The sequence below is a fragment of the Lissotriton vulgaris genome, unplaced genomic scaffold (genome assembly GCF_964263255.1).
Source record: "Lissotriton vulgaris unplaced genomic scaffold, aLisVul1.2 SCAFFOLD_4697, whole genome shotgun sequence".
Taxonomy (NCBI): Eukaryota; Metazoa; Chordata; class Amphibia; order Caudata; family Salamandridae; genus Lissotriton; species Lissotriton vulgaris.
Window position 1 is genome coordinate 79,151 of NW_028241075.1, and position 72,089 is coordinate 151,239.

Here is a 72,089-nt window from a genome sequence, read left to right on the forward strand (position 1 = left end):
GCATGGTTTGCGGTTGCCAAGGCTTGTTGGGTCCAATCCGGATACCAACACTGCAGTCATCTAGATCCGTTATGGGACAGCTCAAATCCAGTGCCTGGTCATCATTGATGCCTCCTGGACCTCGTGGCTGAAGAGACAAACGCACCTTCTTCACCTTCAAAGCACCCGACATCGCCTGGTTCCTTCCTGGTACCTTCCTGGTCACTGGCTAGTGACCCAGACTATGTCCCCTCTTCTTTCAGGTTCTTCACATCTCCGATCCACCCTTGGATCCACCCGGACACTTTTCCTCTGGTCGCCTGCAGCACTTCTTTGCAGCTCTCCATAGAAAACGACGACGAAACCCAACACGAAAAGACACCTATGCACCCAGCTTCCCTGGGTGAGGTAACACGAGTACTCTGGTGCTCCCGTGGGTCTTGACTCTCGAAGTGTCCTAGTTTAAAAGGGTTCCATCCTAGTCCATCCGGAAGTGTCCTTAAATTGTCTATTTGTAACGTCTTTGTTTCCCGTAGAAAGTCAATGGTAACCCGCGTCTGTGTTTAGACACTGCACGCGTCTCCAGTGGGCCTCCTACCTCCTAACCTTTGGTTGTTTAGTGTAGCCCCAGAGACTCCACAGGCCCCAGGCCTGCTTTCTAACTCTGACGTGGTACTTATACCACTTTCTTAGTATATGGTTTGTGAGGCCCCTAGGGCATAACGTATACTGTGCAACTTATCGTAAATTAACTGTGTAACTTGTATTGTATTTTGACCTCTGACCTCATAAAGAGGGCAGAGGAGTTGTGTTTAGATTAAATACATATATATTTGATATATACCTTTTGTGGTGTCCTTTCATTTGGTATTCAAGGGATTATATATGGTAAAACAACTTGCTTAACTTGCCTTCTGAAGTCTTAACCTGAAGACTGCTGGTTCATGCTACCACTAGGATAGCTCTCTATAAGGTTGACTTTACAACCACCATCAATAAGGGTCGATTAGACTGGTGTAAGGTGCCTAGTAGAACTAATGGAAATCATATGCCAGGCTAACTTCTCACACCATCTGTCCACTAGCTCGTGGGAGTGGGCCAGGATAAGATGTCGTCAAGTGAAATCCCTGGCTGCCCCAGAATGAGTTTTGGAAGACTGGATGATTGGAACGCTGAATAAACTAGGCCCTGATTTTATCCAGTTTGTCAATGCCCGTACATGTACTAACCAGTTTACCCAGTTGGGCAAAAAATGTGTCCACCGACTCCACATTAATCTGCCGTAACTTAAATCTTTCATAATATGTGATTTAATTGTGGGTCAAAATGTCTATGAGTGCTGCTACGGCTGAATCTAAATTGTGGTCCACCCCCATATTAGGTAAGTTCTTGAATAAGTTCTACAATTCATCTCCACCTATTTGTAGCATCATTGATCTCTTTACAGTGCCATCCGTCTCCCTCAGGGTGTGAAAGTAATGCTGCAGATGTCCTATCCATTGGCGCCATCTTGGCATAGCCATATACTCCAGCTGGCTAAATGGCGGCAACCTGAGAACAACTAGGGTTGGCTCATAGTCAGTATGGCTGAGCCAGAATCAAAGATAAACAAGAACAAGTGCCAATACTGAACGTATCTTTTTAGAGGGTATTCAAACACCAGAACAAAGACAATTTGTCAAAGCTGGGATAGACTAGTTAATAGCTTTTTATTATTCAGAACTGGATTTCCCAGAAAGTATATTTGTTTAAGTCATATACTGTTAGACATTTTTTGAAACCACAATAACAATTTTAAACAGAAAAACAGTGAAGCATTAAAATCAAAACAAGCATTGCATACTCAATCATATCTCATTCATACCTTCCATTCATACACAAAATACATACAAGTGCATACAATTACTGTACCCTTTTGAATACGAATAAACAAGAGGGTAGAGTAATAGGTCTGCTACAAATATATACAATTATATACATGCAATTTATACAGTGAATTCATATATATAAGTTTGAATCAGTACAATTTATCAGAGTCAGATGACACGATCAAACAATATATATATCAAGCAATCATGAACCAATAGTGTGACCATGTCGTCACACTAAGGAAAGAACAAGGAGCAGACACAAGACATGAAGGGGCCTACGCGTTTCGAATCCCTAAAGGTTGAGGGGGATTCTCATCAGGGCCAGGTAGCTCACTATGGAGAGTATCCAGAGAATAGATCACCTGTGTCAACTTTCAGAAAAAAGGACCCGTAATTGTCAGGCTTCAATGGAAAAGTGCTGGATGGCCGGAAGATCAAACGATGGTCGCGTCCAAGCACAAGGATCGGGGGGCATTTGGTTACAACGAAATAAATTATGGCCTCGGTCATGAGGCGGAGTTTGATCGAAAAAAAGTCACCGGCGTCTTCGGAGGCACTGTTCTCTTGCGCTCCATAGTGAGCTACCTGGCCCTGATGAGAATCCCCCTCAACCTTTAGGGATTCGAAACGCGTAGGCCCCTTCATGTCTTGTGTCTGCTCCTTGTTCTTTCCTTAGTGTGACGACATGGTCACACTATTGGTTCATGATTGCTTGATATATATATTGTTTGATCGTGTCATCTGACTCTGATAAATTGTACTGATTCAAACTTATATATATGAATTCACTGTATAAATTGCATGTATATAATTGTATATATTTGTAGCAGACCTATTACTCTACCCTCTTGTTTATTCGTATTCAAAAGGGTACAGTAATTGTATGCACTTGTATGTATTTTGTGTATGAATGGAAGGTATGAATGAGATATGATTGAGTATGCAATGCTTGTTTTGATTTTAATGCTTCACTGTTTTTCTGTTTAAAATTGTTATTGTGGTTTCAAAAAATGTCTAACAGTATATGACTTAAACAAATATACTTTCTGGAAAATCCAGTTCTGAATATTAAAAAGCTATTAACTAGTCTATCACAGCTTTGACAAATTGTCTTTGTTCTGGTGTTTGAATACCCTCTAAAAAGATACGTTCAGTATTGGCACTTGTTCTTGTTTATCTTTAAATGGCGGCAAGGCATTGACGAGGGTGGGAGCACTCCGGCTGTTCCACAGAGGCTGCTGCTGGGGCCGCTTGTGACATGTTCCTGATGGCCTTAGCGCGGTTGAATTATGAGGCGCTGGGTCCTTCCACCTTGGTTCTTCGCCTTCAGTATGTTTGCTCCCCTCATACTGTCTTTCACACTGCCTAATATTTATTTTCAATGTATTTCATTTTTGTTAAGTCCTTCCTTTGTTTCAGTTCTGGCAGATTCTTTTTATCTGTATTTTGTTTTTCCAATGCCCCTCGCCTTCCTGGACTCTTTACCCCTCCTTCTCTCATATTACAGTTTCACTGGGGGGGGGGGGGTATAGCCTTCTCTTGGCAGGTGTGTGTTGAGGCCTCTCTGCTGTGTGTAGGCCTGCAGATGCCTTGTGCCGGTGGGTGAGGGGGTTTATGTTAGAAATACAAATCTCCAGAGACCAAGATAGATGAAAGCAGGTCTGTTTATTAACCATCCACTCTCCTCACTGGAGAGTGTCTCAACATTCCATGGCAAGCTTCAGGGTGGGGCATACCGTCAGGGTCATAATGGAAGGGGTGGATGGGACATACCATTTGGGAGATTAATTACAACACATCTCCTTTCCATAGGGTGACACAGAGCAAGGAACAGGATTCCCCCAAGGGGATAGGGCTGTACCATAGCACCATAAAAGGAGAAGAATAGAACACAGAACAGTACTCATGTGCATTTACGATCTTGTCAAAGCTCCACCATTGGCCATTCTCAAGTTGGACCACATTCTTAAGCACTTTAACAATTTTACAAGGCATGTAATATTTACTTTGGGTAGCTCCCACTTTGGTGTTCTTTCTGACTTGTATCCTATCACCTACCTCCCACTTAGAATCCTTCACCCCGTGCTTAGTGTCATACCACTGTTTGTACCTATCTTGGTGGAGTTGGACTTTCTCTGCTCTTGCCTCCTGGTCCGCTACCCTGGGCTCACCCCCACTCAGCGAACTAGGATTCAACTTGGCGCAGGGTTCACGCCCACGCAGTGCTACAAAGGGTGAGATGCCTGTGAACTTATTTGGGGAGGTGTGATACGCCCACAGGCACCTTCTAAGGGACACCTCTATATCATGCCCGTTGGTTGCTGCCAATTGGATATGTTCCTTTATGATTCTGTTTGCTCGTTCAACTAAACCATTGGTTTTAGGGCAATATAGGGCAGTGGTCTCATGTTTGATGTCCAAACCCTGGAGAAATACACGCATCTCTTCCGAGCAAAATTGCACTCCGTTATCTGTCACCAAAGTCACTGGAATGCCCTCTTCAACAAACACTCCGTTCAAAAACTCAATCACAGTCCTTGTGGTGACGGAGTGGACAAACTTCTGTTTGATCCAATGGGTTGTGTAATCGATTAACACCAGCATGAATTTTCTCTTCTCTCCCAGTTCTTGCATAGGCCCGATAATGTCCATGGCCAGCTTGCTCCATAGTTTGGTTGGCACTTCCACTGGAGATAATGGTGCTTTCTGTACTGCTTTTGACTTGTCGCTTTTAGCGCACGCCCCACAATCCTTAACGGCTTGTTCGGCCATGGCATCCATCCTGGGAAACCAGAAACTGGATCGGACTCTGGCTTTAGTAAGGCTGCGCCCTAGGTGACCTTCATGTGCCAAGTCGATAACCTTCTTCCTGAGGCCTTTGGGAGGAATCACTCTGTGATTACAATAGATTCTGCCTTTTATGAAACTTAGCTCATTTCTCACTTCCCAAAACTCTTCAACGCTAGCTTCGAGTTCACTCTTTTTGCTTGGCCATCCATTTTCCAAGTACTCCTTCAGCACATTTATTTCTTTGTCATCTTTTGTCTCTTTTTCTCATTCCTTTTCCGTGATAGTAGGTGTATCTGTCATTAGGATAGGACTGTCGAGGGCTTCTCCTTTTTCTTCCATCTCCGTTAATGGTGACCTTGACAGGAAATCCGCGATCTTATTTTCCTTTCCTGGCACATACTCCACTTTGAAATTATAGTGTTCCAGCCCTAGGATCCACCTGCTGATGGGAGGTGTACAATTCCCTAATCCCTTCACGGAAAAGATGAAGGTGAGGGGTTTATGATCGGTTCGGATGGAGAACCTTAAACCCCACAAGAGAAACTTGAAATGTCTGACAGCCCAGAAACAGGCCAGGGCCTCCCTTTCAATGACGGAGTAGTTCCGTTCTGGGTTTGTGAGACTCCGGGATGCAAACGCAATGATCTTCTCCTCTTTACCGTCTTTTTGTATGAGTGTTGCACCCAAGCCCTTGTTAGAAGCATCTGTGGCTAGGATGGTTTTCTTTGATGCATCAAATGTTCCTAATGCTGGGGAGGTTACCAATTCCTCTTTAAGTGATTTAACCACAGCATCATGTTCTTTGTTCCATTGGAAATCCTTGTTTTTCTTCATTAATTCCCTCATGGGCCCACACTTGGCCGCAAAATTGTCCACGTATTTTGACATATACTCTAAAAGTCCTAAGAAGGACCTTAGTTCTTCTTTGTTCTTGGGACTAGGTGCTTCCATCACAGCTTGAATTAAACTGCCCTTCAGCCTGAAACCATCTTCTGTGATCTTGTGGCCTAAGTACTCTACTTCCTTCACTTTTATTTTACATTTCTCCTTCTTCACAGTTAGGCCGGCCTCCATAAGTCTGCTGAACACCTGTCTCGCGACCCCATCACGTTCTTCCTCGGTTTGCCCATAAACGAGGATGTTGTCCTGGAAACACATGGTGTTCTTTACTCCTTCCAGTATTTTCTGCATCGCTTTCTGGAAAATGGCTGCTGCAGACGCTAGGCCAAACGGCATCCGTTTGAACATGAAAGCTCCTAATGGGGTGATGAACGCCGTGAGGGGCCTTGATTCTGGATGGAGTTCAATTTGGTGATATGCCATGGACAGATCTATCACACTAAATTATTTAGCTGGACCCATGGTGCTCAGCATCTCGTTAATTATAGGCAAGGGATGTCTCTCAACCCATATATTGTCGTTGAGGCTGCGCAAGTCCACACAAAGACGAATGCCTTCCCCACTAGCCTTGGCTGCGATGACAATCGGAGCCAACCACTCAGTGCAGGTTACAGGTTGAATTATATCCAACTCGCAAAGTTTGCGCAACTCCTCTTCTAGTGGTACCTTAAACTTGAGGGGTACGGGGCGTAGTCTATGTACAACTGGTCTTGCGTTATGTTTCAACTTGATTCTGTGTTGGAACATGTGTAGGCAACCAAGCTCGTCCCTGAATAGTTTCCCAAATTCATCACAAATGTTTTCACTCCCCTGGAACCTGTCAGTGAGTAAAACCTGCTATGCACTATTGGGATCTAGGATGATACCCAGCTCGTTTTGGTGAACCCATTTCAGTAAGTTGGATCCTGATTCGACTACATACACTGGACCAAAAGTCTCCCTGTCTTTAAAGCATAGATGAACATTTTTCATGCCCACTAACGCTATTTTACCCTTGTTATACCCTGTGGGAGAAATGTCAGGCATTTTTAACTGTTTTACATTACAATTTCTCATGGACACAAAATCACCATGGTTAAGTAAGGTGTAAGGCGAGCATGAATCTGCATACATTTCTACACATTGGCCACCGAGGAAGACATCACATTTAGGGTAAATTGAATTTACAGTACCATCAATGTCTTTTACCTGCAAAATTATTTTCTTGCTTCTAGGTTCTATGCACTTTACTTCCCTGGCTGCATTTTTTTCCGTACTCCTACCATCAATTCTTGTGTGTTGTTCACCATCTCTACATACTCTCGTGAAATGCCCTCTCCTATTACATTTTTTACACGTAACAAACCTGGCAGGGCACTGGTAAAAGGTCGCAAAATGGTTATTGCTGCCACACCTGTAGCACTTAGGACCCTTCTCCTTTTAATCTCCTCTCACTCCGTAATTATCTTTTGACCTGACCTTACATACTTCATTACAATCCTCTTCATCTTTTACAGAAGCTACTTCCTCTCCATTGGTCTTCATCTCCTTGATACATCTAGCTGTGTGTTCTACAGATTTAGCTATTTCAATGGCTTCTCTTAACCCTGGGTTTTTTGCTAGTAACTTTTCTTGAATGCGTGGGTTATTGGTACACCTTACAAGTTGATCCCTTATAAGGGTATCAGTTAAGTTACCAAACTCGCATAGCTGTGTTAAACCCCACAATGCAGCAATGAAATTTTGCACGGATTCTTGCTTACCCTGACATCTTTTGAAAAACTTATGGCGCTCCAACACTGCATTTATCTTGTCTCCAAAATGTTTTTCTAATTTCTCTATAGTTTGCTCATATACATCTACACCTGTTTCATCCTCACCCTCCTGTTCTAACATTGGAAGAGATTTGTATACTTTTCGCCCTTGCCTACCTAAGTTATGTAATAGAATGTGTTTTTTCCTTTCTGGCTTGTACTTTTCACCACCCACAGCTATCAAATATGATTCAAATAGTTTCACCCACTCCTTCCAGCTGATTTCTGGTTCCCCTATCTCATTCAAAAAGGGTGGGGGTTGGCTCATACTAGCTGCTGCCATGGTTGACTTTTCACAAAGGAAAAAAACAATAATATCCTAGGTGACACTCCAGCAGAAGACAATAGAATAAACAAGAAGACACTTATAGGTTTTCACATTAGCAAACAGAATAACTATAGGGACAAAATCTATCAATAGGTAGAATTCCTTGCCAAATGTGTTAATCCCGAAAGTTTTACTGGCTTCCCCCTCCCTGTTCGATGATAACCATTCCGAATGTGGCTTGGGACAGAGTCAGTACATTGCTTAAGTAGCTTAGGATGTGCCCGCAAAGCAACAGTACCAGGCAGGAGGCAGCGTTCCTTGTTCATAAAGAGTTAATGATTTCACACAACCACCGGCCCTCAGCTGTTGGTGCGCCGGGGAACGTCTCAGATATCCGGCAGGAGAAAGCTCAGTGACGCTGACAGGAATCTTCGTGTGCCGGCCCCCGGCTCTCCACAATGCGGCGCAGAGACGACAGGCTGGCCAGATCCACACAGCAGCGGGACACCTCGAATCGTGTCAGCCTTCACTCAATCCATCGACGATACGGCTAGCCCAAAGTTCATAAAGATGCCAGCAACCACAGGCACTCAGAGACAGCAGGACCCAGTACGGAGTCACACTGGTACAGATACAGGCTCCGATGTACCCGCAGGCGTCAACCACTATGCCGGACAGACAAAAGGCACAAAAGCACAGGTAGGCTCTAGTTTTATTCTTTCTTCACCAAGGGAACGAGTAACAGAGCACTCGGTCAGCCCTTCACGCGCCAACCTGACAGGCAGTCAAAATTGTAATTGCGATCTGTAAGTCCAGGCAGTCACAATTGCGCCTCAACGAACAGGAGGACTTCTTGAACAGTCTTATCCTTCACAAGATAACCACGGAAACGAACCTTTTTGCAGCTAGTACACAGGCCCAGCCCGATTAGTAGTCACAGGGCTAACCGCGTCAGTTCCTCACTTCACTCATCCACAGCATACAAAGGTTCGCACTGGGACGGATGACAGCTGGAAATTATCGTACCACAGAGCCTAGCACCACGCCACAGAAGTAGGTTAACTTTCACCTCCCGTACACGTACTTCCCTGTCACTTTTTCCGACCGCTTCCTCCTTGTCTTCCGAGTTCTTATTCATCCAGCGAAGTTCCCTGGATTACTGACACTTCCAAAGAGTCCTTTTTTTTGGATAGTTTCTTCCCGCACAAGGCTTCCTGTACTTTCTTGTGAGTGTGTGTGGAGAGAGTACTCAAAGGGGAGATGGTTAACTTCTGCCCCCTGCGCAGTCCGTTCCCAGTGTTAGAAATACAAATCTCCAGAGACCAAGATAGATGAAAGCAGCTCTGTTTATTAACCATCCACTCTCCTCACTGTAGAGTGTCTCAACATTCCATGGCAAGCTTCAGGGTGGGGCATACCAACAGGGTCATAAGGGAAGGGGTGGATGGGACATACCATTTGGGAGATTAATTACAACAGTTTACTTATCAATCAACTTCATTAGTTGTTGATTTACATGTTTTTTTGAGACTTTAGCAAATAATTACTCACCCCCCTAGTTGCAAAATGTATGCTGCTTTTGCCTTACTATGTCCTTGCTGTCCAGGGAAGTGCCTTCGCTGGGCAGGCGCGTGTTGACGCCTCCCTGCTGTGTGCAGGCCTGCCGATCTTCTGTGCCGGTGTGAGAAGGGCCATCACACCCGGCCCCCACACAGATTGCTCGCTGACAGAACCTCTGGATCGGGCCCACACAGCACACCAATTCACACACCCCTCAGGTGGAGGGGTGCACACTCAGCTATGCCCTCAGCTCTGCGTCAGCCAGAGCCTTATAGAAGTGGGGCCTGCCCCACTGCCGCATGCCTCATGGGTTGTGCATACCCAGACACTCTTCACTTCCACGTCACTGCCTACCGACTCATAGGCAGGCATCGGCAGCCACCACACACTTCGCCGCATGGCACACTCTTTGCCACTGTGGTAGCCCAGATGTCAGGGCGCCTCGGTCTCCCTCAGGCCAATAAGGTACAGGCTACAAATGCACAACACTCATTTTTAGTTAGTTACAGGCTTTGACCACGAGTGGTACGTGCCCCCTTTATTTAGGCCCTCAAGCCACGTCCGGCCCTCAGGATGCCAGTGTGCTGCAATGTAGTGTAGGGGCCAGGTGACTCACTACAATGGGGAAGACCATGCAAAAAACAGCCTCACCTGCATCAGTTCCCTCTAGTGTCTTACTGCGGTTGCCCTCCCACCCACTGCTATATCCTTCTAAATTAAAAATATATATATACCTAGCATTCTACCACCCGCCTCTTGCTATTCCAAATATAAAATGAGCACCTAGAGTTCTGCCACCAGTTCCACATCACACTCTTTAGAAGATACCTCTTTCAATACTCACCCACATGTAAAAAAAAAAGATGGCTCAGCCTCCTGGATCTATCTCCTCCACCATGTGTCTCTTTCTACCCTCCAGATCCCTACCCATGTAGAAGCTATGCTCTCAGTTTTCCATGAAGAAGGCAGCTCAAACTGTGCTGGCAGGCTTTTGGAGAGTAGTGTTAGCGCAGCTTTCAACTGCCTGCTGGTCATCAGAGGTATGCGCGTAATGGAGACTGTGGCAATTCGAGGAGAAAAGAGGGCTGTCCACTTTCTCCTACCTCCCTCTGGTCTGTGGAAACCCAAGACAGGCTGAAGTCTGGGCAACAGTCAAGCTGCTCTTCTGCAGCTTCGCTCAGGTCTCTGAGCATGTGGGGGAAGACAGGGGAAGGTAGAACCTCCCCTTATGATGTAGCAACATCGATAAATTACTCTTATTGCACTGCTGCTCTGCCCCAGCAATGAGTAACCAGATTCAGAATCTGGTATTCACGCTAATTACTCTTCATAAGAGCATGTATAGTAAAGAGTTTTAAACATTATTCTAGTTACCAGCAAGGAGTATTAATTGGGGTGACTATAGCATACATTTCGGGTCTGAGTCATGTACATAAGGCTGATATACTGCCAGACAAGGACCATTATGACCATCTCCTGAAAACAATGCGTGGCAAAATCAGTAGGTCTTGTATATTTTTTAATTGGAAATATTTACTTTATTATGGTGTTTAGTTGTTGATATATGGTTAAGTGGGTGAGTGTATGGATGGTGAGTTTAGGTTTATATTTCAGATGAATAGTGTTGGAAAGTGCAATCCGGATAAATCCACAAATGTATGAAGCACAGGAAATGGTAAGATGAGTTTTCTTAATCCCATCCTCGTCGGCAGTGTTGGAAAGTGCAATCCGGATAAATCTACAAAAGTATGAAGCACAGGAAATGGTAAGATGAGTTTTCTTCTTATTTTATTGGAGCTTCATATACACGGACCGCTCAGGATCTACGCCAGCAGTTGAATGCCGGAACAGCACAACCGCCTTCCATATATACAAGTCATGCATTTTTAAAACACAACAAACACGAGCCAACAACAGCTTGTGCCTTCAAAAGACAACAGAGATGTGCGCCCTCGCATGTCTCTATTTCTACTTTAAATGTAAAGAGGACTACAATATTTCTCACACGCAACCGCACGAGGATAACAAGTTCCTCTTGCGCTTATGAGTATGTAACAAATAGCTTGTAAGACAGCCATGGTGTTCATAGTTTAGGACTTTCTCCACCAGATTCCGATTTCTAATCCAGGCCAATATATAAAGTGTTTGAATAATACAAATGACAAAGTATCTACTTGAGGGGGGACCTATATTTTTCACACCGCTGCCTGAAGAAGGACCTTTATATTCACCGTAGGTTTGTCACACCTTTGAAATGCAAAGTAAGTCCTGGCATTTTCATATTCTTTGTCCATTGCCAATCCCTTCCCTTTTAACTTCCCAAATACTAAGATTCAACAGTGCAGTGCATAAGGGCCTGCAACTGCTGTGTCAGAAACAGATTCTAATCCTTTCTCATTCTCCTGCAGGCTATGACAGGCATACATTTTCCACCGTTTTATGGGTATGTAGTTGCAGGGAAACCCTTCACCAATAACAATTAAAGCCCCTGAGCTTAAATGATTAAAATAAAATTTAATTCCGATATGTTAATTGAAATGTATCAACTTTGGTCCATTTTGAAAGACTATGCTTTTCAAAATACCAGAGTTCCCAGATACTGTTGCAGGCCAAACTATATCTAAGAAAGGATTCACATTGTTGGAAAATGTAAATAAGCGCTAACAGGTATGGATAGAGCACAAACGTGAGAAGCAGAAGTGCCAACATACTGCTGGCCAGATGGCCTTCAAAGAACAACTGTTAGCTTGAAAGAAAGATGGAAAGAAGACACTACTGGCAAAAGTAAATAGAGCCTTTTTTATTATTAAAGGAGACGCCCAACTTCATCAGGATTTTGCAACACAACAAAATGAAATTGTAATCTTTAAGATGGAGGAAATAAAATGTTTGACCTTTAACAGCCAATCTCATTTGTCAACAAAATTCAAATGTGATTGACCGAAATCGAGATTTTAGAAATCACCACCTTAAATGGACACAATATACAAAAGCTGTAACTCTGGCACCTGTTTCAAACACTAACATTTTGAAACCTACCGAATGGAGTTGCAATAAACCACGAAAAGCAACGTTCCTGTGTAAAGTTTTACTTACAGGACAAGTTTGGTTTAAATCTGTTATTCGGTTTTTGCTCTACCCGACAACGAAATGTCCCATGGGGGATAACATTGGTGCTATGATCCTCACTTAAGCTCTTCTCAACACCATTCCTACAGATCACGTCTGTCAAGATACAAGAGCTAAAGGAAACAGTATTGATGGTTTCTTTGGAGATGGCTATGGTAGAGAGGATTGAGATGCAATGGAGGGCATTTGCTGGCTATCAATTGATGGCTTAGCCAGAGTGGCTCCATTTGATGCAGTCATATCAGTTTGTAGTTCGAACCTAGCAGAAACTCTCTTGACTTTAACATCATGTGAAAGGTTCAACAGTCTATTTGGTGGGACTTTGAGGTCCAAAGCCTCAGCTTTAATGAGGCTTTGAACAGGTCCCGATAGTTACACACCCCCACGGATGTGACACCAGGAAACTGGTGTAGCTGGATGCAAGAAATCAAAAACATGTTTTTGTGCAGTTTCCCATTATAGCTTGAAATCTAGCAATGGTTGTGTGCCTACTTCGTCTTGTAAAAAGAAATACTCTAGAATATTGAGCACTATCATGCAGTTACACATGGAAGAGTTTGAGAACAATGTGGATAAGCAGCGTGGATGGCTGATTGACATTCACAGCCCTATCAAGATAGATCCATCCACCTATAGATACATCTATCCATCCATAGATAGATCATTCCACGGATCCATCCATACATAGATCCATCCATCCATCCATCTCTAAACACTTCAGGTGGCCAACATAACACAAGAAGCTAAGAAGTAGCTAGGAGTAGCTGGCACAAAGTGCCGAAGTGATGGCATTAAGAAACACGGTCTTCAGAGTTAAGAGTCTCAGAGTCGTCATTCAAAGCAAATGGAGGTCCCACTGTGGCATAATGAATGGAGATAGAGGAAACATATGTCCTTTTAAATAATGCATCTTAATGGATGATTTAAACAAAGGGCCAATAAGTAACCCTTAAGACAGCACAAACCAAAGTATCAGACAAGCTAGGCTGTAGACAGTCAATCTCATCACATCAGGCAACAAACGTGGATCAGCGGCCCTAATAAACGGATTTAGTGGTAGTGGGGCAAGCAACCAAAATCACATCGGGAATCTCAGATGGTAGATCAGAGTCACACTGGTGCTGCTGAATCTCCACACACGAAGGTGCATATTGTGGATCTTATGCAGCTCCCTGTCTTGCTGAAGAGGATCTTTCGTAAACAACTAAGGAGTGAGCCAGTGAAAAATAATAAGGTAACAAAAACAACCTTAATTTGTTTGGTTAATAATAACCCCCATCAACAAGTTAATTACACATTTTTAGTTTGAACACTGTTGCACTCAACACTACCCTGCTCCGCTGTAATTCAGGCGTTGTAGCACGCTGGGGAGGCATTCCGCCACCCCAGAGGGGACCCAATGATGAAGCATGTCACCAACTAGTGGTGAGTGAGGGTCCTTTTATAAGGAAAGAGTTCTTTCTCTTTTCTTCATAGGCACAACTGGGCATAGGCTGCCTTCAGTAGCCGGTGTTTCCTTATTGGTTTCACTTTTTGGTTGATGGGGGTTATTATTAACCAAACAAATTAAGGTTGTTTTTGTTACCTTATTATTTTTCACTGAGTCACTCCTTAGTTGTTTACAAAATATTGCTTGGGGTACAGGAGTGTTGACTCTAGCCCTCTCTCTCTTGTTGATTCTCGGCTTGCTGAAGAGGATAGGCAGATGGACAGGGACAGCAGCTCGGACTAACACATCCTTCTGCCCCAATCTGGAGCCTACTGAACCAGCTGTGCTTCTTCACAAGCCTTGGGGTCATTGGCTGAGGCAATAATACATATAGGAGGCTGGAGTCCCAGCGAAGGTAGAACAGATCTTTAGAGACCCCTGAGGAGGAAACTCCAGCGTGCAAAAGGTTGGATTATATTATGCTCAGAGGTAGAGAACAGATTCACAGAGGGCATTGCCTACTGGGCTAGATATGCTTTACCACCACTGGGTGCAGATGCCACTTGTGATCAGCTAGCTCATAACTTGTTCTGCCCTGATGCTGAGGGATCCTGCTAGATGACTGATCATCAGGGAAACCCTCTGCAGTGCAGGCCTTCGCTAAAGCCTCAGAGCCTCCAGAAAGAGGCCACAAGCCTTCACTCCACTACAGTTGTTGCACTAGCATATAGCTGTTGTATTGTCTCTCAGTACTTTTGTTTACCTGTCCCATATAGGAGGCAGTACTGTTTGGGCATTAGTTGAACCTCAATAGTACCAGTTCAACACCCAAATATATAAATAAGCAACAAAAAGGTGACCTGCCAACCTTTACAATTGCCTTCCACTGTGAGCAAAACGAGTTTCTGCATTTTTAGTAACTTTTTAACTGTTTGAGCTTGAAAATTTGTTGTTGTTGTTGAAATCTGCAGTTTATGATGGATTATGTGGCAAATTAGTTAAATCTACAATTATTCAAATAATTTCAATGGCCCTGCCTATGTCCCATAATGCTTGGGAACATATACCAAGCAAACATCTAGTGTTGACTAACTGAATGGCTAGGCTGACAAGGGGGAAGGGGGAGTGTAGGAAATGAGTTGGGATTAATTCAGCTGGTAGGGGCCTGACCAACCAGGCTCTTAAGCATAGGGTGCTGTGTTAAAAAAGCAGGATCACCCGGAACAAGCCTGTGGCATAGGGCTACCTGCCTATTCAAAAGCCAGCGGGAGCCAGGCTTAGCTCCTGTACTAAGCATGGGCGGAAAATCCGTTTCGCTCGCGGATTTTGCGGATTTTCGGGAAATTCGCAATCCGCGAGATTCGCGAATCTCCCGCAAAATCCGCAAATCCGCGAGCAGCGGATTTTGCTCGCACTGCTCGCACTGTTCGCGTGAGTTCGCGTGAGTTCGCGCCCCGCGAATAAGTGCAAAATTGCAGAAATACGATTTTAGCAAACTGAAAGTAACTACTTACCAGGTTCAAAAGTTCAGGCTCATCATTAGTAGCCATTTCCTGTAGTGCTTGCTGAGGGGCCCCTCCAGAGTTCAGTTGCCAGTTGCAACTATTATGTGACCCTGCTCTGAACCTCAGAATAGTTACACATATGCCACAAAGGTCCTGAATTACTGCTAAGGGAGACAAGCAGGAGCCAGGCTGGCAGTTCAAATCCATTAATCAGCCCCTAATTCATTATTGTCAGTTGGGGCAGGGCAGGTGTTGTAACTAATTTTGCAACAATGAAAGCACTTAGCAAGTGCAAAAGTTCACTAATCAGGAAGCACTAAGGAAGCAGGTGCCAGCTAAAAAAATATTCTGTGACACATTAATCAGCCCCAAATTAATTCAGGTCACTTGAGGCAGGGAAGGTGTGCTTGCGTTGCCACAATAATGTACACTGACTGGACAACCAGAGGGTGCTGTGATGAAACAGAGGGTGGCATGGGTGGGCCAGAGGGTGGCATGAGTAGTCAGAGAGTGGCAGTGGTGACAGAGAGTGGCAGTGATGAAGAAGAGTGTCCCAAACAGGCTGGACACGTAGAAACAACAAGTTCGCGAAACTTGCGACCCGACAGGTAAGTTCGCAATTTGCGACATTGTACAAAACCCTCGCGAACTGGCAGAAACCCGCGCAAACACACAAAAAAAAAAATCCGCAAATTCGCGAGAATTCGCGGATTTTGCGGATTGCGAGTTCGCAAATCCGCAAAATTCGCGAACGCGAGATTCGCAAAATTCGCCCATGCTTATCCTGTACCCATTAGAGTGGCAGTCAGGGCTTTGTTGAAAAGTAACAAAGGCTCAAATTAAGTCTGCCCAGGACGCAAAACATCTGTGAGGACATTGGTCTTTACTTCAACAGTAGGTAAGTGTAAAACCAGAAATTCCGCCATGTGCCTGATGACAATGGCAAATGAGACTGTCTCTTCGCAGTCAGTAAATCAGAAATCTTTATTCGGCTATATTCCAAGTCATAAAAGAATACATCATAAAAAGCATTTCTGATTAAAACACAATGAAGTTAATAAAATATCAAATATCAGATAAAATGCCCTAGATAAAAAGTATATTTTGCAACTGTCCAAATCTCATCTCTTTTCAGATAATTATCACGAGGGCATATAGGCCCAACAGGGTTTGAACTAGAGATGGTAAGAGAGCAAAAAAGGCCAACTACGTGCATAGTACTTATTGGCAACACTTTCAACATTTCATCATTAGTCACAATGGGAAACTATCCCACACTGTACAAAAGTTATAGTAAAATCATGGGAATCATTTTCCAACAATATTCCGTAACCGAACTGCGGAGATGTATTTATAAAGCATTAAGCAGATAAATTCATCTTTTAAAAGCTGAAGGTAGTGCAAAGCAGCCTGACATTTTCCTATATTTAGGAAATGTAAGAATGCTGCTAAAAAAGCACGACTTGGGTTTGTATAAAGTTGACAAAAAAACAAAATGCAACATTCTCTGTGCTGATTTTGAGTCACATGGGCATACAATCAATTTGGCATCAGAATATACGTTACGCAGGTATGAAACCAACAGATGGGAGGTTCCAAACCTGAACCTTATAAGGTAGAACAATTGTACGTGACTAAAGTAAAAAGAAAGCTAAGGCTCAGTACTTTAAGAACAAACTAGAAGTGAGTGAACAATAACCATTTTTTCCCATCTGCCGAGTATCTCTTTTTAAATAGGAGTGTGCCAAAAATTCTTTCTTCATGTTGGCCCTTGATACTTTACTTGAGATCAAAAACAATTTAGGATCATGAAAATTATCTTAGCGGACCTGAAGAGCATACACAAATTAACATACATGTACCATTTATTGCAAAAATATATATTTTTTATTTATGTTATTTTTTAAACTGATCATATTTAGAACAAAAGGCAAGAAATACATTCAGAATAATGATAGCCTCTGTGTCAGATAATACAGAATTATTTGCAACATAATTATTTGCATGAGTGATTGCTTCAATTGTTTTGTTACATAGGGTACAATGATTTGTTTTCTTTTCTAAAGTTCATTAAACATTTGCTAAATTATGTACAAAGTGAAAATTGCTACTAAAATGAGAACAAAATGATTTCAAGCATGGCTTTTCTATACAATAATTCCTATGTGCGTTTCGCCTGGAGCCTCCATCAGAATGCCATGTACATTTATGATTTGAAACCTAAAAAAAGGTGCATGCAGACAAGAACATATGTCAGTGTTGCAGTTTGGTCCTATTTACAAAGTTTCTTTTATTATTGTATTTGTTCTAAAAATATAACAATATCATTATTAAAAAGGGAAAAAAGGGGGAAGCACTAGTCACTTAAAAGAGATTCCAAGTAAAGGAATAAAAAGGGGGGGGGGTTGTGATTCTGTGTAGACTAACATTACATTTCTGTGACAAAAACCTCTTAACCATCACCAATGTGAAATGTCACTCTAAAGTATGTCAGAAAAAGGGGAGGGGGAAGGGGGATCAAGTCTTACATTTATGTGTGTTCTAGTTATCCTCAAGACTTGTTAACACCGAAAAGTACCTTAATATCTCATGATAGGTATTTTAACTTCTTGAATATTTCTACTGGAAAAAGTTGCATCAGTCCTATGGGAAATTCTGTGGATTGTTAAAAAAACATGGAATGATAATATATCTGTCCTGATCAATGTAACAGAAATTTTAAGTATATGGGGTTGCCCTTCATATTTTAGCAATATTTCCTGGGTTGTCGAAATAATCCAACAAGCTTAAATTGTTCAGCTGGGCTTTAACATAAGGAATTTTGTGCACCCACTCTAATTTTAGGCAGTCTGTAATGCCGGCGCGGTTCAAAGCGGTTTCTTCCTTTACCCAGCTGTTATACCACAATTATAGAGGCGCTAGTTGTATGCGGGAGGCCAGCGGGATCGCGCCAAGCTCGCTGTGACAAATAGTGGCGGCAGTGCTTGTTGGTACAGTCAGCAAGCGTTTCAAAAACATGTTTTCAGCTCTCTGTAGGCCAAAGGTGTTGCAAAAGCCCCAGACTCCAGCTCCATATAGAGTAGCCGCACACGTACGTGTCCTATAGATTTCTATTATTGCTCTTATTGGGTGGGAACCTAGTTTTTTTAGCAAATATAAAAATACCCTCCAAATTTTGGTTGAAGTCCCTAGCTCTTCCCTCTATTAGATGAAACCAAGTGCTTTTTGAATCAAAAAGAATTCCTAAATAAGGAAAGGTAGGTACATAAATCAATTTCTCGCTACCTATAAAACAAGTCTTTACAATTATTGGTGATTTGCCCACCACCATGATATGAGATTTGGCTACATTGGTCTTCAGGTCATGGTCAGTCATAAAATTATTAAAACTAGTTAAAAGCCTTTGCAACCCCACCCCGGTTCCGAACATTAAAACACAATCGTCTGCGTATAATAATGCCAGTAACAACCTTCGGCCTATCTGGGGAGCATCCACATTCCAGTTTATAATATAGCTTTCTAAATCATTTATATACAGACAGAATAAAAAGGGTGCAAGTACCCTACCCTGGCGGACCCCGAGGCTCATTTTAATTGGGGCAGTATGTTCAGCACCTGCTCCATAGCGAACTCTCCCTGTGACATCCTGATGCATGTCTGCTATGAAGTGCACAATAGCTGGTTCTATGCCCATTTCCAGCATCTTCTCCCAAAGCATCCCTCTCTGCACCCAGTCAAAGGCAGACGTCCGGTCCATAAACCCTAAATAAAGGAACCCCAGGCTTGGCTAAGGTGTATTTGCCTATGACCAGATTCAGGTTGAGGCACTGTTCTACCGTGCCCAGGCCTCTCCTGAAGCCATATTGGATATCAGTAAACTTACCATTTTCTGTTACCCAGACCTTCAGCCTTTCTAAAATTACTCTGCCCATGATCTTGCAGGTGCAGTGAATTAGAGATATTGTCTGGTAGCATTTAGGATCTGCCCTATCACCTTTTTTAAAGATGGGAACTATTGTCACTGATCTCCATGATTCGGGCGGTCCCTGAGCCACATAGCAGTTTAAATTGTTAGCATTTGGAGCCACAGGGGTATGTTAGCTAATAACAAATCTGCGGGAATACCGTCAGGGCCAGAGGCCTTATTCTTCACAGTCTGGGTTAAGGCCCTATCCACCTCATCTAATGTTGGGGGTGCCATAATTATTGACCCATATTTAATATTAGTATTAAAAGCGGGATCACTACCAATTTTATAGAGTCCCGAAAAATGTTCAACCCAAGTCTTAGGCATAATTGCCACATCAATTCTACAGGAAACACCCATTACAACAATGGTGTTTTCACACGCTGTCATCGCAACACGACTTTCACATTGCAGGAGGCTTTACATTGCATGCTTTTGGAACGCATGCTACTGATGTGCATTGACAATAACATTGCTTTGACAGTGACAACGCATGGCTCATGCTTTTGGGAATAAAAGCGGAAAAGCACCACCTTTGGAAATAAAATCGGAAATAAAACATGCACTTGCTCACAATAAATAAATGATGGCACCATGGGGCAGATGACGGATGACCACCCCCTTTTGTACCGCATTATGACAGCACACATATTATGACAGCACGCATTCGCTTTGACAATAAGCAATAGTGACAATAACGGAAATAAAGCGCCACAGCATCTTTTGGAAATAAAAGCAGAAATTAAACATGCACTTGCTCACAATAAATAAATGATGACAGCACGGGTCAGATGACAGGTGACACCACACATTCGCTTTGACAATAAGCACACATTCGCTTTGACAATAAGCAATAATGATGACAGCACGGGACAGATGACAGAACACATTTGCTTTGACAATAAGCAATGACAATAAGCAATGTCAATAACGACTATGAAGAAATTGTTAACTAAAGATAACATGCAGGTGAATTATCGAGGCTGACGAGATGACATGGTGCATATGGCACAAACACGGCAGATTACATAATTAGCACTTGCTCAAAATAAAAAAATATTTTATTATTGAGGCTGACGTGATGACATGAAGCATATGCCACAAACACGGAAGATGACAGAACTGGTGACGGATTATGACATGATGCCACCTTTTGGAAATAAAAGCGTAAATAAAACATGCACTTGCTCACAATAAATAAATGATGACTCTACTGGACAGATGACAGCATGCATTATGACAGCACGCATATTATGACAGCACGAGGCAGATGACAGATGACAGCACGCATTTGCTTTGACAATAAGCAATAATGGTGATAGCACGGGGCTGATGACAGATGACAGCACGCATTCGCATTGACAATAAGCAATAACGACAATAACGGCTATGAAGAAATTGTTAACTACAGATCACAAGCAGGTGAATTATCGAGGCTGACGTGATGCCATGATGCATATGGAAAAAACCACAGTTGATGGACAGAATGCAGAACAATGTCATTCATTCACCCCAGTACAGAGATCTGGGCCTAAATCCACGTTTTTTTGCACTCCACACCACCCCAGTTCAGACATGGCCATATGCAAATCAGCCTTGACTCTGTGCCTCATGGGAACAGTCCATCCCGAACTGCCAAGCTGATGATGATGATGCATATGGTACAAACACGGAAGATGACATAATTAGCACTTGCTCAAAATAAAACAATATTTAGTATTGAGGCTGACGTGATGACATGAAGCATATGCCACAAACACGGAAGATAACAGCACTGGTGACGGATTATGACATGATGCATATGCAATAAAAAAAGCACACACACACACTAGTGACGGATTATGATGACGGATTATGACATGATGCATATGATATGCAGCACGTGATGAATACAAACGAAAATATACCGAAAAAAAAAGCGCCACAGCAAGATATTGTTAACTACAGATGACATGCACTTGCTCATAATAAAAACGTTTTTTGTATCGAGGGTGAAAGATGACAGCACGGGCTGAAAGATGACAGCACGGGGCACGTGACGGATTATGACATGATGACGTCATACCATAGCCACGGGCCAGACATCATAACGGGCCAGACAAGACATCATATGCATTATGGTTACATTAGGAAAAATTATTATTAACTACAGATGACATTCACTTGCTCAAAATTATAACGCACAAACACGGAAGATAATATCGAGGTGGTTACATTATCACAATACATTTCAGACAAGACATCATATGCATTATGGTTCCATTAGGACATTTTTATTTTACTGTACATGACATGCACTTCCTCAAAATAATAACGCACAAACACGGAAGATGATATCGAGGTGGTTACATCATGTCAAAACATTTGAAACTATTGACAGATGACAGCACACATTCGCTTTGACAATAAGCAATAATGACAATAACGGAAATAAAAGCACCACGGCTATGAAGAAATTGTTAACTAAAGATAGCATGCAGGTGAATTATCGAGGCTGACGTGATGACATGATGCATATGGCACAAACACAGAAGATGACTTAATTAGCGCTTGCCCAAAATAAAAAAAATATTTATTATCGAGGCTGATGTGATGACATGATGCATATGCCACAAACACGGAAGATGACATTACTGGTGCCACGGCTATGAAGAAATTGTTAACTACAGATAACATGCAACATGCCCCAGATACTTAATAAATACATTGGGAAAACGATTTAATAGGATGTGATTTTGTGAACTGCGTTGTATTTGCAGAAAGCAGCAGAGACACTACAATAGTGGGGGGAACAGCATGCGCAGTGAATGCGTGCGATGTTATGCCTTTCACGATGTAAAAACTGCGTGGTCATTGCTGCCGTTGTGGCGGTTAGCGATGTATCATCATACATCCCAATTTTACCACTATTAGTACCATTAAAGTACTCCTAATTAACAGCCTGCCCAAAAAGTTTGGAGTTCCTGCTCTGGCAGGCTACATACAGTTGTTCAACAAGAAATATGTATGGGTCCCTTTTCCTTGTTTGAACAAACGAGGTCAAGTTATGACTGACAGTCTACTCGTTCTGCTTTTTTTTATTCTAGTAGCCAGTGTAATCAGATTTGGAGTCCAAAGCAAAGTAACACATTTACAAATCATGTATACTAAATATCTTAAAACTCTAGTTTTTTCTTTAGGGCGAACAGAGCAAAGTTACCAAAGGAATAATTTGTTATATTCAATTTATTGTTTTACAAGATCTGATCTTTTCATTATTGTTACATTAAAATTTTATACAATTTATTAGAATTTACAAAGAAAAAAACTAGAGTTTTAAGATATTTAGTATACATGATTTATAAAATTGATTATCAACCCATTCCCTTTTTCTATATAAAGGGTGTCTCCCAATATATTTTTATATACAGTTGTTCCCAAGCTCTATGTTTAATTTCTAGCTTGCGTTTCTCTAACGCCTGCTTATATTCAAGGCGTGACTGTTTTACTTCAGATAAAATTCGGGGTTTTGCTTTCACCATTAAACCACCTTTTATCACTCAGTGGCCCAGACCTGTTTTTCTTAATTAATGCAGCGTTTATAGTCTCTATTATTGTCTCGAAAGATGTTACCATGAGTGTGGGATTTATATGGTACTCCAGACAGTCTAGAACTTGGGTCAAATTCGCTGTTATTATTTGACGTAAAATCCGGTCAAGATTTATAGTAGACCACTTCCGCATTAACCCCTTGTTCTTATCATATACTAATGGGCCTGATCTGGTGGATGCAGTTTGATCATTGAGTTGGGTCACCAGCTCTAAAGATAAGGGGTAATGATCACTACATACATTATTGATGTATACCGAACCTACCTCATACCTTTGTGAAACGTTTACTATATAGTTTTATACCTAACCTACCTCATACCATTGAATTGTCATGCCATATAAAATGTATATCGAACCTACCTCATGTAAATGTGAAGCGCTCTGATACCCAAGGGTCACGTTAGCGCTATATAAAACTCTCTAAATAAAAATAAAATAACAGATTTTATGAATGATAAAAACCAAGTTGTGGGGTTTAAAATACCCAGAGAGAGTAATAAAATCAATTAGAGCGCCTTGTCCTCTTCCAATGTATCTTACTAAGTCATTGCCTGCCAAATTAATGAGATCCACAGTGAAAAAAATAAAAACATTTCGACAATATTGTATTGAAAATATTCCCACAGGGGTTATGATTAAAATGACAACTGCCCTCGATGACCCCGGCTACTAATTGGCCTCCCCAAAGCACTATAAAATCAGTACTTAACTCCTCTTTGTGGGTTGACAAAGCGTATTCCAGCTCTTGGGCAACACTGTGTTTGTAACATTGAAGTTATTATGATAAAAATTTACAAGTGTCAAGTTTTGCCTGAGGGAAATATTAATAGTCTGGAAATGCGATGAGTCAATCTTAATCTTTCCTATTCTGCCATTCATTGTCGTTGAAACAAGTGTCAATAATCCTCCTTTTGCATGGCCGCCCGAGAAACTTTGGCTGGAGTGGGGATAGAAAAAAATCAGTTTATATGTACAATATCTCGCGACCATGTTTCCTGAAGGCATACTATGCTGTGATTTTTGATAATTGCAAAAAACACCGTTGATGGACAGAATGTAGAACAATGTCATACATTCACCCCAGTACAAGGATCTGGGCCTAAATCCATCGTTTTTTTGCACTCCACACCACCCTGGGTTAGACACTGGCTATATGCAAATCAGCTCTGCCCCTGTGCCTCATGGGAACAGTCCAGTCCGAACTACCAAGCCATGTCTTTCCCAGACCGGAATCAAGCATCCAAGGACCAGTTTCTGGCTATCAGCCTTCATCAGCCTGGATGGCTTGACTCCAGTGGTGTGGAGAGCCTGGGACTCACGTCTGAGTATACCCAGCACACTCGGGGTGAAAATTGCAAAAAACACAGTTGATGGACAGAATGTAGACCAATGTCATACATTCACCCCAGTACAAGGATCTGGGCCTAAATCCATCGTTTTTTGCACTCCACACCACCCTGGGTTAGACACTGGCTATATGCAAATCAGCTCTGACCCTGTGCCTCATGGGAACAGTCCAGTCCGAACTACCAAGCCATGTCTTTCCCAGACCGGAATCAAGCATCCAAGGACCGGTTTCTGGATATCAGCCTTCATCAGCCTGGATAGCTTGACTCCAGTGGTGTGGAGAGCCTGGGACTCACGTCTGAGTATACCCAGCACACTCGGGGTGAAAATTGCACACGGTCAGAGCTGATTTGCATGTAGCCAGTGTCTAACCCAGGGTGGTGTGGAGTGCAAAAAAACAATGGATTTAGGCCCAGATCCTTGTACTGGGGTGAATGTATGACATTGTTCTACATTCTGTCCATCAACTGTGTTTTTTGCAATTTTCACCCCGAGTGTGCTGGGTATACTCAGACGTGAGTCCCAGGCTCTCCACACCACTGGAATCAAGCTATCCAGGCTGATGAAGGCTGATAGCCAGAAACCGGTCTTTGGATGCTTGATTCCGGTCTGGGAAAGACATGGCTTGGTAGTTCGGACTGGACTGTTCCCATGAGGCACAGGGTCAGAGCTGATTTGCATATAGCCAGTGTCTAACCCAGGGTGGTGTGGAGTGCAAAAAAACGATGGATTTAGGCCCAGATCCTTGTACTGGGGTGAATGTATGACATTGTTCTACATTCTGTCCATCAACTGTGTTTTTTGCAATTTTCACCCCGAGTGTGCTGGGTATACTCAGACGTGAGTCCCAGGCTCTCCACACCACTGGAGTCAAGCTATCCATACTGATGAAGGCTGATAGCCAGAAACCTGTGCTTGGATGCTTGATTCCGGTCTGGGAAAGACATGGCTTGGTAGTTCGGACTGGACTGTTCCCATGAGGCACAGGGTCAGAGCTGATTTGCATATAGCCAGTCTCTAACCCAGGGTGGTGTGGAGTGCAAAAAAACTATGGATTTAGGCCCAGATCCTTGTACTGGGGTGAATGTATGACATTGTTCTACATTCTGTCCATCAACTGAGTTTTTTGTGATTTTTGATAATGGCAACCCATTATTTGATTTCTAGCTTATGCAACAGGCCTGCCATGTTCCAAAAAAGACTTCCACAGGTGGTCGTATTATTTTGACAAATTGGGCCATCCACTGCAGAAGGCAAAAGAGGGACATGGCCCTCTTTGGGTGCCATATCACCTAATGCCAAGGGAAATTCCAGCTCTTCACCCAACATACTGTTTGATGATATTGCAATGATGTCTGTTGTTACATAAGAAGTAGAGCTAACTGGGTTAAACATATCTAAGCCTCCCGGATTAACATTAGGCCTTTCTTCTTGAGATATTACATTGTGGAGTGCTGGAAGATTCCCTGCTAGATTGACACTATCTTTCATATCATAATTGTGGATACAAAATTAACCGTTCCTGACACCTGGGTATTGGGCAGTGTGAGCCCCAAGGCAAAAGATGCAGTCAGTCCACACAGTCTAAAGGAGAAAAGCGATTAAAAGTTGAAATAGTAAAAGCAGATGACATATTGGCAGCTACAGGTTCAGGGCCAGGACCTCTATTTGTTTGTGGTTTGTAAAAATACTCCAGTTGAACTGCCTCAATGGGGCCCCTTGCATTGCCACTACAGAGGATCCTATCCATGAGCCAGTGGACTAGCGACCTGTCCCTAAAATTGACTACAATACAATCGCCTATTTCTGTTTCTTGCCTGAGAGCCCACCCATGCGACCCGTTCAACATTATTTTTATTGTAATGCAATTCACTGTTACTTGACCAGCCCGCAGCTTTAGCCAACTAATGAACAGTCTTATTCTTAAGCTGCTTCCAGTCCTCTACTTTATCATTTGACAAAGGTGGAACATTTTTAAGAATGATGACATATGGGGTGGCATCTGGTGGAAGGTGAAGAGATCTTTTTGTATTTTTTCCATTACCACTTAAAAGAGTATTTTGTTGCCTCTCTTCAGAGATGAACCCTTCGGTCTCCTTTTCCATCAATGTTGTAACTGACCGACCATCACCCAGTGTTTGGGCTTCAACTGTCGGTGGTGTCTGTGATTGCAAAACAGTCTGAGTGGTGTTGATAGGGCTGTCTTTCACTGGGGGTACCAGATGAGAGGACATTGCTCTTACTATACCCTGATTTGAATTGAAAGTAGAATTAGGCACAATGCCCGAGCCAGTGGTTAGCTTAGAAACTCTTGGGCCAATTAGTATTTTTAAGGATGTGTCATTGCTGTTCAGCACTCCAGTTAATGGTTCGAGGTGTGACTTGATGATGACCTCCAATGTCTTGGTGGGATGTGTCAGTAACACAGAATCCCCTGTGGGCTCAGTGTTTTTAGGGCCCATAACAGTATCTAAGACTGTGGACCTTTCTACTTTCCTTGTAGGGGAAGTCAGGGTTTTCTTTTGTGTTGGCAGGGGCAATGTGTCCTTCTTAGATTTACCACATGCCTTGGTTTATTTTGACGACGGGGGCATAAGGTGTCTAGGAAACCCCCTGATGTGTATCGCTTGTATTAGCTGCAATCTTGGGTGTGTCAGGATCAGTTGGTGCTAGTGCCCCCACAGCTTCATCAATATTCCTTAAACTTGCATCATCCACAAAGCACTCTGTAGTAAATAGATTGCAGAGAGATCCAAGTAAATTAGGAAAGTCCTTTAATAAGTTCCAGTGAAGTAACAAGAGTGGACTCTTCTCTGCAGCAGCAACCAGTAACTGCCAGAGACCCATCATATCATATCAAAGCACAGAGCATAGGAGTAAATGCATTCTTTCTATGAAACATTCCAATAAAGTATTCTAAAAAGACTAGATCGAAACCCTATATACTACACATCTTCTTCCTTTCTATTGAACAAATCAAATGAGAAGAAAGAAAAAACAGGATAACAAGAGATTGTAGCAAAAGAGAAAGAAAAGAAAAAAAGAAGAAACCAAAAAACTAACACACAAAATCTTGTAAATATGTAGGTGGTCTGCGAAATCTTGAAATACGCTCTTTAGACAAACCACCCATTGGTAAATCAGGAGCGTGAATAGTGCAATCTTGAGGCATGGGAGCATCTCCACCACCAGAATTGCTGGCTTCACCAGAGTGAGCTAAAGATAGAGGCTCCAGAGGAGTATGAGCAGCTAAAAGATAACCACTGGTACTAGGGGAAGAAGAAACCAAATTATCATCAGATAAAACAACACTCCTCTTATAAAGAGCCACTCTCCTAAAATTCCACCATTCACCATTATTGAGAATGACAGAATGATCAAGAACTCTCTTCACTTTAAATGGCCCTTTGAATTTGGATAACCCTTTCTGCATCCTACCACTCTTAATTTTAACTAAGTCACTTACCATAAAAGGAGGAGTGACCAAAATTGCCATTTTTACAGACTTTTCCTCCTACTCAGAAGTTTCTATTTCAACCAATTTCTGGCAGGAAAATGACGCTAAACACACTTATTTTAGTTCCAAAAGTGATAATTCACATTTAATAGTCATTTACAGTCAAAAGAGAAAACAATAAAAATGACAATTCCTGACCATCTGGAGGAAGTTCGACAGGTCCGGGGTCATCGTTTTTCATCAAAAAATTTATTTTTTCAACTGTTGAAAAATGTATTCTAAATGTCAAATGGATTGTGCCTCATGTTGAATAATCACTTTTTAAAGCCTAACAGTGATCAAAATTGCGATTTTTACAAACTTTTCCTCCCACTCAGAACCTTCTATTTCGACAAATTTCTGGCAGAAAAATGACTCTAAACACACTTATTTTAGTTCCAAAAGTGATCATTCACATTTAATATTCATTTACAGTCAAAAGAGAAAACATTAAAAAATGACAATTCCTGACCATCTGGAGAAAGTTCGACAGGTCCGCGGTCATCGTTTTTCATCAAAAAATTGATTATTTCAACTGTTGAAAAAAATGATTCCAAATGACAAATGGATTGTGCCTTATGTTGAATATTCACTTTTTAAAGCCTCACAGTGACCAAAATTGCCATTTTTACAGACTTTTCCTCCCACTCAGAACCTTCTATTTCGACCAAATTCTGGCAGAAAAATGACTCCAAACACACTTATTTTAGTTCCAAAAGTGATAATTGACATTTAATAGTCATTTACAGTCAAAAGAGAAAACATTAAAAAATGACCATTTCTGACCATCTGGAGACACTTTGACAGGTCCAGGGTCATTGTTTTTCATCAAAAAATAGATTTTTTCAGCTGTTGAAAAAATGATTTCAAATGTCAAATGGATTGTGCCTCATGTTGAAATTCAATTTTTAAAGCCTCACAGTGACCAAAATTGCCATTTTTACATACTTTTCCTCCCACTCAGAACCTTCTATTTCGACCAAATTCTGGCAGAAAAATGACTCTAAACACACTTATTTTAGTTCCAAAAGTGATAATTCACATTTAATAGTCATTTACAGTCAAAAGAGAAAACATTATAAAATGACCATTTCTGACCATCTGGAGAAAGTTCGACAGGTCCAGGGTCATCGTTTTTCATCAAAAAATTGTTTTTTTCAACTGTTTAAAAAATGATTCCAAATGTCAAATGGATTGTGTCTCATGTTGAATAATCAATTTTTAAAGCCTCACAGTGACCAAAATTGCCATTTTTACATACTTTTCCTCCCACTCAGAACCTTCTATTTCGACAAATTTCTGGCAGAAAAATGACTCTAAATACACTTATTTTAGTACCAAAAGCAATAATTCTCATTCAATAGTCATTTACAGTCAAAAGAGAGAACATACAAAAATGACCATTTCTGACCATCTGGAGAAAGTTAGAAAGGTCAGCGGTCATCGTTTTTCATCAAAAAATTGTTTTTTTCAACTGTTGAAAAAATGATTCCAAATGTCAAATGGATTGTGCCTCATGTTGAATAATCAATTTTTAAAGCCTCACAGTGACCAAAATTGCCATTTTTACATACTTTTCCTCCCACTCAGAACCTTCTATTTCGACCAAATTCTGGCAGAAAAATGACTCTAAACACACTTATTTTAGTTCCAAAAGTGATAATTCACATTTAATAGTCATTTACAGTCAAAAGAGAAAACATTATAAAATGACCATTTCTGACCATCTGGAGAAAGTTCGACAGGTCCAGGGTCATCGTTTTTCATCAAAAAATTGTTTTTTTCAACTGTTTAAAAAATGATTCCAAATGTCAAATGGATTGTGTCTCATGTTGAATAATCAATTTTTAAAGCCTCACAGTGACCAAAATTGCCATTTTTACATACTTTTCCTCCCAGTCAGAACCTTCTATTTCGACAAATTTCTGGCAGAAAAATGACTCTAAATACACTTATTTTAGTACCAAAAGCAATAATTCTCATTCAATAGTCATTTACAGTCAAAAGAGAAAACATACAAAAATGACCATTTCTGACCATCTGGAGAAAGTTAGAAAGGTCAGCGGTCATCGTTTTTCATCAAAAAATTGAATTTGTCAACTGTTGAAAAAATGATTCCAAATGTCAAATGGATTGTGCCTCATGTTGAATAATCACTTTTTGAATCCTCACAGTGACCAAAATTGCCATTTTTACAGACTTTTCCTCCAGCTCAAAACCTTCTATTTCGACAAATTTCTGGCAGAAAAATGAGTAAACATCCTTATTTTAGTACCAAAAGTGATAATTCACATTTAATAGTCATTTACAGCCAAAAGAGAAAATATTATAAAATGACCATTCCTGACCATCTGGAGAAAGTTTGACAGGTCCAGAATCATCGTTTTTCATCAACAAAATTATTTTTTCAACTGTTGAAAAAATGATTCCAAATGTCAAATGGATTGTGTCTCATGTTGAATAATCACTTTTTAAAGCCTCACAGTGATCAAAATTGCAATTTTTACAGACTTTTCCTCCCACTCAGAACCTTCTATTTCGACAAATTTCTGGCAGAAAAATGACTCTAAACACACTTATTTTAGTTCCAAAAGTGATCATTCACATTTAATAGTCATTTACAGTCAAAAGAGAAAACATTAAAAAATGACAATTTCTGACCATCTGGAGAAAGTTCGACAGGTCCGCGGTCATCGTTTTTCATCAAAAAATTGATTATTTCAACTGTTGAAAAAATGATTCCAAATGTCGAATGGATTGTGCCTTATGTTAAATATATTCACTTTTTAAAGCCTCACAGAGACCAAAATTGCCATTTTTACAGACTTTTCCTCCCACTCAGAACCTTCTATTTCGACCAAATTCTGGCAGAAAAATTACTCCAAACACACTTATTTTAGTTCCAAAAGTGATAATTCACATTTAATAGTCATTTACAGTCAAAAGAGAAAACATTAAAAAATGACCATTTCTGACCATCTGGAGAAAGTTTGACAGGTCCAGGGTCATTGTTTTTCACCAAAAAATAGATTTTTTCAACTGTTGAAAAAATCATTTCAAATGTCAAATTGATTGTGCCTCATGTTGAAATTAAATTTTTAAAGCCTCACAGTGACCAAAATTGTCATTTTTACATACTTTTGCTCCCACTCAGAACCTTCTATTTCGACCAATTTCTGGCAGAAAAATGACTCTAAACACACTTATTTTAGTTCCAAAAGTGATAATTCACATTTAATAGTCATTTACAGTCAAAAGAGAAAACATTATAAAATCACCATTTCTGACCATCTGGAGAAAGTTCGACAGGTCCAGGGTCATCGTTTTTCATCAAAAAATTGTTTTTTTCAACTGTTGAAAAAATTATTCCTAATGTCAAATGGATTGTGTCTCATGTTGAATAATCAATTTTTAAAGCCTCACAGTGACCAAAATTGCCATTTTTACAGACTTTTCCTCCCACTCAGAACCTTCTATTTCGACCAAATTCTGGCAGAAAAATGACTCCAAACACACTTATTTTAGTTCCAAAAGTGATAATTCACATTTAATAGTCATTTACAGTCAAAAGAGAAAACATTAAAAATTGACCATTCCTGACCATCTGGAGAAAGTTTGACAGGTCCAGGGTCATTGTTTTTCATTAAAAAAGTAGATTTTTTCAACTGTTGAAAAACTGATTTCAAATGTCAAATGGATTGTGCCTCATGTTGAATAATCACTTTTTGAATCCTCACAGTGACCAAAATTGCCATTTTTACAGACTTTTCCTCCAGCTCAGAACCTTCTATTTCGACAAATTTCTGGCCGAAAAATGACTAAACACACTTATTTTAGTACCAAAAGTGATAATTCACATTTAATAGTCATTTACAGCCAAAAGAGACAATATTATAAAATGACCATTTCTGACCATTTGGAGAAAGTTTGACAGGTCCGGGGTCATCGTTTTTCATGAAAAAACTTCTTTTTTCAACTGTTCAAAAAATTATTCCAAATGTCAAATGGATTGTGCCTCATGTTGAATATTCACTCTTTAAAACCTCACAGTGACCAAAATTGCCAATTTTACAGACTTTTCCTCCCATTCAGAACCTTCTATTTTGACAAATTTCTGGCTGAAAAATGACTAAACACTTATTTTATTTCCAAAAGTGATAATTTACATTTAGTAGTCAATTACAGTCAAAAGAGAAAATATTACAAAATGACCATTTCTGACCATCTGGAGAAAGTTTGACAGGTCCAGAATCATCGTTTTTCATCAAAAAAATTATTTTTTCAACTGTTGAAAAAATGATTCCAAATGTCAAATCGATTGTGTCTCATGTTGAAAAATCACTTTCTAAAGCCTCACAGTGATCAAAATTGCAATTTTTATAGACTTTTCCTCCCACTCAGAACCTTCTATTTCGACAAATATCTGGCAGAAAAATGACTCTAAATACACCTATTTTAGTTCCAAAAGTGATCATTCACATTTAATATTCATTTACTGTCAAAAGAGAAAACATTAAAAAATGACAATTTCTGACCATCTGGAATAAGTTCGACAGGTCCGCGGTCATCGTTTTTCATCAAAAAATTGTTTTTTTCAACTGTTGAAAAAATGATTCCAAATGTCAAATGGATTGTGCCTCATGTTGAATAATCAATTTTTAAAGCCTCACAGTGACCAAAATTGCCATTTTTACATACTTTTCCTCCCACTCAGAACCTTCTATTTCGACAAATTTCTGGCAGAAAAATGACTCTAAACACACTTATTTTAGTTCCAAAAGTGATCATTCACATTTAATATTCATTTACAGTCAAAAGAGAAAACATTAAAAAATGACTATTTCTGACCATCTGGAGAAAGTACGACAGGTCCGCGGTCATCGTTTTTCATCACAAAATTGATTATTTCAACTGTTGAAAAAATGATTCCAAATGTCGAATGGATTGTGCCTTATGTTAAATATATTCACTTTTTAAAGCCTCACAGAGACCAAAATTGCCATTTTTACAGACTTTTCCTCCCACTCAGAACCTTCTATTTCGACCAAATTCTGGCAGAAAAATTACTCCAAACACACTTATTTTAGTTCCAAAAGTGATAATTCACATTTAATAGTCATTTACAGTCAAAAGAGAAAACATTAAAAAATGACCATTTCTGACCATCTGGAGAAAGTTTGACAGGTCCAGGGTCATTGTTTTTCACCAAAAAATAGATTTTTTCAACTGTTGAAAAAATCATTTCAAATGTCAAATTGATTGTGCCTCATGTTGAAATTAAATTTTTAAAGCCTCACAGTGACCAAAATTGTCATTTTTACATACTTTTGCTCCCACTCAGAACCTTCTATTTCGACCAATTTCTGGCAGAAAAATGACTCTAAACACACTTATTTTAGTTCCAAAAGTGATAATTCACATTTAATAGTCATTTACAGTCAAAAGAGAAAACATTATAAAATCACCATTTCTGACCATCTGGAGAAAGTTCGACAGGTCCAGGGTCATCGTTTTTCATCAAAAAATTGTTTTTTTCAACTGTTGAAAAAATTATTCCTAATGTCAAATGGATTGTGTCTCATGTTGAATAATCAATTTTTAAAGCCTCACAGTGACCAAAATTGCCATTTTTACAGACTTTTCCTCCCACTCAGAACCTTCTATTTCGACCAAATTCTGGCAGAAAAATGACTCCAAACACACTTATTTTAGTTCCAAAAGTGATAATTCACATTTAATAGTCATTTACAGTCAAAAGAGAAAACATTAAAAATTGACCATTCCTGACCATCTGGAGAAAGTTTGACAGGTCCAGGGTCATTGTTTTTCATTAAAAAAGTAGATTTTTTCAACTGTTGAAAAACTGATTTCAAATGTCAAATGGATTGTGCCTCATGTTGAATAATCACTTTTTGAATCCTCACAGTGACCAAAATTGCCATTTTTACAGACTTTTCCTCCAGCTCAGAACCTTCTATTTCGACAAATTTCTGGCCGAAAAATGACTAAACACACTTATTTTAGTACCAAAAGTGATAATTCACATTTAATAGTCATTTACAGCCAAAAGAGACAATATTATAAAATGACCATTTCTGACCATTTGGAGAAAGTTTGACAGGTCCGGGGTCATCGTTTTTCATGAAAAAACTTCTTTTTTCAACTGTTCAAAAAATTATTCCAAATGTCAAATGGATTGTGCCTCATGTTGAATATTCACTCTTTAAAACCTCACAGTGACCAAAATTGCCAATTTTACAGACTTTTCCTCCCATTCAGAACCTTCTATTTTGACAAATTTCTGGCTGAAAAATGACTAAACACTTATTTTATTTCCAAAAGTGATAATTTACATTTAGTAGTCAATTACAGTCAAAAGAGAAAATATTACAAAATGACCATTTCTGACCATCTGGAGAAAGTTTGACAGGTCCAGAATCATCGTTTTTCATCAAAAAAATTATTTTTTCAACTGTTGAAAAAATGATTCCAAATGTCAAATCGATTGTGTCTCATGTTGAAAAATCACTTTCTAAAGCCTCACAGTGATCAAAATTGCAATTTTTATAGACTTTTCCTCCCACTCAGAACCTTCTATTTCGACAAATATCTGGCAGAAAAATGACTCTAAATACACCTATTTTAGTTCCAAAAGTGATCATTCACATTTAATATTCATTTACTGTCAAAAGAGAAAACATTAAAAAATGACAATTTCTGACCATCTGGAATAAGTTCGACAGGTCCGCGGTCATCGTTTTTCATCAAAAAATTGTTTTTTTCAACTGTTGAAAAAATGATTCCAAATGTCAAATGGATTGTGCCTCATGTTGAATAATCAATTTTTAAAGCCTCACAGTGACCAAAATTGCCATTTTTACATACTTTTCCTCCCACTCAGAACCTTCTATTTCGACAAATTTCTGGCAGAAAAATGACTCTAAACACACTTATTTTAGTTCCAAAAGTGATCATTCACATTTAATATTCATTTACAGTCAAAAGAGAAAACATTAAAAAATGACTATTTCTGACCATCTGGAGAAAGTACGACAGGTCCGCGGTCATCGTTTTTCATCACAAAATTGATTATTTCAACTGTTGAAAAAAATGATTCCAAATGTCAAATGGATTGTGCCTCATGTTGAATAATCAATTTAAAGCCTCACAGTGACCACAATTGCCATTTTTACAGACTTTTCCTCCCACTCAGAACCTTCTATTTCGACCAAATTCTGGCAGAAAAATGACTCCAAACACACTTATTTTAGTTCCAAAAGTGATAATTCACATTTAATAGTCATTTACAGTCAAAAGAGAAAACATTAAAAAATGACCATTTCTGACCATCTGGAGAAAGTTTGACAGATCCAGGGTCATTGTTTTTCATCAAAAAAGTAGATTTTTTCAACTGTTGAAAAACTGATTTCAAATGTCAAATTGATTGTGCCTCATGTTGAAATTCAATTTTTAAAGCCTCACAGTGACCAAAATTGCCATTTTTACAGACTTTTGCTCCCACTCAGAATCTTCTATTTCGACAAATTTCTGGCAGAAAAATGACTCTAAATACACTTATTTTAGTACCAAAAGTGATAATTCTCATTCAATAGTCATTTACAGTCAAAAGAGAAAACATAAAAAAATGACCATTTGTGACCATCTGGAGAAAGTTAGAAAGGTCAGCGGTCATCGTTTTTCATCAAAAAATTGATTTTTCCAACTGTTGAAAAAAATGATTCCAAATGTCAAATGGATTGTGCCTCATGTTGAATAATCAATTTAAAGCCTCACAGTGACCAAAATTGCCATTTTTACATACTTTTCCTCCCACTCAGAACCTTCTATTTCGACAAATTTCTGGCAGAAAAATGACTCTAAACACACTTATTTTAGTTCCAAAAGTGATCATTCACATTTAATATTCATTTACAGTCAAAAGAGAAAACATTAAAAAATGACAATTTCTGACCATCTGGAGAAAGTTCGACAGGTCCGCGGTCATCGTTTTTCATGAAAAAATTGATTATTTCAACTGTTGAAAAAAATGATTCCAAATGACAAATGGATTGTGCCTTAGTTGAATATTCACTTTTTAAAGCCTCACAGTGACCAAAATTGCCATTTTTACAGACTTTTCCTCCCACTCAGAACCTTCTATTTCGACCAAATTCTGGCAGAAAAATGACTCCAAACACACTTATTTTAGTTCCAAAAGTGATAATTCACATTTAATAGTCATTTACAGTCAAAAGAGAAAACATTAAAAAATGACCATTTCTGACCATCTGGAGAAAGTTTGACAGGTCCAGGGTCATTGTTTTTCATCAAAAAAGTAGATTATTTCAACTGTTGAAAAAAATGATTCCAAATGACAAATGGATTGTGCCTTATGTTGAATATTCACTTTCTAAAGCCTCACAGTGACCAAAATTGCCATTTTTACACACTTTTCCTCCCACTCAGAACCTTCTATTTCGACCAAATTCTGGCAGAAAAATTACTCCAAACACACTTATTTTAGTTCCAAAAGTGATAATTCACATTTAATAGTCATTTACAGTCAAAAGAGAAAAAATAATAAAATGACCATTTCTGACCATCTGGAGAAAGTTCGACAGGTCCAGGGTCATCGTTTTTCATCAAAAAATTGTTTTTTTCAACTGTTGAAAAAATGATTCCAAATGTCAAATGGATTGTGCCTCATGTTGAATAATCAATTTTTAAAGCCTCACAGTGACCAAAATTGCCATTTTTACATACTTTTCCTCCCACTCAGAACCTTCTATTTCGACAAATTTCTGGCAGAAAAATGACTCTAAACACACTTATTTTAGTTCCAAAAGTGATCATTCACATTTAATATTCATTTACAGTCAAAAGAGAAAACATTAAAAAATGACTATTTCTGACCATCTGGAGAAAGTACGACAGGTCATCGTTTTTCATCACAAAATTGATTATTTCAACTGTTGAAAAAAATGATTCCAAATGTCAAATGGATTGTGCCTCATGTTGAATAATCAATTTAAAGCCTCACAGTGACCAAAATTGCCATTTTTACATACTTTTCCTCCCTCTCAGAACCTTCTATTTCGACAAATTTCTGGCAGAAAAATGACTCTAAACACACTTATTTTAGTTCCAAAAGTGATCATTCACATTTAATATTCATTTACAGTCAAAAGAGAAAACATTAAAAAATGACAATTTCTGACCATGTGGAGAAAGTTCGACAGGTCCGCGGTCATCGTTTTTCATGAAAAAATTGATTATTTCAACTGTTGAAAAAAATGATTCCAAATGACAAATGGATTGTGCCTTAGTTGAATATTGACTTTTTAAAGCCTCACAGTGACCAAAATTGCCATTTTTACAGACTTTTCCTCCCACTCAGAACCTTCTATTTCGACCAAATTCTGGCAGAAAAATGACTCCAAACACACTTATTTTAGTTCCAAAAGTGATAATTCACATTTAATAGTCATTTACAGTCAAAAGAGAAAACATTAAAAAATGACCATTTCTGACCATCTGGAGAAAGTTTGACAGGTCCAGGGTCATTGTTTTTCATCAAAAAAGTAGATTTTTTCAACTGTTGAAAAACTGATTTCAAATGTCAAATTGATTGTGCCTCATGTTGAAATTAAATTTTTAAAGCCTCACAGTGACCAAAATTGCCATTTTTACAGACTTTTGCTCCCACTCAGAACCTTCTATTTCGACAAATTTCTGGCAGAAAAATGACTCTAAATACACTTATTTTAGTACCAAAAGTGATAATTCTCATTCAATAGTCATTTACAGTCAAAAGAGAAAACATAAAAAAATGACCATTTGTGACCATCTGGAGAAAGTTAGAAAGGTCAGCGGTCATCGTTTTTCATCAAAAAATTGTTTTTTTCAACTGTTGAAAAAATGATTCCAAATGTCAAATGGATTGTGCCTCATGTTGAATAATCAATTTTTAAAGCCTCACAGTGACCAAAATTGCCATTTTTACATACTTTTCCTGCCACTCAGAACCTTCCATTTCGACAAATTTCTGGCAGAAAAATGACTCTAAATACACTTATTTTAGTACCAAAAGTGATAATTCTCATTCAATAGTCATTTACAGTCAAAAGAGAAAACATTAAAAAATGACCATTTCTGACCATCTGGAGAAAGTTAGAAAGGTCAGCGGTCATCATTTTTCATAAAAAAATTGATTTTTTCAACTGTTGAAAAAATGATTCCAAATGTCAAATGGATTGTGCCTCATGTTGAATAATCACTTTTTGAATCCTCACAGTGACCAAAATTGCAATTTTTACAGACTTTTCCTCCAGCTCAGAACCTTCTATTTCGATAAATTTCTGGCAGAAAAATGACTCTAAACACACTTATTTTAGTTCCAAAAGTGATCATTCACATTTAATAGTCATTTACAGTCAAAAGAGAAAACATTAAAAAATGACAATTTCTGACCACCTGGAGAAAGTTCGACTGGTCCGCGGTCATCGTTTTTCATCAAAAAACTGATTATTTCAACTGTTGAAAAAATGATTCCAAATGTCAAATTGATTGTGCCTCATGTTGAAATTCAATTTTTAAAGCCTCACAGTGACCAAAATTGCCATTTTTACAGACTTTTCCTCCCACTCAGAAACTTCTATTTCGACCAATTTCTGGAAGAAAAATGACTCTAAACACACTTATTTTAGTTCCAAAAGTGATAATTCACATTTAATAGTCATTTACAGTCAAAAGAGAAAAAATTATAAAATGACCATTTCTGACCATCTGGAGAAAATTCGACAGGTCCAGGGTCATCGTTTTTCATCAAAAAATTGTTTTTTTCAACTGTTGAAAAAATGATTCCAAATGTCAAATGGATTGTGCCTCATGTTGAATAATCAATTTTTAAAGCCTCACAGTGACCAAAATTGCCATTTTTACATACTTTTCCTCCCACTCAGAACCTTCTATTTCGACAAATTTCTGGCAGAAAAATGACTCTAAACACACTTATTTTAGTTCCAAAAGTGATCATTCACATTTAATATTCATTTACAGTCAAAAGAGAAAACATTAAAAAATGACATTTTCTGACCATCTGGAGAAAGTTCGACAGGTCCGCGGTCATCGTTTTTCATGAAAAAATTGATTATTTCAACTGTTGAAAAAAATGATTCCAAATGACAAATGGATTGTGCCTTAGTTGAATATTCACTTTTTAAAGCCTCACAGTGACCAAAATTGCCATTTTTACAGACTTTTCCTCCCACTCAGAACCTTCTATTTCGACCAAATTCTGGCAGAAAAATGACTCCAAACACACTTATTTTAGTTCCAAAAGTGATAATTCACATTTAATAGTCATTTACAGTCAAAAGAGAAAACATTAAAAAATGACCATTTCTGACCATCTGGAGAAAGTTTGACAGATCCAGGGTCATTGTTTTTCATCAAAAAAGTAGATTTTTTCAACTGTTGAAAAACTGATTTCAAATGTCAAATTGATTGTGCCTCATGTTGAAATTCAATTTTTAAAGCCTCACAGTGACCAAAATTGCCATTTTTACAGACTTTTGCTCCCACTCAGAATCTTCTATTTCGACAAATTTCTGGCAGAAAAATGACTCTAAATACACTTATTTTAGTACCAAAAGTGATAATTCTCATTCAATAGTCATTTACAGTCAAAAGAGAAAACATAAAAAAATGACCATTTGTGACCATCTGGAGAAAGTTAGAAAGGTCAGCGGTCATCGTTTTTCATCAAAAAATTGATTTTTTCAACTGTTGAAAAAAATGATTCCAAATGTCAAAATGGATTGTGCCTTAGTTGAATATTCACTTTTTAAAGCCTCACAGTGACCAAAATTGCCATTTTTACAGACTTTTCCTCCCACTCAGAACCTTCTATTTCGACCAAATTCTGGCAGAAAAATGACTCCAACACACTTATTTTAGTTCCAAAAGTGATAATTCACATTTAATAGTCATTTACAGTCAAAAGAGAAAACATTAAAAAATGACCATTTCTGACCATCTGGAGAAAGTTTGACAGGTCCAGGGTCATTGTTTTTCATCAAAAAAGTAGATTATTTCAACTGTTGAAAAAAATGATTCCAAATGACAAATGGATTGTGCCTTATGTTGAATATTCACTTTCTAAAGCCTCACAGTGACCAAAATTGCCATTTTTACACACTTTTCCTCCCACTCAGAACCTTCTATTTCGACCAAATTCTGGCAGAAAAATTACTCCAAACACACTTATTTTAGTTCCAAAAGTGATAATTCACATTTAATAGTCATTTACAGTCAAAAGAGAAAAATAATAAAATGACCATTTCTGACCATCTGGAGAAAGTTCGACAGGTCCAGGGTCATCGTTTTTCATCAAAAAATTGTTTTTTTCAACTGTTGAAAAAATGATTCCAAATGTCAAATGGATTGTGCCTCATGTTGAATAATCAATTTTTAAAGCCTCACAGTGACCAAAATTGCCATTTTTACATACTTTTCCTCCCACTCAGAACCTTCTATTTCGACAAATTTCTGGCAGAAAAATGACTCTAAACACACTTATTTTAGTTCCAAAAGTGATCATTCACATTTAATATTCATTTACAGTCAAAAGAGAAAACATTAAAAAATGACTATTTCTGACCATCTGGAGAAAGTACGACAGGTCATCGTTTTTCATCACAAAATTGATTATTTCAACTGTTGAAAAAAATGATTCCAAATGTCAAATGGATTGTGCCTCATGTTGAATAATCAATTTAAAGCCTCACAGTGACCAAAATTGCCATTTTTACATACTTTTCCTCCCTCTCAGAACCTTCTATTTCGACAAATTTCTGGCAGAAAAATGACTCTAAACACACTTATTTTAGTTCCAAAAGTGATCATTCACATTTAATATTCATTTACAGTCAAAAGAGAAAACATTAAAAAATGACAATTTCTGACCATCTGGAGAAAGTTCGACAGGTCCGCGGTCATCGTTTTTCATGAAAAAATTGATTATTTCAACTGTTGAAAAAAATGATTCCAAATGACAAATGGATTGTGCCTTAGTTGAATATTGACTTTTTAAAGCCTCACAGTGACCAAAATTGCCATTTTTACAGACTTTTCCTCCCACTCAGAACCTTCTATTTCGACCAAATTCTGGCAGAAAAATGACTCCAAACACACTTATTTTAGTTCCAAAAGTGATAATTCACATTTAATAGTCATTTACAGTCAAAAGAGAAAACATTAAAAAATGACCATTTCTGACCATCTGGAGAAAGTTTGACAGGTCCAGGGTCATTGTTTTTCATCAAAAAAGTAGATTTTTTCAACTGTTGAAAAACTGATTTCAAATGTCAAATTGATTGTGCCTCATGTTGAAATTAAATTTTTAAAGCCTCACAGTGACCAAAATTGCCATTTTTACAGACTTTTGCTCCCACTCAGAACCTTCTATTTCGACAAATTTCTGGCAGAAAAATGACTCTAAATACACTTATTTTAGTACCAAAAGTGATAATTCTCATTCAATAGTCATTTACAGTCAAAAGAGAAAACATAAAAAAATGACCATTTGTGACCATCTGGAGAAAGTTAGAAAGGTCAGCGGTCATCGTTTTTCATCAAAAAATTGTTTTTTTCAACTGTTGAAAAAATGATTCCAAATGTCAAATGGATTGTGCCTCATGTTGAATAATCAATTTTTAAAGCCTCACAGTGACCAAAATTGCCATTTTTACATACTTTTCCTGCCACTCAGAACCTTCCATTTCGACAAATTTCTGGCAGAAAAATGACTCTAAATACACTTATTTTAGTACCAAAAGTGATAATTCTCATTCAATAGTCATTTACAGTCAAAAGAGAAAACATTAAAAAATGACCATTTCTGACCATCTGGAGAAAGTTAGAAAGGTCAGCGGTCATCATTTTTCATAAAAAAATTGATTTTTTCAACTGTTGAAAAAATGATTCCAAATGTCAAATGGATTGTGCCTCATGTTGAATAATCACTTTTTGAATCCTCACAGTGACCAAAATTGCAATTTTTACAGACTTTTCCTCCAGCTCAGAACCTTCTATTTCGATAAATTTCTGGCAGAAAAATGACTCTAAACACACTTATTTTAGTTCCAAAAGTGATCATTCACATTTAATAGTCATTTACAGTCAAAAGAGAAAACATTAAAAAATGACAATTTCTGACCACCTGGAGAAAGTTCGACTGGTCCGCGGTCATCGTTTTTCATCAAAAAACTGATTATTTCAACTGTTGAAAAAATGATTCCAAATGTCAAATTGATTGTGCCTCATGTTGAAATTCAATTTTTAAAGCCTCACAGTGACCAAAATTGCCATTTTTACAGACTTTTCCTCCCACTCAGAAACTTCTATTTCGACCAATTTCTGGAAGAAAAATGACTCTAAACACACTTATTTTAGTTCCAAAAGTGATAATTCACATTTAATAGTCATTTACAGTCAAAAGAGAAAAAATTATAAAATGAGCATTTCTGACCATCTGGAGAAAATTCGACAGGTCCAGGGTCATCGTTTTTCATCAAAAAATTGTTTTTTTCAACTGTTGAAAAAATGATTCCAAATGTCAAATGGATTGTGCCTCATGTTGAATAATCAATTTTTAAAGCCTCACAGTGACCAAAATTGCCATTTTTACATACTTTTCCTCCCACTCAGAACCTTCTATTTCGACAAATTTCTGGCAGAAAAATGACTCTAAACACACTTATTTTAGTTCCAAAAGTGATCATTCACATTTAATAGTCATTTACAGTCAAAAGAGAAAACATTAAAAAATGACAATTTCTGACCATCTGGAGAAAGTTCGACTGGTCCCCGGTCATCGTTTTTCATCAAAAAACTGATTATTTCAACTGTTGAAAAAATGATTCCAAATGTCAAATTGATTGTGCCTCATGTTGAAATTCAATTTTAAAGCCTCACAGTGACCAAATTGCCATTTTTACAGACTTTTCCTCCCATTCAGAACCTTCTATTTCTACAAATTTCTGGCAGAAAAATGACTCTAAACACACTTATTTTAGTTCCAAAAGTGATCATTCACATTTAATAGTCATTTACAGTCAAAAGAGAAAACATTAAAAAATGACAATTTCTGACCATCTGGAGAAAGTTCGACTGGTCCGCGGTCATCGTTTTTCATCAAAAAACTGATTATTTCAACTGTTGAAAAAATGATTCCAAATGTCAAATTGATTGTGCCTCATGTTGAAATTCAATTTTTAAAGCCTCACAGTGACCAAATTGCCATTTTTACAGACTTTTCCTCCCACTCAGAACCTTCTATTTCGACCAATTTCTGGCAGAAAATTGACTCTAAATACACTTATTTTAGTTCCAAAAGTGATAATTCACATTCAATAGTCATTTACAGTCAAAAGAGAAAACATTAAAAAATTGACCATTTCTGACCATCTGGAGAAAGTTTGCCAGGTCCAGGGTCATTGTTTTACATCAAAAAATAGATTTTTTCAACTGTTGAAAAACTGATTTCAAATGTCAAATTGATTGTGCCTCATGTTGAAATTCAATTTTTAAATCCTCACAGTGACTAAAATTACCATTTTTACACACTTTTCCTCCCACTCGAAACCTTCTATTTCGACCAATTTCTGGCAGAAAAATGATTCTAAACACACTTATTTTAGTTCCAAAAGTGATAATTCACATTTAATAGTCATTTACAGTCAAAAGAGAAAACATTATAAAATGACCATTTCTGACCATCTGGAGAAAGTTCGACAGGTCCAGGGTCATCGTTTTTCATCAAAAAATTGTTTTTTTCAACTGTTGAAAAATATGATTCCAAATGTCAAATGGATTGTGCCTCATGTTGAATAATCAATTTTTAAAGCCTCACAGTGACCAAAATTGCCATTTTTACATACTTTTCCTCCCACTCAGAACCTTCTATTTCGACAAATTTCTGGCAGAAAAATGACTCTAAACACACTTATTTTAGTTCCAAAAGTGATCATTCACATTTAATATTCATTTACCGTCAAAAGAGAAAACATTAAAAAATGAGAATTTCTGACCATCTGGAGAAAGTACGACAGGTCATAGTTTTTCATCACAAAATTGATTATTTCAACTGTTGAAAAAAATGATTCCAAATGACAAATGGATTGTGCCTTAGTTGAATATTCACGTTTTAAAGCCTCACAGTGACCAAAATTGCCATTTTTACAGACTTTTCCTCCCACTCAGAACCTTCTATTTCGACCAAATTCTGGCAGAAAAATGACTCCAAACACACTTATTTTAGTTCCAAAAGTGATAATTCACATTTAATAGTCATTTACAGTCAAACCTTCTATTTCGACAAATTTCTGGCAGAAAAAGGACTCTAAATACACTTATTTTAGTACCAAAAGTGATAATTCTCATTCAATAGTCATTTACAGTCAAAAGAGAAAACATTAAAAAAATGACCATTTCTGACCATCTGGAGAAAGTTACAAAGGTCAGCGGTCATCGTTTTTCATCAAAAAATTGATTTTTTCAACTGTTGAAAAAATGATTCCAAATGTCAAATGGATTGTGCCTCATGTTGAATAATCACTTTTTGAATCCTCACAGTGACCAAAATTGCCATTTTTACAGACTTTTCCTCCAGCTCAGAACCTTCTATTTCGACAAATTTCTGGCCGAAAAATGACTAAACACACTTATTTTAGTACCAAAAGTGATAATTCACATTTAATAGTCATTTACAGCCAAAAGAGACAATATTATAAAATGACCATTTCTGACCATCTGGAGAAAGTTCGACAGGTCCGGGGTCATCGTTTTTCATGAAAAAACTTCTTTTTTCAACTGTTCAAAAAATTATTCCAAATGTCAAATGGATTGTGCCTCATGTTGAATATTCACTCTTTAAAACCTCACAGTGACCAAAATTGCCAATTTTACAGACTTTTCCTCCCATTCAGAACCTTCTATTTTGACAAATTTCTGGCAGAAATATTACTAAACACTTATTTTATTTCCAAAAGTGATAATTTACATTTAGTAGTCAATTACAGTCAAAAGAGAAAATATGACAAAATGACCATTTCTGACCATCTGGAGAAAGTTTGACAGGTCCAGAATCATCGTTTTTCATCAAAAAAATTATTTTTTCAACTGTTGAAAAAATGATTCCAAATGTCAAATCGATTGTGTCTCATGTTGAAAAATCACTTTCTAAAGCCTCACAGTGATCAAAATTGCAATTTTTATAGACTTTTCCTCCCACTCAGAACCTTCTATTTCGACAAATATCTGGCAGAAAAATGACTCTAAATACACCTATTTTAGTTCCAAAAGTGATCATTCACATTTAATATTCATTTACAGTGAAAAGAGAAAACATTAAAAAATGACAATTTCTGACCATCTGGAATAAGTTCAACAGGTCCGCGGTCATCGTTTTTCATGAAAAAATTGATTATTTCAACTGTTGAAAAAAATGATTCCAAATGACAAATGGATTGTGCCTTATGTTGAATATTCACTTTCTAAAGCCTCACAGTGACCAAAATTGCCATTTTTACATACTTTTCCTCCCACTCAGAACCTTCTATTTCGACAAATTTCTGGCAGAAAAATGACTCTAAACACACTTATTTTAGTTCCAAAAGTGATCATTCACATTTAATATTCATTTACAGTCAAAAGAGAAAACATTAAAAAATGACTATTTCTGACCATCTGGAGAAAGTACGACAGGTCCGCGGTCATCGTTTTTCATCACAAAATTGATTATTTCAACTGTTGAAAAAAATGATTCCAAATGTCAAATGGATTGTGCCTCATGTTGAATAATCAATTTAAAGCCTCACAGTGACCAAAATTGCCATTTTTACATACTTTTCCTCCCACTCAGAACCTTCTATTTCGACAAATTTCTGGCAGAAAAATGACTCTAAACACACTTATTTTAGTTCCAAAAGTGATCATTCACATTTAATATTCATTTACAGTCAAAAGAGAAAACATTAAAAAATGACATTTTCTGACCATCTGGAGAAAGTTCGACAGGTCCGCGGTCATCGTTTTTCATGAAAAAATTGATTATTTCAACTGTTGAAAAAAATGATTCCAAATGACAAATGGATTGTGCCTTAGTTGAATATTCACTTTTTAAAGCCTCACAGTGACCAAAATTGCCATTTTTACAGACTTTTCCTCCCACTCAGAACCTTCTATTTCGACCAAATTCTGGCAGAAAAATGACTCCAAACACACTTATTTTAGTTCCAAAAGTGATAATTCACATTTAATAGTCATTTACAGTCAAAAGAGAAAACATTAAAAAATGACCATTTCTGACCATCTGGAGAAAGTTTGACAGATCCAGGGTCATTGTTTTTCATCAAAAAAGTAGATTTTTTCAACTGTTGAAAAACTGATTTCAAATGTCAAATTGATTGTGCCTCATGTTGAAATTCAATTTTTAAAGCCTCACAGTGACCAAAATTGCCATTTTTACAGACTTTTGCTCCCACTCAGAATCTTCTATTTCGACAAATTTCTGGCAGAAAAATGACTCTAAATACACTTATTTTAGTACCAAAAGTGATAATTCTCATTCAATAGTCATTTACAGTCAAAAGAGAAAACATAAAAAAATGACCATTTGTGACCATCTGGAGAAAGTTAGAAAGGTCAGCGGTCATCGTTTTTCATCAAAAAATTGATTTTTTCAACTGTTGAAAAAAATGATTCCAAATGTCAAATGGATTGTGCCTCATGTTGAATAATCAATTTAAAGCCTCACAGTGACCAAAATTGCCATTTTTACATACTTTTCCTCCCACTCAGAACCTTCTATTTCGACAAATTTCTGGCAGAAAAATGACTCTAAACACACTTATTTTAGTTCCAAAAGTGATCATTCACATTTAATATTCATTTACAGTCAAAAGAGAAAACATTAAAAAATGACAATTTCTGACCATCTGGAGAAAGTTCGACAGGTCATCGTTTTTCATGAAAAAATTGATTATTTCAACTGTTGAAAAAAATGATTCCAAATGACAAATGGATTGTGCCTTAGTTGAATATTCACTTTTTAAAGCCTCACAGTGACCAAAATTGCCATTTTTACAGACTTTTCCTCCCACTCAGAACCTTCTATTTCGACCAAATTCTGGCAGAAAAATGACTCCAAACACACTTATTTTAGTTCCAAAAGTGATAATTCACATTTAATAGTCATTTACAGTCAAAAGAGAAAACATTAAAAAATGACCATTTCTGACCATCTGGAGAAAGTTTGACAGGTCCAGGGTCATTGTTTTTCATCAAAAAAGTAGATTATTTCAACTGTTGAAAAAAATGATTCCAAATGACAAATGGATTGTGCCTTATGTTGAATATTCACTTTCTAAAGCCTCACAGTGACCAAAATTGCCATTTTTACACACTTTTCCTCCCACTCAGAACCTTCTATTTCGACCAAATTCTGGCAGAAAAATTACTCCAAACACACTTATTTTAGTTCCAAAAGTGATAATTCACATTTAATAGTCATTTACAGTCAAAAGAGAAAAAATAATAAAATGACCATTTCTGACCATCTGGAGAAAGTTCGACAGGTCCAGGGTCATCGTTTTTCATCAAAAAATTGTTTTTTTCAACTGTTGAAAAAATGATTCCAAATGTCAAATGGATTGTGCCTCATGTTGAATAATCAATTTTTAAAGCCTCACAGTGACCAAAATTGCCATTTTTACATACTTTTCCTCCCACTCAGAACCTTCTATTTCGACAAATTTCTGGCAGAAAAATGACTCTAAACACACTTATTTTAGTTCCAAAAGTGATCATTCACATTTAATATTCATTTACAGTCAAAAGAGAAAACATTAAAAAATGACTATTTCTGACCATCTGGAGAAAGTACGACAGGTCATCGTTTTTCATCACAAAATTGATTATTTCAACTGTTGAAAAAAATGATTCCAAATGTCAAATGGATTGTGCCTCATGTTGAATAATCAATTTAAAGCCTCACAGTGACCAAAATTGCCATTTTTACATACTTTTCCTCCCTCTCAGAACCTTCTATTTCGACAAATTTCTGGCAGAAAAATGACTCTAAACACACTTATTTTAGTTCCAAAAGTGATCATTCACATTTAATATTCATTTACAGTCAAAAGAGAAAACATTAAAAAATGACAATTTCTGACCATCTGGAGAAAGTTCGACAGGTCCGCGGTCATCGTTTTTCATGAAAAAATTGATTATTTCAACTGTTGAAAAAAATGATTCCAAATGACAAATGGATTGTGCCTTAGTTGAATATTGACTTTTTAAAGCCTCACAGTGACCAAAATTGCCATTTTTACAGACTTTTCCTCCCACTCAGAACCTTCTATTTCGACCAAATTCTGGCAGAAAAATGACTCCAAACACACTTATTTTAGTTCCAAAAGTGATAATTCACATTTAATAGTCATTTACAGTCAAAAGAGAAAACATTAAAAAATGACCATTTCTGACCATCTGGAGAAAGTTTGACAGGTCCAGGGTCATTGTTTTTCATCAAAAAAGTAGATTTTTTCAACTGTTGAAAAACTGATTTCAAATGTCAAATTGATTGTGCCTCATGTTGAAATTAAATTTTTAAAGCCTCACAGTGACCAAAATTGCCATTTTTACAGACTTTTGCTCCCACTCAGAACCTTCTATTTCGACAAATTTCTGGCAGAAAAATGACTCTAAATACACTTATTTTAGTACCAAAAGTGATAATTCTCATTCAATAGTCATTTACAGTCAAAAGAGAAAACATAAAAAAATGACCATTTGTGACCATCTGGAGAAAGTTAGAAAGGTCAGCGGTCATCGTTTTTCATCAAAAAATTGTTTTTTTCAACTGTTGAAAAAATGATTCCAAATGTCAAATGGATTGTGCCTCATGTTGAATAATCAATTTTTAAAGCCTCACAGTGACCAAAATTGCCATTTTTACATACTTTTCCTGCCACTCAGAACCTTCCATTTCGACAAATTTCTGGCAGAAAAATGACTCTAAATACACTTATTTTAGTACCAAAAGTGATAATTCTCATTCAATAGTCATTTACAGTCAAAAGAGAAAACATTAAAAAATGACCATTTCTGACCATCTGGAGAAAGTTAGAAAGGTCAGCGGTCATCATTTTTCATAAAAAAATTGATTTTTTCAACTGTTGAAAAAATGATTCCAAATGTCAAATGGATTGTGCCTCATGTTGAATAATCACTTTTTGAATCCTCACAGTGACCAAAATTGCAATTTTTACAGACTTTTCCTCCAGCTCAGAACCTTCTATTTCGATAAATTTCTGGCAGAAAAATGACTCTAAACACACTTATTTTAGTTCCAAAAGTGATCATTCACATTTAATAGTCATTTACAGTCAAAAGAGAAAACATTAAAAAATGACAATTTCTGACCACCTGGAGAAAGTTCGACTGGTCCGCGGTCATCGTTTTTCATCAAAAAACTGATTATTTCAACTGTTGAAAAAATGATTCCAAATGTCAAATTGATTGTGCCTCATGTTGAAATTCAATTTTTAAAGCCTCACAGTGACCAAAATTGCCATTTTTACAGACTTTTCCTCCCACTCAGAAACTTCTATTTCGACCAATTTCTGGAAGAAAAATGACTCTAAACACACTTATTTTAGTTCCAAAAGTGATAATTCACATTTAATAGTCATTTACAGTCAAAAGAGAAAAAATTATAAAATGACCATTTCTGACCATCTGGAGAAAATTCGACAGGTCCAGGGTCATCGTTTTTCATCAAAAAATTGTTTTTTTCAACTGTTGAAAAAATGATTCCAAATGTCAAATGGATTGTGCCTCATGTTGAATAATCAATTTTTAAAGCCTCACAGTGACCAAAATTGCCATTTTTACATACTTTTCCTCCCACTCAGAACCTTCTATTTCGACAAATTTCTGGCAGAAAAATGACTCTAAACACACTTATTTTAGTTCCAAAAGTGATCATTCACATTTAATAGTCATTTACAGTCAAAAGAGAAAACATTAAAAAATGACAATTTCTGACCATCTGGAGAAAGTTCGACTGGTCCCCGGTCATCGTTTTTCATCAAAAAACTGATTATTTCAACTGTTGAAAAAATGATTCCAAATGTCAAATTGATTGTGCCTCATGTTGAAATTCAATTTTAAAGCCTCACAGTGACCAAATTGCCATTTTTACAGACTTTTCCTCCCATTCAGAACCTTCTATTTCTACAAATTTCTGGCAGAAAAATGACTCTAAACACACTTATTTTAGTTCCAAAAGTGATCATTCACATTTAATAGTCATTTACAGTCAAAAGAGAAAACATTAAAAAATGACAATTTCTGACCATCTGGAGAAAGTTCGACTGGTCCGCGGTCATCGTTTTTCATCAAAAAACTGATTATTTCAACTGTTGAAAAAATGATTCCAAATGTCAAATTGATTGTGCCTCATGTTGAAATTCAATTTTTAAAGCCTCACAGTGACCAAATTGCCATTTTTACAGACTTTTCCTCCCACTCAGAACCTTCTATTTCGACCAATTTCTGGCAGAAAATTGACTCTAAATACACTTATTTTAGTTCCAAAAGTGATAATTCACATTCAATAGTCATTTACAGTCAAAAGAGAAAACATTAAAAAATTGACCATTTCTGACCATCTGGAGAAAGTTTGCCAGGTCCAGGGTCATTGTTTTACATCAAAAAATAGATTTTTTCAACTGTTGAAAAACTGATTTCAAATGTCAAATTGATTGTGCCTCATGTTGAAATTCAATTTTTAAATCCTCACAGTGACTAAAATTACCATTTTTACACACTTTTCCTCCCACTCGAAACCTTCTATTTCGACCAATTTCTGGCAGAAAAATGATTCTAAACACACTTATTTTAGTTCCAAAAGTGATAATTCACATTTAATAGTCATTTACAGTCAAAAGAGAAAACATTATAAAATGACCATTTCTGACCATCTGGAGAAAGTTCGACAGGTCCAGGGTCATCGTTTTTCATCAAAAAATTGTTTTTTTCAACTGTTGAAAAATATGATTCCAAATGTCAAATGGATTGTGCCTCATGTTGAATAATCAATTTTTAAAGCCTCACAGTGACCAAAATTGCCATTTTTACATACTTTTCCTCCCACTCAGAACCTTCTATTTCGACAAATGTCTGGCAGAAAAATGACTCTAAACACACTTATTTTAGTTCCAAAAGTGATCATTCACATTTAATATTCATTTACCGTCAAAAGAGAAAACATTAAAAAATGAGAATTTCTGACCATCTGGAGAAAGTACGACAGGTCATAGTTTTTCATCACAAAATTGATTATTTCAACTGTTGAAAAAAATGATTCCAAATGACAAATGGATTGTGCCTTAGTTGAATATTCACGTTTTAAAGCCTCACAGTGACCAAAATTGCCATTTTTACAGACTTTTCCTCCCACTCAGAACCTTCTATTTCGACCAAATTCTGGCAGAAAAATGACTCCAAACACACTTATTTTAGTTCCAAAAGTGATAATTCACATTTAATAGTCATTTACAGTCAAACCTTCTATTTCGACAAATTTCTGGCAGAAAAAGGACTCTAAATACACTTATTTTAGTACCAAAAGTGATAATTCTCATTCAATAGTCATTTACAGTCAAAAGAGAAAACATTAAAAAAATGACCATTTCTGACCATCTGGAGAAAGTTACAAAGGTCAGCGGTCATCGTTTTTCATCAAAAAATTGATTTTTTCAACTGTTGAAAAAATGATTCCAAATGTCAAATGGATTGTGCCTCATGTTGAATAATCACTTTTTGAATCCTCACAGTGACCAAAATTGCCATTTTTACAGACTTTTCCTCCAGCTCAGAACCTTCTATTTCGACAAATTTCTGGCCGAAAAATGACTAAACACACTTATTTTAGTACCAAAAGTGATAATTCACATTTAATAGTCATTTACAGCCAAAAGAGACAATATTATAAAATGACCATTTCTGACCATCTGGAGAAAGTTCGACAGGTCCGGGGTCATCGTTTTTCATGAAAAAACTTCTTTTTTCAACTGTTCAAAAAATTATTCCAAATGTCAAATGGATTGTGCCTCATGTTGAATATTCACTCTTTAAAACCTCACAGTGACCAAAATTGCCAATTTTACAGACTTTTCCTCCCATTCAGAACCTTCTATTTTGACAAATTTCTGGCAGAAATATTACTAAACACTTATTTTATTTCCAAAAGTGATAATTTACATTTAGTAGTCAATTACAGTCAAAAGAGAAAATATGACAAAATGACCATTTCTGACCATCTGGAGAAAGTTTGACAGGTCCAGAATCATCGTTTTTCATCAAAAAAATTATTTTTTCAACTGTTGAAAAAATGATTCCAAATGTCAAATCGATTGTGTCTCATGTTGAAAAATCACTTTCTAAAGCCTCACAGTGATCAAAATTGCAATTTTTATAGACTTTTCCTCCCACTCAGAACCTTCTATTTCGACAAATATCTGGCAGAAAAATGACTCTAAATACACCTATTTTAGTTCCAAAAGTGATCATTCACATTTAATATTCATTTACAGTGAAAAGAGAAAACATTAAAAAATGACAATTTCTGACCATCTGGAATAAGTTCAACAGGTCCGCGGTCATCGTTTTTCATGAAAAAATTGATTATTTCAACTGTTGAAAAAAATGATTCCAAATGACAAATGGATTGTGCCTTATGTTGAATATTCACTTTCTAAAGCCTCACAGTGACCAAAATTGCCATTTTTACATACTTTTCCTCCCACTCAGAACCTTCTATTTCGACAAATTTCTGGCAGAAAAATGACTCTAAACACACTTATTTTAGTTCCAAAAGTGATCATTCACATTTAATATTCATTTACAGTCAAAAGAGAAAACATTAAAAAATGACTATTTCTGACCATCTGGAGAAAGTACGACAGGTCCGCGGTCATCGTTTTTCATCACAAAATTGATTATTTCAACTGTTGAAAAAAATGATTCCAAATGTCAAATGGATTGTGCCTCATGTTGAATAATCAATTTAAAGCCTCACAGTGACCAAAATTGCCATTTTTACATACTTTTCCTCCCACTCAGAACCTTCTATTTCGACAAATTTCTGGCAGAAAAATGACTCTAAACACACTTATTTTAGTTCCAAAAGTGATCATTCACATTTAATATTCATTTACAGTCAAAAGAGAAAACATTAAAAAATGACAATTTCTGACCATCTGGAGAAAGTTCGACAGGTCCGCGGTCATCGTTTTTCATGAAAAAATTGATTATTTCAACTGTTGAAAAAAATGATTCCAAATGACAAATGGATTGTGCCTTAGTTGAATATTCACTTTTTAAAGCCTCACAGTGACCAAAATTGCCATTTTTACAGACTTTTCCTCCCACTCAGAACCTTCTATTTCAACCAAATTCTGGCAGAAAAATGACTCCAAACACACTTATTTTAGTTCCAAAAGTGATAATTCACATTTAATAGTCATTTACAGTCAAAAGAGAAAACATTAAAAAATGACCATTTCTGACCATCTGGAGAAAGTTTGACAGGTCCAGGGTCATTGTTTTTCATCAAAAAAGTAGATTTTTTCAACTGTTGAAAAACTGATTTCAAATGTCAAATTGATTGTGCCTTAGTTGAATATTCACTTTTTAAAGCCTCACAGTGACCAAAATTGCCATTTTTACAGACTTTTGCTCCCACTCAGAACCTTCTATTTCGACAAATTTCTGGCAGAAAAATGACTCTAAATACACTTATTTTAGTACCAAAAGTGATAATTCTCATTCAATAGTCATTTACAGTCAAAAGAGAAAACATAAAAAAATGACCATTTGTGACCATCTGGAGAAAGTTAGAAAGGTCAGCGGTCATCGTTTTTCATCAAAAAATTGTTTTTTTCAACTGTTGAAAAAATAATTCCAAATGTCAAATGGATTGTGCCTCATGTTGAATAATCAATTTTTAAAGCCTCACAGTGACCAAAATTGCCATTTTTACATACTTTTCCTGCCACTCAGAACCTTCTATTTCGACAAATTTCTGGCAGAAAAATGACTCTAAATACACTTATTTTAGTACCAAAAGTGATAATTCTCATTCAATAGTCATTTACAGTCAAAAGAGAAAACATTAAAAAATGACCATTTCTGACCATCTGGAGAAAGTTAGAAAGGTCAGCGGTCATCGTTTTTCATCAAAAAATTGATTTTTTCAACTGTTGAAAAAATGATTCCAAATGTCAAATGGATTGTGCCTCATGTTGAATAATCACTTTTTGAATCCTCACAGTGACCAAAATTGCAATTTTTACAGACTTTTCCTCCAGCTCAGAACCTTCTATTTCGACAAATTTCTGGCAGAAAAATGACTCTAAACACACTTATTTTAGTTCCAAAAGTGATCATTCATATTTAATAGTCATTTACAGTCAAAAGAGAAAACAATAAAAAATGACAATTTCTGACCACCTGGAGAAAGTTCGACTGGTCCGCGGTCATCGTTTTTCATCAAAAAACTGATTATTTCAACTGTTGAAAAAATGATTCCAAATGTCAAATTGATTGTGCCTCATGTTGAAATTCAATTTTTAAAGCCTCAGAGTGACCAAAATTGCCATTTTTACAGACTTTTCCTCCCACTCAGAACCTTCTATTTCGACCAATTTCTGGCAGAAAAATGACTCTAAACACACTTATTTTAGTTCCAAAAGTGATAATTTACATTTAATAGTCATTTACAGTCAAAAGAGAAAACATTATAAAATGACCATTTCTGACCATCTGGAGAAAATTCGACAGGTCCAGGGTCATCGTTTTTCATCAAAAAATTGTTTTTTTCAACTGTTGAAAAAATGATTCCAAATGTCAAATGGATTGTGCCTCATGTTGAATAATCAATTTTTAAAGCCTCACAGTGACCAAAATTGCCATTTTTACATACTTTTCCTCCCACTCAGAACCTTCTATTTCGACAAATTTCTGGCAGAAAAATGACTCTAAACACACTTATTTTAGTTCCAAAAGTGATCATTCACATTTAATATTCATTTACAGTCAAAAGAGAAAACATTAAAAAATGACATTTTCTGACCATCTGGAGAAAGTTCGACAGGTCCGCGGTCATCGTTTTTCATGAAAAAATTGATTATTTCAACTGTTGAAAAAAATGATTCCAAATGACAAATGGATTGTGCCTTAGTTGAATATTCACTTTTTAAAGCCTCACAGTGACCAAAATTGCCATTTTTACAGACTTTTCCTCCCACTCAGAACCTTCTATTTCGACCAAATTCTGGCAGAAAAATGACTCCAAACACACTTATTTTAGTTCCAAAAGTGATAATTCACATTTAATAGTCATTTACAGTCAAAAGAGAAAACATTAAAAAATGACCATTTCTGACCATCTGGAGAAAGTTTGACAGGTCCAGGGTCATTGTTTTTCATCAAAAAAGTAGATTTTTTCAACTGTTGAAAAACTGATTTCAAATGTCAAATTGATTGTGCCTCATGTTGAAATTAAATTTTTAAAGCCTCACAGTGACCAAAATTGCCATTTTTACAGACTTTTGCTCCCACTCAGAACCTTCTATTTCGACAAATTTCTGGCAGAAAAATGACTCTAAATACATTTCTTTTAGTACCAAAAGTGATAATTCTCATTCAATAGTCATTTACAGTCAAAAGAGAAAACATAAAAAAATGACCATTTGTGACCATCTGGAGAAAGTTAGAAAGGTCAGCAATCATCGTTTTTCATCAAAAAATTGTTTTTTTAAACTGTTGAAAAAATGATTCCAAATGTCAAATGGATTGTGCCTCATGTTGAATAATCAATTTTTAAAGCCTCACAGTGACCAAAATTGCCATTTTTACATACTTTTCCTGCCACTCAGAACCTTCTATTTCGACAAATTTCTGGCAGAAAAATGACTCTAAATACACTTATTTTAGTACCAAAAGTGATAATTCTCATTCAATAGTCATTTACAGTCAAAAGAGAAAGCATTAAAAAATGACAATTTCTGACCACCTGGAGAAAGTTCGACTGGTCCGCGGTCATCGTTTTTCATCAAAAAACTGATTATTTCAACTGTTGAAAAAATGATTCCAAATGTCAAATTGATTGTGCCTCATGTTGAAATTCAATTTTTAAAGCCTCAGAGTGACCAAAATTGCCATTTTTACAGACTTTTCCTCCCACTCAGAACCTTCTATTTCGACCAATTTCTGGCAGAAAAATGACTCTAAACACACTTATTTTAGTTCCAAAAGTGATAATTCACATTTAATAGTCATTTACAGTCAAAAGAGAAAACATTATAAAATGACCATTTCTGACCATCTGGAGAAAATTCGACAGGTCTAGGGTCATCGTTTTTCATCAAAAAATTGTTTTTTTCAACTGTTGAAAAAATGATTCCAAATGTCAAATGGATTGTGCCTCATGTTGAATAATCAATTTTTAAAGCCTCACAGTGACCAAAATTGCCATTTTTACATACTTTTCCTCCCACTCAGAACCTTCTATTTCGACAAATTTCTGGCAGAAAAATGACTCTAAACACACTTATTTTAGTTCCAAAAGTGATCATTCACATTTAATATTCATTTACAGTCAAAAGAGAAAACATTAAAAAATGACATTTTCTGACCATCTGGAGAAAGTTCGACAGGTCCGCGGTCATCGTTTTTCATGAAAAAATTGATTATTTCAACTGTTGAAAAAAATGATTCCAAATGACAAATGGATTGTGCCTTAGTTGAATATTCACTTTTTAAAGCCTCACAGTGACCAAAATTGCCATTTTTACAGACTTTTCCTCCCACTCAGAACCTTCTATTTCGACCAAATTCTGGCAGAAAAATGACTCCAAACACACTTATTTTAGTTCCAAAAGTGATAATTCACATTTAATAGTCATTTACAGTCAAAAGAGAAAACATTAAAAAATGACCATTTCTGACCATCTGGAGAAAGTTTGACAGGTCCAGGGTCATTGTTTTTCATCAAAAAAGTAGATTTTTTCAACTGTTGAAAAACTGATTTCAAATGTCAAATTGATTGTGCCTCATGTTGAAATTAAATTTTTAAAGCCTCACAGTGACCAAAATTGCCATTTTTACAGACTTTTGCTCCCACTCAGAACCTTCTATTTCGACAAATTTCTGGCAGAAAAATGACTCTAAATACATTTATTTTAGTACCAAAAGTGATAATTCTCATTCAATAGTCATTTACAGTCAAAAGAGAAAACATAAAAAAATGACCATTTGTGACCATCTGGAGAAAGTTAGAAAGGTCAGCAATCATCGTTTTTCATCAAAAAATTGTTTTTTTCAACTGTTGAAAAAATGATTCCAAATGTCAAATGGATTGTGCCTCATGTTGAATAATCAATTTTTAAAGCCTCACAGTGACCAAAATTGCCATTTTTACATACTTTTCCTGCCACTCAGAACCTTCTATTTCGACAAATTTCTGGCAGAAAAATGACTCTAAATACACTTATTTTAGTACCAAAAGTGATAATTCTCATTCAATAGTCATTTACAGTCAAAAGAGAAAACATTAAAAAAATGACCATTTCTGACCATCTGGAGAAAGTTAGAAAGGTCAGCGGTCATCGTTTTTCATCAAAAAATTGATTTTTTCAACTGTTGAAAAAATGATTCCAAATGTCAAATGGATTGTGCCTCATGTTAAATAATCACTTTTTGAATCCTCACAGTGACCAAAATTGCAATTTTTACAGACTTTTCCTCCAGCTCAGAACCTTCTATTTCGACAAATTTCTGGCAGAAAAATGACTCTAAAAACACTTATTTTAGTTCCAAAAGTGATCATTCACATTTGATAGTCATTTACAGTCAAAAGAGAAAACATTAAAAAATGACAATTTCTGACCACCTGGAGAAAGTTCGACTGGTCCGCGGTCATCGTTTTTCATCAAAAAACTGATTATTTCAACTGTTGAAAAAATGATTCCAAATGTCAAATTGATTGTGCCTCATGTTGAAATTCAAATTTTAAAGCCTCACAGTGACCAAAATTGCCATTTTTACAGACTTTTCCTCCCACTCAGAACCTTCTATTTCGACCAATTTCTGGCAGAAAAATGTCTCTAAACACACTTATTTTAGTTCCAAAAGTGATAATTCACATTTAATAGTCATTTACAGTCAAAAGAGAAAACATTATAAAATGACCATTTCTGACCATCTGGAGAAAATTCGACAGGTCCAGGGTCATCGTTTTCCATCAAAAAATTGTTTTTTTCAACTGTTGAAAAAATGATTCCAAATGTCAAATGGATTGTGCCTCATGTTGAATAATCAATTTTTAAAGCCTCACAGTGACCAAAATTGCCATTTTTACATACTTTTCCTCCCACTCAGAACCTTCTATTTCGACAAATTTCTGGCAGAAAAATGACTCTAAACACACTTATTTTAGTTCCAAAAGTGATCATTCACATTTGATAGTCATTTACAGTCAAAAGAGAAAACATTAAAAAATGACAATTTCTGACCACCTGGAGAAAGTTTGACTGGTCCGCGGTCATCGTTTTTCATCAAAAAACTGATTATTTCAACTGTTGAAAAAATGATTCCAAATGTCAAATTGATTGTGCCTCATGTTCAAATTCAATTTTTAAAGCCTCACAGTGACCAAAATTGCCATTTTTACATACTTTTCCTCCCACTCAGAACCTTCTATTTCGACCAATTTCTGGCAGAAAAATGACTCTAAACACACTTATTTTAGTTCCAAAAGTGATCATTCACATTTAATAGTCATTTACAGTCAAAAGAGAAAGCATTAAAAAATGACAATTTCTGACCATCTGGAGAAAGTTCGACAGGTCCGCGGTCATCGTTTTTCATCAAAAAATTGATTATTTCAACTGTTGAAAAAATGATTCCAAATGTCAAATGGATTGTGCCTTATGTTAAATATTCACTTTTTAAAGCCTCACAGAGACCAAAATTGCCATTTTTACAGACTTTTCCTCCCACTCAGAACCTTCTATTTCGACCAAATTCTGGCAGAAAAATGACTCCAAACACACTTATTTTAGTTCCAAAAGTGATCATTCACATTTAATATTCATTTACAGTGAAAAGAGAAAACATTAAAAAATGACAATTTCTGACCATCTGGAATAAGTTCGACAGGTCCGCGGTCATCGTTTTTCATGAAAAAATTGATTATTTCAACTGTTGAAAAAACTGATTCCAAATGACAAATTGATTGTGCCTTATGTTGAATATTCACTTTTTAAAGCCTCACAGTGACCAAAATTGCCATTTTTACAGACTTTTCCTCCAGCTCAGAACCTTCTATTTCGACAAATTTCTGGCAGAAAAATGACTCTAAATACACTTATTTTAGTACCAAAAGTGATAATTCTCATTCAATAGTCATTTACAGTCAAAAGAGAAAACATTAAAAAATGACCATTTGTGACCATCTGGAGAAAGTTAGAAAGGTCAGAGGTCATCGTTTTTCATCAAAAAATTGTTTTTTTCAACTGTTGAAAAAATGATTCCAAATGTCAAATGGATTGTGCCTCATGTTGAATAATCAATTTTTAAAGCCTCACAGTGACCAAAATTGCCATTTTTACATACTTTTCCTGCCACTCAGAACCTTCTATTTCGAAAAATTTCTGGCAGAAAAATGACTCTAAATACACTTATTTTAGTACCAAAAGTGATAATTCTCATTCAATAGTCATTTACAGTCAAAAGAGAAAACATTAAAAAAATGAACATTTCTGACCATCTGGAGAAAGTTAGAAAGGTCAGCAGTCATCGTTTTTCATCAAAAAATTGATTTTTTCAACTGTTGAAAAAATGATTCCAAATGTCAAATGGATTGTGCCTCATGTTGAATATTCACTCTTTAAAACCTCACAGTGACCAAAATTGCCAATTTTACAGACTTTTCCTCCCATTCAGAACCTTCTATTTCTACAAATTTCCGGCAGAAAAATGACTCTAAACACACTTATTTCAGTTCCAAAAGTGATCATTCACATTTAATAGTCATTTACAGTCAAAAGAGAAAACATTAAAAAATGACAATTTCTGACCATCTGGAGAAAGTTCGACTGGTCCGCGGTCATCGTTTTTCATCAAAAAACTGATTATTTCAACTGTTGAAAAAATGATTCCAAATGTCAAATTGATTGTGCCTCATGTTGAAATTCAATTTTTAAAGCCTCACAGTGACCAAATTGCCATTTTTACAGACTTTTCCTCCCATTCAGAACCTTCTATTTCTAAAAATTTCTGGCAGAAAAATGACTCTAAACACACTTATTTTAGTTCCAAAAGTGATCATTCACATTTAATATTCATTTACCGTCAAAAGAGAAAACATTAAAAAATGACAATTTCTGACCATCTGGAGAAAGTACGACAGGTCCGCGGTCATAGTTTTTCATCACAAAATTGATTATTTCAACTGTTGAAAAAAATGATTCCAAATGACAAATGGATTGTGCCTTAGTTGAATGTTCACGTTTTAAAGCCTCACAGTGACCAAAATTGCCATTTTTACAGACTTTTCCTCCCACTCAGAACTTTCTATTTCGACCAAATTCTGGCAGAAAAATGACTCCAAACACACTTATTTTAGTTCCAAAAGTGATCATTCACATTTGATAGTCATTTACAGTCAAAAGAGAAAACATTAAAAAATGACAATTTCTGACCACCTGGAGAAAGTTCGACTGGTCCGCGGTCATCGTTTTTCATCAAAAAACTGATTATTTCAACTGTTGAAAAAATGATTCCAAATGTCAAATTGATTGTGCCTCATGTTGAAATTCAATTTTTAAAGCCTCACAGTGACCAAAATTGCCATTTTTACAGACTTTTCCTCCCACTCAGAACCTTCTATTTCGACCAATTTCTGGCAGAAAAATGACTCTAAACACACTTATTTTAGTTCCAAAAGTGATAATTCACATTTAATAGTCATTTACAGTCAAAAGAGAAAACATTATAAAATGACCATTTCTGACCATCTGGAGAAAATTCGACCGGTCCAGGGTCATCGTTTTCCATCAAAAAATTGTTTTTTTCAACTGTTGAAAAAATGATTCCAAATGTCAAATGGATTGTGCCTCATGTTGAATAATCAATTTTTAAAGCCTCACAGTGACCAAAATTGCCATTTTTACATACTTTTCCTCCCACTCAGAACCTTCTATTTCGACAAATTTCTGGAGGAAAAAATGACTAAACACGTATTTTCTTTCCAAAAGTGATAGTTCACATGTAATAGTCAATTACAGTCAAGAGAGAAAATATTAAAAAATGACCATTTCTGACCATCTGGAGAATGTTTGACAAGTCCAGAATCATCGTTTTTCATCAAAAAAATTATTTTTTCAACTGTTGAAAAAATGATTCCAAATGTCAAATGGATTGTGCCTCTTGTTGAATAATCACTTTTTAAAGCCTCACAGTGATCAAAATTGCAATTTTTATAGACTTTTCCTCCCACTCAGAACCTTCTATTTCGACCAATTTCTGGCAGAAAAATGACTCTAAACACACTTATTTTAGTTCCAAAAGTGATCATAATAGTCATTTACAGTCAAAAGAGAAAGCATTAAAAAATGACAATTTCTGACCATCTGGAGAAAGTTCGACAGGTCCGCGGTCATCGTTTTTCATCAAAAAATTGATTATTTCAACTGTTGAAAAAATGATTCCAAATGTCAAATGGATTGTGCCTTATGTTAAATATTCACTTTTTAAAGCCTCACAGAGACCAAAATTGCCATTTTTACAGACTTTTCCTCCCACTCAGAACCTTCTATTTCGACCAAATTCTGGCAGAAAAATGACTCCAAACACACTTATTTTAGTTCCAAAAGAAATAATTCTCATTCAATAGTCATTTACAGTCAAAAGAGAAAACATAAAAAAATGACCATTTCTGACCATCTGGAGAAAGTTAGAAAGGTCAGCGGTCATTGTTTTTCACCAAAAAATAGATTTTTTCAACTGTTGAAAAAATGATTTCAAATGTCAAATGGATTGTGCCTCATGTTGAATAATCAATTTTTAAAGCCTCACAGTGACCAAAATTGCCATTTTTACATACTTTTCCTCCCACTCAGAACCTTCTATTTCGACAAATTTCTGGCAGAAAAATGACTCTAAACACACTTATTTTAGTTCCAAAAGTGATCATTCACATTTAATATTCATTTACAGTGAAAAGAGAAAACATTAAAAAATGACAATTTCTGACCATCTGGAATAAGTTCGACAGGTCCGCGGTCATCGTTTTTCATGAAAAAATTGATTATTTCAACTGTTGAAAAAAATGATTCCAAATGACAAAATGATTGTGCCTTATGTTGAATATTCACTTTTTAAAGCCTCACAGAGACCAAAATTGCCATTTTTACAGACTTTTGCTCCCACTCAGAACCTTCTATTTCGACAAATTTCTGGCAGAAAAATGACTCTAAATACACTTATTTTAGTACCAAAAGTGATAATTCTCATTCAATAGTCATTTACAGTCAAAAGAGAAAACATTAAAAAATGACCATTTGTGACCATCTGGAGAAAGTTAGAAAGGTCAGCGGTCATCGTTTTTCATCAAAAAATTGTTTTTTTCAACTGTTGAAAAAATGATTCCAAATGTCAAATGGATTGTGCCTCATGTTGAATAATCAATTTTTAAAGCCTGACAGTGACCAAAATTGCCATTTTTACATACTTTTCCTGCCACTCAGAACCTTCTATTTCGACAAATTTCTGGCAGAAAAATGACTCTAAATACACTTATTTTAGTACCAAAAGTGATAATTCTCATTCAATAGTCATTTACAGTCAAAAGAGAAAACATTAAAAAATGACAATTTCTGACCATCTGGAGAAAGTTCGACTGGTCCGCGGTCATCGTTTTTCATCAAAAAACTGATTATTTCAACTGTTGAAAAAATGATTCCAAATGTCAAATTGATTGTGCCTCATGTTGAAATTCAATTTTTAAAGCCTCACAGTGACCAAATTGCCATTTTTACAGACTTTTCCTCCCACTCAGAACCTTCTATTTCGACCAATTTCTGGCAGAAAATTGACTCTAAATACACTTATTTTAGTTCCAAAAGTGATAATTCACATTCAATAGTCATTTACAGTCAAAAGAGAAAACATTAAAAAATTGACCATTTCTGACCATCTGGAGAAAGTTTGCCAGGTCCAGGGTCATTGTTTTACATCAAAAAATAGATTTTTTCAACTGTTGAAAAAATGATTTCAAATGTCAAATTGATTGTGCCTCATGTTGAAATTCAATTTTTAAATCCTCACAGTGACTAAAATTACCATTTTTACACACTTTTCCTCCCACTCAGAACCTTCTATTTCGACCAATTTCTGGCAGAAAAATGATTCTAAACACACTTATTTTAGTTCCAAAAGTGATAATTCACATTTAATAGTCATTTACAGTCAAAAGAGAAAACATTATAAAATGACCATTTCTGACCATCTGGAGAAAGTTCGACAGGTCCAGGGTCATCGTTTTTCATCAAAAAATTGTTTTTTTCAACCGTTGAAAAATATGATTCCAAATGTCAAATGGATTGTGCCTCATGTTGAATAATCAATTTTTAAAGCCTCACAGTGACCAAAATTGCCATTTTTACATACTTTTCCTCCCACTCAGAACCTTCTATTTCGACAAATTTCTGGCAGAAAAATGACTCTAAACACACTTATTTTAGTTCCAAAAGTGATCATTCACATTTAATATTCATTTACCGTCAAAAGAGAAAACATTAAAAAATGAGAATTTCTGACCATCTGGAGAAAGTACGACAGGTCCGCGGTCATAGTTTTTCATCACAAAATTGATTATTTCAACTGTTGAAAAAAATGATTCCAAATGACAAATGGATTGTGCCTTAGTTGAATATTCACGTTTTAAAGCCTCACAGTGACCAAAATTGCCATTTTTACAGACTTTTCCTCCCACTCAGAACCTTCTATTTCGACCAAATTCTGGCAGAAAAATGACTCCAAACACACTTATTTTAGTTCCAAAAGTGATAATTCACATTTAATAGTCATTTACAGTCAAAAGAGAAAACATTAAAAATTGACCATTTCTGACCATCTGGAGAAAGTTTGACAGGTCCAGGGTCATTGTTTTTCATCAAAAAAGTAGATTTTTTCAACTGTTGAAAAACTGATTTCAAATGTCAAATTGATTGTGCCTCATGTTGAAACTAAATTTTTAAAGCCTCACAGTGACCAAAATTGCCATTTTTACAGACTTTTGCTCCCACTCAGAACCTTCTATTTCGACAAATTTCTGGCAGAAAAAGGACTCTAAATACACTTATTTTAGTACCAAAAGTGATAATTCTCATTCAATAGTCATTTACAGTCAAAAGAGAAAACATTAAAAAAATGACCATTTCTGACCATCTGGAGAAAGTTACAAAGGTCAGCGGTCATCGTTTTTCATCAAAAAATTGATTTTTTCAACTGTTGAAAAAATGATTCCAAATGTCAAATGGATTGTGCCTCATGTTGAATAATCACTTTTTGAATCCTCACAGTGACCAAAATTGCCATTTTTACAGACTTTTCCTCCAGCTCAGAACCTTCTATTTCGACAAATTTCTGGCAGAAAAATTACTAAACACTCATTTTATTTCCAAAAGTGATAATTTACATTTAGTAGTCAATTACAGTCAAAAGAGAAAATATTACAAAATGACCATTTCTGACCATCTGGAGAAAGTTTGACAGGTCCAGAATCATCGTTTTTCATCAAAAAAATTATTTTTTCAACTGTTGAAAAAATGATTCCAAATGTCAAATCGATTGTGTCTCATGTTGAAAAATCACTTTCTAAAGCCTCACAGTGATCAAAATTGCAATTTTTATAGACTTTTCCTCCCACTCAGAACCTTCTATTTCGACAAATATCTGGCAGAAAAATGACTCTAAATACACCTATTTTAGTTCCAAAAGTGATCATTCACATTTAATATTCATTTACAGTGAAAAGAGAAAACATTAAAAAATGACAATTTCTGACCATCTGGAGTAAGTTCAACAGGTCCGCGGTCATCGTTTTTCATGAAAAAATGGATTATTTCAACTGTTGAAAAAAATGATTCCAAATGACAAATGGATTGTGCCTTATGTTGAATATTCACTTTCTAAAGCCTCACAGTGACCAAAATTGCCATTTTTACACACTTTTCCTCCCACTCAGAACCTTCTATTTCGACCAAATTCTGGCAGAAAAATTACTCCAAACACACTTATTTTAGTTCCAAAAGTGATAATTCACATTTAATAGTCATTTACAGTCAAAAGAGAAAAAATAATAAAATGACCATTTCTGACCATCTGGAGAAAGTTCGACAGGTCCAGGGTCATCGTTTTTCATCAAAAAACTTGTTTTTTTCAACTGTTGAAAAAATTATTCCAAATGTCAAATGGATTGTGCCTCATGTTGAATAATCAATTTTTAAAGCCTCACAGTGACCAAAATTGCCATTTTTACATACTTTTCCTCCCACTCAGAACCTTCTATTTCGACAAATTTCTGGCAGAAAAATGACTCTAAACACACTTATTTTAGTTCCAAAAGTGATCATTCACATTTAAAATTCATTTACAGTCAAAAGAGAAAACATTAAAAAATGACTATTTCTGACCATCTGGAGAAAGTACGACAGGTCCGCGGTCATCGTTTTTCATCACAAAATTGATTATTTCAACTGTTGAAAAAAATGATTCCAAATGTCAAATGGATTGTGCCTCATGTTGAATAATCAATTTAAAGCCTCACAGTGACCAAAATTGCCATTTTTACATACTTTTCCTACCACTCAGAACCCTCTATTTCGACAAATTTCTGGCAGAAAAATGACTCTAAACTCACTTATTTTAGTTCCAAAAGTGATCATTCACATTTAATATTCATTTACAGTCAAAAGAGAAAACATTAAAAAATGACAATTTCTGACCATCTGGAGAAAGTTCGACAGGTCCGCGGTCATCGTTTTTCATGAAAAAATTGATTATTTCAACTGTTGAAAAAAATGATTCCAAATGACAAATGGATTGTGCCTTAGTTGAATATTCACTTTTTAAAGCCTCACAGTGACCAAAATTGCCATTTTTACAGACTTTTCCTCCCACTCAGAACCTTCTATTTCAACCAAATTCTGGCAGAAAAATGACTCCAAACACACTTATTTTAGTTCCAAAAGTGATAATTCACATTTAATAGTCATTTACAGTCAAAAGAGAAAACATTAAAAAATGACCATTTCTGACCATCTGGAGAAAGTTTGACAGGTCCAGGGTCATTGTTTTTCATCAAAAAAGTAGATTTTTTCAACTGTTGAAAAACTGATTTCAAATGTCAAATTGATTGTGCCTTAGTTGAATATTCACTTTTTAAAGCCTCACAGTGACCAAAATTGCCATTTTTACAGACTTTTGCTCCCACTCAGAACCTTCTTTTTCGACAAATTTCTGGCAGAAAAATGACTCTAAATACACTTATTTTAGTACCAAAAGTGATAATTCTCATTCAATAGTCATTTACAGTCAAAAGAGAAAACATAAAAAAATGACCATTTGTGACCATCTGGAGAAAGTTAGAAAGGTCAGCGGTCATCGTTTTTCATCAAAAAATTGTTTTTTTCAACTGTTGAAAAAATAATTCCAAATGTCAAATGGATTGTGCCTCATGTTGAATAATCAATTTTTAAAGCCTCACAGTGACCAAAATTGCCATTTTTACATACTTTTCCTGCCACTCAGAACCTTCTATTTCGACAAATTTCTGGCAGAAAAATGACTCTAAACACACTTATTTTAGTTCCAAAAGTGATCATTCACATTTAATATTCATTTACAGTGAAAAGAGAAAACATTAAAAAATGACAATTTCTGACCATCTGGAATAAGTTCGACAGGTCCGCGGTCATCGTTTTTCATGAAAAAATTGATTATTTCAACTGTTGAAAAAAATGATTCCAAATGACAAATGGATTGTGCCTTATGTTGAATATTCACTTTCTAAAGCCTCACAGTGACCAAAATTGCCATTTTTACACACTTTTCCTCCCACTCAGAACCTTCTATTTCAACCAAATTCTGGCAGAAAAATTACTCCAAACACACTTATTTTAGTTCCAAAAGTGATAATTCACATTTAATAGTCATTTACAGTCAAAAGAGAAAAAATAATAAAAGGACCATTTCTGACCATCTGGAGAAAGTTAGAAAGGTCAGCAGTCATCGTTTTTCATCAAAAAATTGATTTTTTCAACTGTTGAAAAAATGATTCCAAATGTCAAATGGATTGTGCCTCATGTTGAATATTCACTCTTTAAAACCTCACAGTGACCAAAATTACCAATTTTACAGACTTTTCCTCTCACTCAGAACCTTCTATTTCGACAAATTTCTGGCAGAAAAATGACTCTAAACACACTTATTTTAGTTCCAAAAGTGATCATTCACATTTAATAGTCATTTACAGTCAAAAGAGAAAACATTAAAAAATGACAATTTCTGACCATCTGGAGAAAGTTCGACTGGTCCCCGGTCATCGTTTTTCATCAAAAAACTGATTATTTCAACTGTTGAAAAAATGATTCCAAATGTCAAATTGATTGTGCCTCATGTTGAAATTCAATTTTTAAAGCCTCACAGTGACCAAATTGCCATTTTTACAGACTTTTCCTCCCATTCAGAACCTTCTATTTCTACAAATTTCTGGCAGAAAAATGACTCTAAACACACTTATTTTAGTTCCAAAAGTGATCATTCACATTTAATAGTCATTTACAGTCAAAAGAGAAAACATTAAAAAATGACAATTTCTGACCATCTGGAGAAAGTTCGACTGGTCCGCGGTCATCGTTTTTCATCAAAAAACTGATTATTTCAACTGTTGAAAAAATGATTCCAAATGTCAAATTGATTGTGCCTCATGTTGAAATTCAATTTTTAAAGCCTCACAGTGACCAAATTGCCATTTTTACAGACTTTTCCTCCCACTCAGAACCTTCTATTTCGACCAATTTCTGGCAGAAAATTGACTCTAAATACACTTATTTTAGTTCCAAAAGTGATAATTCACATTCAATAGTCATTTACAGTCAAAAGAGAAAACATTAAAAAATTGACCATTTCTGACCATCTGGAGAAAGTTTGCCAGGTCCAGGGTCATTGTTTTACATCAAAAAATAGATTTTTTCAACTGTTGAAAAAATGATTTCAAATGTCAAATTGATTGTGCCTCATGTTGAAATTCAATTTTTAAATCCTCACAGTGACTAAAATTACCATTTTTACACACTTTTCCTCCCACTCAGAACCTTCTATTTCGACCAATTTCTGGCAGAAAAATGATTCTAAACACACTTATTTTAGTTCCAAAAGTGATAATTCACATTTAATAGTCATTTACAGTCAAAAGAGAAAACATTATAAAATGACCATTTCTGACCATCTGGAGAAAGTTCGACAGGTCCAGGGTCATCGTTTTTCATCAAAAAATTGTTTTTTTCAACTGTTGAAAAATATGATTCCAAATGTCAAATGGATTGTGCCTCATGTTGAATAATCAATTTTTAAAGCCTCACAGTGACCAAAATTGCCATTTTTACATACTTTTCCTCCCACTCAGAACCTTCTATTTCGACAAATTTCTGGCAGAAAAATGACTCTAAACACACATATTTTAGTTCCAAAAGTGATCATTCACATTTAATATTCATTTACCGTCAAAAGAGAAAACATTAAAAAATGAGAATTTCTGACCATCTGGAGAAAGTACGACAGGTCCGCGGTCATAGTTTTTCATCACAAAATTGATTATTTCAACTGTTGAAAAAAATGATTCCAAATGACAAATGGATTGTGCCTTAGTTGAATATTCACGTTTTAAAGCCTCACAGTGACCAAAATTGCCTTTTTTACAGACTTTTCCTCCCACTCAGAACCTTCTATTTCGACCAAATTCTGGCAGAAAAATGACTCCAAACACACTTATTTTAGTTCCAAAAGTGATAATTCACATTTAATAGTCATTTACAGTCAAAAGAGAAAACATTAAAAATTGACCATTTCTGACCATCTGGAGAAAGTTTGACAGGTCCAGGGTCATTGTTTTTCATCAAAAAAGTAGATTTTTTCAACTGTTGAAAAACTGATTTCAAATGTCAAATTGATTGTGCCTCATGTTGAAACTAAATTTTTAAAGCCTCACAGTGACCAAAATTGCCATTTTTACAGACTTTTGCTCCCACTCAGAACCTTCTATTTCGACAAATTTCTGGCAGAAAAAGGACTCTAAATACACTTATTTTAGTACCAAAAGTGATAATTCTCATTCAATAGTCATTTACAGTCAAAAGAGAAAACATTAAAAAAATGACCATTTCTGACCATCTGGAGAAAGTTACAAAGGTCAGCGGTCATCGTTTTTCATCAAAAAATTGATTTTTTCAACTGTTGAAAAAATGATTCCAAATGTCAAATGGATTGTGCCTCATGTTGAATAATCACTTTTTGAATCCTCACAGTGACCAAAATTGCCATTTTTACAGACTTTTCCTCCAGCTCAGAACCTTCTATTTCGACAAATTTCTGGCCGAAAAATGACTAAACACACTTATTTTAGTACCAAAAGTGATAATTCACATTTAATAGTCATTTACAGCCAAAAGAGACAATATTATAAAATGACCATTTCTGACCATCTGGAGAAAGTTCGACAGGTCCGGGGTCATCGTTTTTCATGAAAAAACTTCTTTTTTCAACTGTTCAAAAAATTATTCCAAATGTCAAATGGATTGTGCCTCATGTTGAATATTCACTCTTTAAAACCTCACAGTGACCAAAATTGCCAATTTTACAGACTTTTCCTCCCATTCAGAACCTTCTATTTTGACAAATTTCTGGCAGAAAAATTACTAAACACTTATTTTATTTCCAAAAGTGATAATTTACATTTAGTAGTCAATTACAGTCAAAAGAGAAAATATTACAAAATGACCATTTCTGACCATCTGGAGAAAGTTTGACAGGTCCAGAATCATCGTTTTTCATCAAAAAAATTATTTTTTCAACTGTTGAAAAAATGATTCCAAATGTCAAATCGATTGTGTCTCATGTTGAAAAATCACTTTCTAAAGCCTCACAGTGATCAAAATTGCAATTTTTATAGACTTTTCCTCCGACTCAGAACCTTCTATTTCGACAAATATCTGGCAGAAAAATGACTCTAAATACACCTATTTTAGTTCCAAAAGTGATCATTCACATTTAATATTCATTTACAGTGAAAAGAGAAAACATTAAAAAATGACAATTTCTGACCATCTGGAATAAGTTCAACAGGTCCGCGGTCATCGTTTTTCATGAAAAAATGGATTATTTCAACTGTTGAAAAAAATGATTCCAAATGACAAATGGATTGTGCCTTATGTTGAATATTCACTTTCTAAAGCCTCACAGTGACCAAAATTGCCATTTTTACACACTTTTCCTCCCACTCAGAACCTTCTATTTCGACCAAATTCTGGCAGAAAAATTACTCCAAACACACTTATTTTAGTTCCAAAAGTGATAATTCACATTTAATAGTCATTTACAGTCAAAAGAGAAAAAATAATAAAATGACCATTTCTGACCATCTGGAGAAAGTTCGACAGGTCCAGGGTCATCGTTTTTCATCAAAAAACTTGTTTTTTTCAACTGTTGAAAAAATTATTCCAAATGTCAAATGGATTGTGCCTCATGTTGAATAATCAATTTTTAAAGCCTCACAGTGACCAAAATTGCCATTTTTACATACTTTTCCTCCCACTCAGAACCTTCTATTTCGACAAATTTCTGGCAGAAAAATGACTCTAAACACACTTATTTTAGTTCCAAAAGTGATCATTCACATTTAAAATTCATTTACAGTCAAAAGAGAAAACATTAAAAAATGACTATTTCTGACCATCTGGAGAAAGTACGACAGGTCCGCGGTCATCGTTTTTCATCACAAAATTGATTATTTCAACTGTTGAAAAAAATGATTCCAAATGTCAAATGGATTGTGCCTCATGTTGAATAATCAATTTAAAGCCTCACAGTGACCAAAATTGCCATTTTTACATACTTTTCCTACCACTCAGAACCTTCTATTTCGACAAATTTCTGGCAGAAAAATGACTCTAAACACACTTATTTTAGTTCCAAAAGTGATCATTCACATTTAATATTCATTTACAGTCAAAAGAGAAAACATTAAAAAATGACAATTTCTGACCATCTGGAGAAAGTTCGACAGGTCCGCGGTCATCGTTTTTCATGAAAAAATTGATTATTTCAACTGTTGAAAAAAATGATTCCAAATGACAAATGGATTGTGCCTTAGTTGAATATTCACTTTTTAAAGCCTCACAGTGACCAAAATTGCCATTTTTACAGACTTTTCCTCCCACTCAGAACCTTCTATTTCAACCAAATTCTGGCAGAAAAATGACTCCAAACACACTTATTTTAGTTCCAAAAGTGATAATTCACATTTAATAGTCATTTACAGTCAAAAGAGAAAACATTAAAAAATGACCATTTCTGACCATCTGGAGAAAGTTTGACAGGTCCAGGGTCATTGTTTTTCATCAAAAAAGTAGATTTTTTCAACTGTTGAAAAACTGATTTCAAATGTCAAATTGATTGTGCCTTAGTTGAATATTCACTTTTTAAAGCCTCACAGTGACCAAAATTGCCATTTTTACAGACTTTTGCTCCCACTCAGAACCTTCTTTTTCGACAAATTTCTGGCAGAAAAATGACTCTAAATACACTTATTTTAGTACCAAAAGTGATAATTCTCATTCAATAGTCATTTACAGTCAAAAGAGAAAACATAAAAAAATGACCATTTGTGACCATCTGGAGAAAGTTAGAAAGGTCAGCGGTCATCGTTTTTCATCAAAAAATTGTTTTTTTCAACTGTTGAAAAAATAATTCCAAATGTCAAATGGATTGTGCCTCATGTTGAATAATCAATTTTTAAAGCCTCACAGTGACCAAAATTGCCATTTTTACATACTTTTCCTGCCACTCAGAACCTTCTATTTCGACAAATTTCTGGCAGAAAATGACTCTAAACACACTTATTTTAGTTCCAAAAGTGATCATTCACATTTAATATTCATTTACAGTGAAAAGAGAAAACATTAAAAAATGACAATTTCTGACCATCTGGAATAAGTTCGACAGGTCCGCGGTCATCGTTTTTCATGAAAAAATTGATTATTTCAACTGTTGA